The 69,792-nt window shown below is 33.3% G+C and overlaps 3 protein-coding genes and 2 long non-coding RNA genes across 6 annotated transcripts; 2 read left to right on the top strand and 3 right to left on the bottom strand.

Annotated features, from left to right (window-relative positions):
- Positions 1-11,141: 11,141 nt before the first annotated feature.
- Positions 11,142-23,173, bottom strand: LOC128554645 (uncharacterized). 2 transcript variants are annotated; one of them, XM_053535940.1, is made up of 6 exons: positions 23,147-23,173; positions 22,754-22,822; positions 13,005-13,223; positions 12,517-12,553; positions 11,996-12,094; positions 11,142-11,759 (listed from the first exon to the last, which is right to left on the bottom strand). In XM_053535940.1, the coding sequence occupies exons 2-6, from the start codon at positions 22,799-22,801 to the stop codon at positions 11,359-11,361; spliced, it is 804 nt and encodes a 267-aa protein (XP_053391915.1). In that variant the 5' UTR covers positions 22,802-22,822; positions 23,147-23,173; the 3' UTR covers positions 11,142-11,358. The 2 variants fall into 2 exon arrangements, with proteins under 2 accessions (XP_053391915.1, XP_053391916.1); XM_053535941.1 differs by lacking the exons at positions 22,754-22,822; positions 23,147-23,173 and adding an exon at positions 15,762-15,896.
- Positions 23,174-24,760: 1,587 nt separating this feature from the next.
- Positions 24,761-28,385, top strand: LOC128554646 (uncharacterized). Its single transcript, XR_008369654.1, has 3 exons — positions 24,761-25,472; positions 27,807-27,895; positions 28,337-28,385. It is a non-coding gene; the product is annotated as an uncharacterized LOC128554646 (long non-coding RNA).
- Positions 28,386-42,137: 13,752 nt separating this feature from the next.
- Positions 42,138-58,758, bottom strand: LOC128554644 (uncharacterized). Its single transcript, XM_053535939.1, has 6 exons — positions 57,327-58,758; positions 45,264-45,411; positions 44,545-44,808; positions 43,842-43,878; positions 43,494-43,592; positions 42,138-42,905 (listed from the first exon to the last, which is right to left on the bottom strand). The coding sequence occupies exons 2-6, from the start codon at positions 45,282-45,284 to the stop codon at positions 42,496-42,498; spliced, it is 831 nt and encodes a 276-aa protein (XP_053391914.1). The 5' UTR covers positions 45,285-45,411; positions 57,327-58,758; the 3' UTR covers positions 42,138-42,495.
- On the top strand, positions 47,345-49,062 carry LOC128554647 (uncharacterized). Its single transcript, XR_008369655.1, has 3 exons — positions 47,345-47,483; positions 48,045-48,201; positions 48,942-49,062. It is a non-coding gene; the product is annotated as an uncharacterized LOC128554647 (long non-coding RNA).
- Positions 58,759-61,291: 2,533 nt separating the features above from the next.
- Positions 61,292-62,108, bottom strand: LOC128554643 (uncharacterized; the record flags this gene model as incomplete). The annotated part of the gene is made up of 2 exons (XM_053535937.1): positions 61,292-61,698; positions 62,010-62,108. Coding segments are annotated over 2 exons (506 nt in total), but the record flags the coding sequence as incomplete, so codon positions are not given.
- Between the last annotated feature and the right edge of the window lie 7,684 nt (positions 62,109-69,792).

The raw sequence follows: 69,792 nt of genomic DNA, 5'->3' as shown, positions 1-69,792 counted from the left end.
CTCATTACACTGAAATGAAGGTACGCTGCATACAGATATCTATGTGAGATGACTACGGTCAAACTTTGCTTATGAAACAGAAATATTGAAATAATTACAATTGTATGGTTTGCTTGACCTTCACTTTTTTATAGGTGTGACGTCATTGTCCAAAGATTCATGAATAGCGAATATGCTATTTGTTATAGCGGGATCAGTTGGCCTATTTTAGAAATAAATAAAAATAATAAATAAAAAAATCCTTTAATTGATTTTTTCTCATGTATTCTAATCAAACTTGATTTGTAGCATCTTTATAAGGCCCGCAGCCAACTTTGTTCAGCTGGGATATTTGACCCATTTTAGGGGCTGCTAGAGCTAAAACTAGAAATGCCTTTATACAGCGTCTCATGAACAGCTTGGTGGATGTTTGTCATACTTGGTCTGGAGCATCATTATAAGGTCCTCTTCCAAATTTATCTATATAGGAACTCGGGCCCTATTAGGGACCACTATAGCTAAATAAAAGTAGATATGCCTTTCTTCGCATTAACCACTAAAATGTAATGATTTTTTATCAAATTCGATGTGTAACAATATCGTAAGGTATCCTGCTATTTTGTTACAAATGGGAATAGGGACCAATTTAGCTAAAAATATAAACACGTTTAATGACCTCTTCTCATGAACCGCTTCATGAATCTTCATCAAAGTACTGCTGTAATTATTCGTCTAAGGATAAACGAAACAAAATTTTCAACCCTACAAAACCTTTGCGAAAAATTAAAAGAGAACCATTTAAATTGTTAAAGTGCGGTGTTTAGTTTTGCAATTTGAAAAATGTTAGATGAAAGATGAATGCTAGATGAAAAATTCATAAACTTCTTTCCTTATTACAATTCGCCGACCATCATTTTTAAAGATATTTCTTGTTAATTTTGTCTTTTGACAGTTCCTGTGATACGCAGGCTCCATAATCTCAGATCCCCTTTCTAAATTCCCGTTTGTTTAGTTCTGCCCATTGTTTTCTCGTTTGGGTCAAACCCTTTACTTTATCTGGGGACCAAACGCCGCTCTTCATGGAATTACACGCCTCAACACGTGTATCATTGAAGGTTTTATGTTCACCGCCGTTTGAATACATCTGCAGATGTCTCTAAATTGCTTTTTGTACTTTACGTGTGTAAATGTTGAGTTCTGCTCAACCCGGGGCTAGAGGCCGTGGACGGTAGCATGCATTCCCACTACCGTCCATGAAGAGGCTCAATCAAACCGAGCATGCAACATTTTCATTTTTGTCGTGTTGGGCGACCTGTGAAGTTTCCACTTTTCTCTATTTTACTATAACATGCGTCCATCATAAAAATATAATTTCCCATTTTTTTTTATCTACCATCCCGGTACGTCCGAACCAAAAACGTGTTATGATTTTCAATAAATACTATGAAGCAAAATAAATGTGGCTTGTGTTAAAAAGTAATACATGTATTTCTTTCATTCGAAAATGAACAAATCTTACCGAGTCTGCAATTTTCACTTTTTGCCTTGTTATCGGTGCTTCCGAGGGAACTCCTTTCCAGATTTTATTACTTTTGATATTTTTTTTTAGTTAAAACTGCCACTGTTAATTAAAACTGACAGCTTGTAGCTTAAAGAATAGTTATTTTTATCTTTTTACTAATATTTAATCTAAATTCTTTTAATTGAATGGCTTTTACATAATCTAATGGTAATTGGGTCTAAATTTACATATTGCACAAATTTGGTCTCAATTTACATATTGCACAAGTACCTGAAATAAAACTGCTGAAAAGAAATGAGTGTCAAATATTTACTTTTAAAATAAACATATTGTTATAGATAAGTGTCTTTCTGGATTATTTTCCTTCAATCCATATGAGTTTTGCAACAGAATTCGATGTCATTTTTTTATTTTCACTCAAGCCAACTTGTCATATACAACACACCTAGTACACTTAGATAACTTTAAATCTATTTTTGATGTTAGTACGGTGCCCCTAAAGTGACATGTTATACACATTTTTTCCAATTAGGTAATGTGAGCCTTTTTTTATTTCGTTTAAACGAAATCATTTTGTTTAAACGAAATAACTTATTTCGTTTAAACGAAATAAAAAAAAGTCTCACATTACCTAATTGGAAAAAATGTGTGTAACATGTCACTTTAGGGGCACCGTAAATTCCTCGTTAAGTGACATAAAATCTAAATGGAAAATGACATAACAAAGTTAAACATAGTTATTATAGATTATGACATACAGAGTTATGGGGTGGGGGGAATGAGCCGATTTTTTATTTAAACTATTATTATACTTTTATTATTATTATTATTATTATTATTATTATTATTATTATACTAGTACATTTTGTGTTCGTTTTAATAACTATTAATTTTGTGTTCGTTTTAATAAAAGTGGATTATTTATGTTACATATGTTTACAATAAGAGTGCAGCTGTTATTATTTTATGACCTTATTAACATGTAAATTCTTGACGACTGATCAACAGAAATCAATACGTGTTTTATTACCTAACATACGGTGCAATTAGGTAATGTGAGACTTTTTTTTATTTCGTTTTCGTTTAAACGAAATAAAAAAAGTCTCACATTACCTAATTGGAAAAAATGTGTGTAACATGTCACTTTAGGGGCACCGTAGGAATTCGACGCGTCAAAGATTTTTCAAACTTGTTCATCATCTAATTCAAGTTTGAATTATTAGTAACACTTTGCCATTTACATGCTTTGAAACAGATATTAGATTTACTAAATACTTCTCCTAAACACTTTTCAAGAGTTACGATGCTTTTCGGTTCCATCTATGAAGTTCTATGTTCTTTTCGGGTTAAAATCATCCTCGTCATCAGAAAAACTTTGGATAGAAGCTGGGCTGCCTGAACTGCTTGTTTCCTTTCTTTCTGTCTGAACTCGCTCATGTTATTAAAATCTTTATTTCTAAAATTATATCCTTTGTCAGAAGATTGGACGTCATTATCTGAACTTGATACCTGACTGGAGTCAATAGAGCTGCTAGATGAAGGTGTCGAAGGTGCTGTTGGTGAGTGTGAATCTTCGTTGGGGTCTAACTATGACTGTGGTGACATAGGTGTCTGCTCGTGAACAGAGTTACTAGATGAAGGTGTCGAAGATGCTATTGGTGCGTTTAAATCTTGGTTGGAGTCTAACATTGACTCTGGTGTCATAGGTGCCTGCTCGTTATCAGTGCTGCTAGATGAAGGTGCCGAAGATGCTGTTGGTGCGTTCGAATCTTGGTTGGAGTCTAACGTTGACTGTGGTAACATAGGTGGTTGTTCGTCAACAGAGCTGCTAGATGAAGTTGTCGAAGATGCTGTTAATGAGTTTGAATCTTGACTCATGTCTGAGGTCTCCTGACCTATTTTTGCCATAATCTGAATTCAAGCTCTTATGTTAAAAAGAATTGCATATAGATACATCGAACATAAATAATTGACAATGTTTGAGAAAATCATGTTTAATGGGAGGATAATTTTGACAGCAAGACATTACCGGTACGTAACGTTTTTAAGGTATTGGACCCATAACAGTAATGTTTAATAAAATGTTTTTTGCTAGGTATGTTCTTAAAGTTGACTGTGTTTTGCATTGTGTTGCAAATTTTAAACAACTTTTACAGACCGTGCAGATTTTTTTATACATTTTGTATAATTTTTCGTATTTCCTCAAGCTGAAGTAGAGACAAGTTGCAAAGTGATGGCCACTGTGCAAACCGTTTGCAGAGAATTCATTATACCATTAATTTTAATATAAGAAACACCAAACTATAGGTAAACAATAATAAAACACAAAAAAAACAAACTGCCAATTTCATTTTTCTAGGGTGCTTCAAGTAAACGGATTTAATGAGACAGAATTCTAACTCCAACATTGAAAAATTATGATTGTGTCCTGTGGGACTGTTTTAAATTTTGCTCACCTTATTCAAAAAATCTTGGGGCAGAAGTAAAACCTACCTACATGTAATATAAAGAGTAAAGGCAAAATAGAGAACTTTTACCGCATGTAACGCAGTATTTTTAATAATGTCTAACTAACCCCCATTAAAGTTTCAGAGGTAAATCCACTTTGAACAGCAAGAAATTGCTTATCAAATAAAAAATTTCCATTTTTGTACAATTTATCAATAATAAGTCTTGAAAATAGTAAAAACTTACTAGACTAGGAAGAAAAGAAAATAAGGAGGAAAAATTGGTCCCAGTGGGGCTTGAACCTACACCACCTGGACAATTTCAGTCATAGTAGGTTTATTGTAGGAATGGAATACCATTTTATTCTTTACAAAACTGCACAGGTTTGAATATGCAAGCTCTGAACATCACCATCAAGTACTTTAGAACATAGATATTTTACATTGTTGTATTTTCGTTAATTCAAGACTCAGATGACAAGCATAGTCACATTAGACATTGCAAGGATATAACGTTGACTTTCACATGAATAAAACAGACTATTCCCTTTCTGCTTGTATTGTGAGGGAGCCTTTCGCATTCTATTGATGTTCTACATTTGTACATTCGAAATCAACAATAGAAAAATTTCAATTTGATCCATTGCTTTTACTTAATGCTTATAGCTGTATAGCTGAACGCCTAGCAGTGAGTAATTAGAAGAACCCTAAAGGACACATTATTAACAAAAGCAGTTTTACTCATTTTGTGTTTAAAGTAAACATGTTATAAAAGATTAAACTAAAACGGAACACATTTGAATAAAGACAATTATCGGACTTAATTTATCTACGTAGCGTAGAATTTATCTATATTCGTATATGTATATGAATAACATTTATATTTTTAGCTATAGGCTCCAAACTTCGTGTCCGCACCATTCAATTAAATGTTTCGTAAAATACGTCTGTCATATAAGTATTGATAAATACATCTTTGGTTTAACTTTGAGTGTCAAATTACTAGAAGTGGGCCTGCAGACTCCGAACGGAAGTTTTCAAAACTTCTCTGTATAGATACATAGTGGAAACTAGCCACAAACCTACCTGGCTCTGTTTTTGAAGAATCAAAACGACGGGGACGTTTTGGAGATGATTAAAAATCAGTAGTTCTGTGAATTTAATCTAGAATTAAGACAAACTTTTGCAGCATCGTTTGCTTATAATGTTACTCAGGCAATATATTTCGAAATCCATTGCACAAAATAGCCACGTTCAAAGCGATAGAAATAGTCATGTGCCCATGTTGTAAAAGTTTGTTGTAAAAGGACAGATAAATCAGTACTGTATTAAGCTGAATTTATGGTTTTCCATTAATCCAAAATTGTTTAATACACTTAATATTTCAAATCACTTATATTTATTTACATCGATAGGTACGAAAATACATGAAAGCGAATGCAAACTGCCTCCTAATATGTATGTAGGTTTTGGCTTAATGTATACAAACAGGTATAAAAAAACCAAGAATAAATATTCAAATATTTTAGAATTTGAAAGAATGAAAGATAATTCTAATATGATAAGTTTTTTCTTAATCAAAATTCAAAATAATTTTATTCAAGGAAGTACAAATTAGTACTTGTTGGAAATATCCCCACCGTGACTAATTTTAGCATATATTTCGGAAATAATAAAATCATTTCGCACGTTAAAGGAAACGCTGTAAAGTACGAAATAGAACTATTGCAGATCCGTATACATTGTACTACTTGCTAAAATTGTAGGTAGAAATATCAAGATTATGATCAGTCACGCTTGTACCAATGTTTTTGATCATGCAATCTCAGGTGACACATCCTACTCGCGAGATAAGGGTGCTAATATTACGTTGCTTCAATGCCTGTTAATAAATTATGAGTGTACAAAATGTGATAATTTGGTTTCCTAGATTTATATAAAATTACATTGTTACAATAATTTTACTGATCCGTCTTCATCTGTAAGAAGTGTACATTTTCTTAAAATAAAATATAATAATGATATGGTTTAAAATGATTTAGTGAAACAGCAAAGTTTAATATGTTCAAGGACCTTCACATAGAACAATTGATATAGGTAGTATTAATAAACACAGTAGTACAATTTCGGATACATATGCTATAGATATTAAGACGTAACTTCAAATGTTGATACCCATGTTGATCGCAAGTAAAATAGATACATGTTATTCTATTTATTTCTTAATTTCGAGTTCCGTTTGATGTTAGATGTGTGGATCGCATCTTTTGAGGTTATATCTGTCTTTTTAGCTTCTGGAGTAATTTTGGCCATTCAATTATCAAGGATTTGGTGGTGGTTTTAGTCTGGTGGAATTTACACAACATATCCGGAATATATCCTTTTGTGACTTAAAAATTTCTTAATTCTTTTCAAATATCCTTCTTTAATAACCTGAGTTTAAAACATGTGATAATAAATGCTTAAATTAAGTAAGCACATACATTTCTATACAATTAAATTCTAACAACATTTGCAACATAATATCTAAAATACGACCTTGTTATATAAATTTGAAAACTGAATAAAATCAATCTATGTCTTACCGAATCAAGTTTATTTGTATTTCAAATAAATATGTCCTTTTTCTCTGTCTCCACCTATGTGAAAACATTTATAAACAACGATAAAATGGCAACCAATAAAATATCTAGGGTATAAAATTGACCAATGATACGGTGTAAACCTGAACACCGTATTCTCAGCTATCTTTTTAGAAATATGATGTGACTGAGACATTGAAGTAAATAAACAAGTAGAAGTTTTTGTAAAAATCATTTAAAATGTTTTGTAGTAAGTTTGAACCTGTCATAAGAAGACAATCGCTACCATCTCGGTTTCATACATATAATTAAGTCAGTCAATCACTAAAACACATATAAATGGTTCTGAACAATCAGTAAACGATCCATAAAAATAAAGAAATCTGTGTATATCATGCAATCTTGGTTCGTCCCGCTTATATGTCGGTCATTTGCATATGTGGATATTGTTGTTGTCATTTTAGTATAATTTGATTCATGGCCATCAACATTTAATAACAGTAAGAACTGACCGTAAACGTACGTTTTATACATGTCAACCTTTTAACCACTTAAGCTGACACCATTTTAAAAGCGTTTAATATTGCGTACTTTAAACCCCTGTCACACATTGGCGTATCAGGCTTGCGTATGTACGGCGTATCAGGTTGCGCGGCAGTAAGAAAGGAACGTCATAGCAACGCCAGAATACGTAGCTAATACTTTTGTATGTGTAATGCAATCTCATTGTACGCAAGGCTGCAGCGATTTTTTTGAAGCTGCTTTCAAAAATTCGTAGCACACACGTAGCATGTTTGATACGTCATATATACGTAATGTGTACGCAGTAAAAGCGAAAAGGACGCAACAAGTACGCAGCGGAATCGTAGCTTTTATTCCTAAACGTAACTGTGGCGTAGATATAACGTACTAGGCGTTGTCACTGCGTACCCATGGCCTTCTTTTCTTAACGAAAGCGTATCAAGTGCGTATGAATCGCGTTTATGACGGACAATACGCTAATCATTCGTAGCTGTGTGGTTGCCGCTGCGCATGCGCTGCGATATATAATTAAGTGCGGCGTTGCAAGAGTACTTACAACTTACTTTTTTGGACAAGATGCTTTATTTCAATTTTAGCTTCATTAATATATGAAGAAAAAGAACTGTTTCTGTCTGCGGTTGCCATAGCAAAAAAGTACTTAGAATTTTGAAATAAATGTCAGTTTTATGTGTAGAAAAATAGTGAGGCTATCAGTTTACAACATAAATTTTACATTTTCATAAAAATGGTGTCATTTTTATGATTGGTTCAAGTAACTGTTATTCAATAATGTAACCGATGCCCGAGTGCCCCATTTCTCTTGTCGCAGGCCAATTATAAAGGGATTGAAACTGGCAAATAGAAAAAGTACTCATAAAGAATAAGAATCGAAAGTGTAAAATGATATTTTTAAGTCATTTTAGTTCCTGTGGCAGTTTCTTCTGAGGTGACGAGAGAAAATTATGAATGTACATGTACTTACACTAAATGCTGGTCTCCTCATGACTTTATGGAGATGGGGAATCAGAAACTGCATCTTATCCATGAGAAGCTTTTCACGGTCCGAGCAGCCTTTAACATCAAACTGTGGACTGCCAGACTTCTTCTTTAGAAGTCTTACAACTCTGGATCTAACTGACTTGTACCAGATATCTTTCAGTTGCTGAATGGACTTTCCCATCGCTGCAGCTTTGTCAGCCCATAGTTTGTTTCTCGCCTGTACATCTTTGCATCCAGCCATGCGCCCAGAGTACAGAACTGGATTTAATTTAAGCCATTCGAACATGTCATCCTCCTGCTCCTCGGTAAGATTGGAATGTTCTTTGGCCTTCCGTTTCTTTTTCTGGGGAGTCCCTGGGTTTCCTTCTCTCGCTTCCCGTGTCTGAAGACGGGGAGGATGATAATGAAGAGTTTCCTACTATAGATGATAGATGGTGTTGTGGCGACCTCTTCAGTTGTTGCAGGGTCTGGTGCAGACTGGACTTCTAAAGGTAGGGCAGGCATTGTTCTGCCCCTTCCTCTAGCACTTTTTGTTCTCCTTTTTGTCGGCATACTATAATAGAATATGCTTTGATTTCTCTAGAATGAATGACAGCAGCAAAAACGTGCACATTCGCTTTATACCAATGTAAACGCCGCGTGTACGTACTCTGACGTCTCACGTTTGAACATAACGCCATACAAACGAAACGGTTACGCAGCTGCAAAGTGCTATACGCCACACATACGCCGTACTACGCTTAAGATGTACGTCCCACGAACCCAGTGGTACACCGGGTACTCCACAGGTACACCATAGAAACGCCACACATACGTTGTGCTCGCCATAAGCAGATAGTTTGTATAAAATGCGCCTCGTTCTCTCGGCGTTCCACGCGTATAAGGTTTTTTCTTCAATACGCCGCTTACGTAGCAAGATACGCAATAGTGTGACAGTAGCATTAATCCTTCAAGGGAGATAATTTTCGCGGTGATTTTAGGATATAATTCCACGCAGCAGTTGCCTCTCATTGGTGTGAATATCTATTCTGCTTCTTTTCTGCGGGCAATGTAACTATTTTAAAGATATCTGGCGGTGCTTGACATTCGCTTCCAGTTATTTTCATACTTTCACAATTTTACATTAAAAATCGAGCAACATAGATAAATATTTGCGAATACAAACTGCCCAAACAGAGGTAGTAGAGGTTTTGCTAAGTGTATCGGAAGTTTGTGATGAATGGAAGAGCAAATCCATAAAGTCAGTTGGGTTTCTTCCCTTCCACCATGAAAATGATTGCGTTTGGATAATCCACTTACGACACTGCATTCTTGTTAGGTTCCTTTCATTTTATTAGTTATATTGTTTCATATAAATTATGAACTGTTTACTTTAAGCGGGATTTTCTTATATTTAGATAACAACAAATATCTATAATAATTGTATGGAACAAATGGAAAAATAGTTAAACAGTCACTCTTATGGTATACAGAACACATATATACTGTAAACTAAAAGATGATATTCTCGTTTAATTTTACACTAGAAATATTCATTTCTCTATTACTCAAATCAAGGCAGTAAGCTCGGTGACTATATCTGCAGCATAAATCATTGACTATTTACATTAATTACTGTTAACTACATTTAAATGTTGCAGAGGAATATAATTTGTCTCACTATACAATTACACTGGGAACACTGCAGTAAGATGATATTGTAAAACGTAAAGCCATAGTTAGGACATTAAATTTCAATAAGTGCCTGTTAAGCAAATTCGAAAACAGAAGTTCGTCAGTTACAAAAATCGGGCATTGTTTTAGTTGTGTATGGAGTGGTAAATTTTTCTCGGGCATCTATTTTGTTTTTGCCTTAATTTGACGAACATTATTCAGTTTATCAGCTTTTGCGGAATCGATAAAAGGCGAACCGTGTATCAAAATACATACTGGTACAAATAGAAAGTAATCTACACAAAATGTAATGCTTTGAATGCACTGTTTAAAGATATCTCCATGCATTGTGCTGTCAAATGGAGATGTTATTGATCTCAAACAGAAAGCACCTGTGCATGTACAGTCAAACCTTTGCTACGGACCTACTGTGAGTAAAGGCCGCCTGGCTGTAAGACCACTAGTTTTTCTTTCGTTCTTTTACAATTAAATGAATTTCGATCTGTGAATAAACACCAATTGTTGATAAAGACTAGTTTTATTTTCTCCAAGAGACATTTTTCTAAACAGCATTGTTTGTAAAATAGCAAAATTAATAAATAAAATAATATAAAAAGTTTAACAATTGATATATCATCTAATACATTAAAGGTATCAATTTATTTATCACAGATATGCTTGATGAAAAAAAATGTGATGACAAGAAGTCGAGACATCATTTTCTTTCTGATAACTACGACATAGTGACGGTGTGTTTTACCCGCGTTGCTCGTGTGTTTTACCTTTGTAGTTCGTGTGTTTTACCTGTGTAGTTCGTGTGTTTTAACTGTGTAATCTGATACAATTCCAACAGATTTACTTATATCTGTGATAACTTAAATGCATTCCTCCATGATACATTTCTGGTCTAATTAAGACTGTTTTTCAGGCCTATCAAAGAGTTTGCACAGAAAGAAAGCAAAATTATCCACAAATTACAAAGATGAAACTCCTACCGGCATACCGACAAATCCAGACGGCGAAGTCAGTTTGCAGGAAAGGTAATTCATCTGATAACAGCAGAGAGAACAAAACGAAAAGAGGACATATATTAATAATAACAAAGGAAAATAAGAAAAAGTCATTTAAGAGAACGCAGAAACACTTATAAATCTGATTAAAATTTACAAATGACCCTTATTTAACAATTGTGATTGGTGCTTACCTTAACGAGTAAATATTACTCATTTCATTTAAGTCTAGTCGTTTTTTTTTTGATATTAATGTTTGATTACGGGTATACTTTCTAAAGTTTTAAACTGGTTAAAGTGAATAAATAGGTTTTAATAACTTGAAACCAATTTAAATTCATCTGTTTTGATAATAATTATGGTTATATTAAACACTTGTTTCAGACTCCTTACCAAATACTGGTACAAATATAAAAGAGAGACTGTATGACTTATAGATTGTACATTATAAAAATATAAAATAGACTGCAGTTTATGGCATGTAAACACTCAACAGAAATATTAACGGTTGTATAAGTGTATGAATTAATCACGGATATGCTTGAGAGAAAAAATAACAATTTGTAAAACGAAACTCAAAATGTTATTCCAGCATGCGTAATATTGCCCATGAATGTCCGTGCAGCTTAGACACAGCATATATTTTACAGCTTATGAATGCTAAAATGATCTCTTCCTGGGCCAGAGACGATGTGATACGGATGTGACGTTGCAACGTAGATTCGATTCTTCTCTTTAAGTTCAAAGACTGCACCTATGTTGCTTGACTGCTCTGATTGCTGGACAGTCAATTCGCATGCTGATATTGCATTTTCTAGTAGAATGTGTTCCGTACCTTTATCAGCTGAGATTAGATATACAAGATGTTTCACTGTCTGGTCATCATTATGGGTAGTTGTGTTTTCCCTTCTTGTAGTCAGTTGTGTGGATATGTAGTATCGACCAGATTTTTGTATGTAAATAGCCCCTTCTTTTTTAAGATGTCTTAGTTCGCCCGGTGAATTCATAACTTCATTCCAAAATATTTTTGTTGGCTGACCTGGCACTAGTACAAAGTGAAAAATCAAAATCAGATTTGACCTCTGTATACTATTAGGAAGAAATACTTCTAGTCATATAATTCATTGATCTAATTTTACGAAATTAATGAAAAGTAAACAAACTGAGACGTTAATATCATCGAACAACAGATCATTAATTTATATTACTTTCTTAAACAACAATATCCAAAATCTGCAAATATCAAAGCTGCCTTTAGTCAGAAAATTAAAAAAAAATTACCTGGCTTCGCATGAGAACCAATATGTTTAAGCTGCATTGTGGTTTTTTCTCCTTTTGAAATCTTGCTGTTAAAGGTTGCAGGATTGAATGAAGGATATTCTGAAAAAGTAATTTATTTGTCATGACATTTTCAATTGTAAGTTGTATTATTATTATTATTATTATACCAGATTTATATAGCGCCCTTTTCATGATCAATTTCACGTTCAAAGGCGCTTTACATAGTTCAAATGCAGCCACACAGGGCGCATAATTCATCCTCTACTAGTACAGACACAGAGCGATCTGACCAGAGGGACAGAGTGAGACAAAGCCCCCACGACAGAGAGATCAGAAATGTAAATGTGCCAACGATTCCATTAGAAAACGATTTTAATTCATTTCTTTATTGTAGAAGATTGAAAAGCAAGAACTGCATGCTGTTTATTAAAGAAACATTGTACATTTCTTGTTTGGCTTATGACAGTCAAAAAATAGCGACACTTTTAATAAGAAAAATAGATTGTCTATAGAAGATGTACCTGGGTTTGCGTTGTTATTGTATTTTTCAGCTGTCTTCTAAAATATAGTAAAAAAAGAAACATCAGTAAAAAATATTTTTTTTGAAAATAATGTAATAACTGAACAGTATGAAATGCTGTTAATTACGTAAACATCTTGAATTGAAAGCAAATTAGAAGTTACTGTAAAATCATTTAATTTCGTGGGCATGAAATTTCGTGGTTTTGGTCAAAACAGCAATTTCGTGGGGATATGAATTCGTTGATTTCATCTTTTGAACATAAAATGAATGGGAATTTTACTTGTTCGTTGGGACTAAATTTCGTGGATTGACTCAACCACAAAATCCACGAAAATTAGTCCCCCACGAATATTAATGATTTCACAGTATTACAAATGTACGATATCCTTTTATATGCATTTGTCATTTTTGTAATTTCAAATCATTTTTAATTTTCATATACACGTTGAGAGGATAACCGAGAATTTAATGTACTTGCTCATATACCTTTTCAACCATTCTTAGTAATACATCGCTAGCTTTGCAACAATACTGTTTGTTTGAATCAATATTTCTATTGTCAGAGCTGAGACCCTCATCAAAATAACAAAACTTCGGTTCAACTGGGGCTGTTCTAAGTTCACGCCAGTACACAGCCAGGGAGAGAAGAATAGACACCAAGAAAAGCGTAGAGCAGATTAATCCTGTCAATAACTCTTTTCTAGCCTGTAAACGGAGACAGAAAATATTTCACGTTAAAATCTCTTTCCATTACAAAAATGTTAATAAAACATAATTATTATAGTGAGGCCTACCAGTCATAACTGTTGTACATGAGAGAAGTGTCAACAGCAAAGAAAATGTATTGCAGACTTATTCTATTGATATCCTTTTTTTTTCTAGCATGTAAACAGAGAAAAACAAAAAGGATACGAAGTATTTCTAAGACTTTTACTTTTCGACAATATTTTCTTCATATAAAACTATGTTAATTAAACACATGGCGAGGTCTATCATATTTGTTGTACATGTACCTGTGCACTTTTTTTTTTATTTAGTTACCACTTTCTCTTTATTACTAAAATGCAGATTTGATTTTGCTGGATAAATTTTGTTTTATCATATTACACTCAACAAAATTCCTAATCGGTCATTTAATTTTTGTATTACTATTTTGTCAATAATGCAGGTATTTGCACGAAATTTTACATGCCGGCATTTGAATAGGAACTGCAGCTAATTACTAATTTATTTTTGGTGACTATTGGCCAAAGTAACCGCATTAGGGATTTTGCCTAATATTGGATATTTTGCACGTGCAGTGCATGTGCACCAACATGCACGTGTTCGTTTACAATTTTTGCATTACTGACGAAAGTCCAATTAGAAAAACACATATTATGGTGAAATTAACACAAGAGCTATGGGATAGAGCTGTCAAAATGTTGCTAGCTGGGACGCATTTACGGCAAGAGTGTTATTGTTTTTACAATTTCAATAGAATTTTGATGTTATTTGTTTGTAACTGTAACTTTGATGGTTATTTCCATTTGTAACCTTATTTCCGTTTACAAGAACCTTCACTCGTTTATCTACCATCCGCGCTCTTTTTTCGAAATTTAACCAAAGTACAATTCATTGAAATGACCGATTTTAAATTTTGTTGTATAATTCCGACAGCCCGGGCGCGTTGCTCTTGTGTCAATTTAACGATGATATGTGTTTTTCTAGTAGGACTTTCGTCAGTAATGCCAAAAGTGCTCATTAACACGTGCAAAATATGCTAAATTGACCAAAACGCCTAAAGCGGTTACTTTGGCGGTGAGTCGTTAAAATATAAATCAATAATTAGCTCCAGTACCTATTTAAATGTCGGTATGTGAAATTTCATGTAAATACTTACATTATTAACAAAATAGTAATGCAATAAAAACTGACCGATTAGGAATTTTGTTGAGTGTAGGCATGTCAAATCTTCAGGCTTTGTTGAAATCTTTTCCTCATCAACTTTATTGCGAAAATGATGACCTTACAAAAAGCTGTAATGCTGCTTTACAATTTCACAGGAGTGGCTTTCACATATAATATTTTCTGTAATATCCTTTTTAGAGTGAACATTGTTTATGGCAAATAAATTAAGGTATCTTATTTAGATTGCCCTACAATCTTAAGACAGTATTTCTTGTACATAGCTTGTTGCTATGTGTTTAACAGAACACTAAACTAATCACTATGTAGGGGTTACCCGGCTTTTCATCAAAATGATTTAAAGAAGGCCGTCACTGGTTCGAGGTCCTATGAAAGCGAAATGTGTACATTGTTACCACTATCCCTTATCAGAAACCCAGGCGTGGTTGATAGAAATAAAGCTTAAATTTTAATCATTTTATAATGAAATAGTAGTAATAATAATACTGATAATAATTATAATAATAAAGATAATAACTTTATATAACAAGGAATACATATTTGACAGTTGCCAGTTTTATACGCGTTCCTGTACTTCTATCCTTAGCATGTAAGATGAAATGAAATATGCCATAGGATAGACATAGTACTAGAGATCAATCAGTGACACAAAAAACAATCTTTCCCAGCATTTATCTGTACACGTTTATGACACCAGTTAATAAGGAAGAATGAGTTACTGTACGGTAAAAAGCTTGGTGATAAGTCAGTTCATTGTAATATCAAATTTAATGGTAAACATTGAAGAGTTTTTTCTTGTTTTTAATATATATATATGATGTTTGATATGATAACATGATATCTAACCGTTTCAGCTTAAATGGTGGATCTGAATTTAGCCTATTAGACTTAAAATATTTTCCGATGTCATACAATAATCATGTTTTGACAACATCTTTGCATTGAGTAAAGTTCTTCCCGCAATAATCCAAGTATAATAGGGAATTAAATATTTATAAATGACTTGATATGTAGGACAATCTGCAAGAGTGGATACACGGAATTTGAATAAAACTTTAAGAAAGTCTTAAACAACATGCTTCAGAAAGATCAAATTAAGACTTATATATTCCGTCTTAAATTTTATATTTAAACAACCAATTTAAAGGTTAATTTATTAATTGCTTTTCATAATTTAAAATTTTATGTACTCTACATAATAATATAAACAAAACAATACAGAAAGTGGAAGTGGTATCGTTATACTATGCTCTCGTAATATATGAGAATTTACTTAAATTTGTTATTATTTCTTGTCATAAAAAAGGAATAAAACTATAATGAAAAGGCAGATACCATACGATACTGATGTTTAAATAAGATAGTTCCAAATCCCGGTTATTATCACCAATGTACGATTGTTTTAACTTCCTTGACTACATACACATTCTCACGCAATCGTGCGAGATTTATAGCGTGGGAAAATATTTTACTACTGTTTTATAGTAATGTGTACGTCTGAATGAATTTCGGAAAATCCAATAGAAGGTTGTACGTATACTTAAGGAAGAGTATTGAAGCAAAAATAGCATATTACTTTGCTACACATGGGGCGTAACGAAGAACTTAGTATTAAGGCGTCCAATGTTTTTGAATAAAAATAACAACAGAATATAACAAAGTCATGTAATAATTTAGCAAACAATTGCAAAGTTCAATTAGATTTAAATTGTTCTATATTATACTAGCCGTGGCATAAGCTTTCATTGTCAATCTTTTGTCTTACATATGGTCTCCTTCACTTGGCATCTGTCGTATTACTTCTAGATTGATATATTTTGACAAGTTATCTTACTTCTGTGCACGTGCTCAAAGAGTAAAACTCTCTGTATGATAGGCGCCTATATTGACACTCCAAAATCATCTGCTTTCAAATCTCCAGATCCCCTCTCTAAATTCCGGTTTATTAAGTTCTGCCAATTGTTTCCTCGTTTCGGGCAAACCCATAACGATACACTACTTTTCATGGAATTGAACTCTTCTGTGTCCTTATTGAGGTTTCCATGTACACCGACGTATGACTACACCTACGGGTGACTAAATTTTATTTCGGTGTTTGTAACATGTATAAATGTTGATATCTTCTCAACTCGGGGCTTGAGGGCGTGGAAGGTAGCTTGCATGTCCACTGCCGTCCATGAACAAGCTTAATCAAACCGAGCTTGCAAAATTTTCATTTATGTCGTGTTGGGCGAGGCCTATTGTTCTCTACTGTTTCTATGGACAGTTTGCATACTTCGACTTTCTGATGAATAACTTAGAAGTAAAATTTGAAATATTTGAAATTAAAATGACATTCGAAGTTTTGTAAGTGCAATGCGCAGATTGCGAGACACAATATTATTTAAATATGGTTCCAGTTCTAATGATTCTTCAACACTTTTATGCAGAGTCAATAAACGCTTTTCGCTGTTTTACATTCAAAGTCACGCCGTTTGTTACTATTATTTGAACGTGTGTCATTAAAACAACGTGTCTTATAGGCAATTCTTTTAAACAATGGATCCGCCACTTCTCGAATGATATTAGTAAAGTCGTTCGCCATGTTGTTTATTGACGCCGCATCCTCTCTCCTCCTCTCAGAATGTCGTTAAACCGTATTTTCAACCAGTATTGCCCGATATGATGCTTTATCTTCATCACGCCACTTTATATACTCCTTTTAGTAAACCTTATTATCAAAGTCTAAGTTACTGCGATATAATAAATTAAATGTTATTGAAGCGTGATCACTAAAATTGTTAAAAATGGATACATTTTAGCCACTGATAATCTTCAAGGTTTTTTCATTTAAGATTACCTAATCAATCGTTCAAACTTTTAAAGATACTTTTGTGACTCTTTATTTCCACTCATACAGACAAATACTCGGAATCTATCCTACCTCACAAAGAGATCGTAAAATTGTCATTTACTGATCTCAGAATCGAGTCTGATGCCATGTTATAAAACGGGTATTGAATACTTAAGAAATGGTTTATCCGAAACAGTGGGGTTTTCATTAAATAAAATCGTGATTTAAAAATACGCATCTAAGCGACAAAAATGATTTCTTTTAAGAGCAAATCACTGCTTGATATATATCATTTTAATTAAATAGATTGAATTTATTATACGAGCTGAATAAGTTAATAAAACATGAGGCCCTGCCGAGCATTATATCAACTGTATTCAACGAGTTTAATAAATTCAAATTCCTGAATGTGAAAAGTCACAAATGTGATATTCTCTTTATCACACCTTAGCTTTGCCTGCCGAAAATCAAAAGATCTACATCCTTTTACTATAATAACAAGTCAAATTGACCAACGTCTCTTATTCTATAAACAATGTCAGAAAACTGAATTGTTGCACTTTTCAGCCTTCATTGTTTAATAAGAAAACAAATTGTTTTGTGTTTTATGATAGTAAAATAACATATTGTTTTGGTTGTTTTACTTGCATACATTATAATTGAAATTTATGTCTTTGTATGTTCAATACAAAGTTCTATTGAGCGGTTTTTACCTTATTTTTTAAATTAACAGTTTTTATGTAGATCTCATTACAGTTTTATTCATCGTACTATAAGGTCTATTTAAGTCTATGTCATAAATAATGTCTTTGCTATTCATATGCATTGATACAGTAACTTGATTGATATTAATTAAACCGCTTATTCCGAAACACTTTTAAAAATGTTGTACGACGTTATCGCATGTGCTCTTTGTGGGTTCGAATCTTGGCTGGATGCTACTCTAGACTCAGGTGACTTAGGTGGTTGTTTGTCAACGGAGCTGCTTGATGAAGGCGCAAACGATGTTTTTTGTGGGTTTGAAACTTGGCTGGAGTATAACCAAGATTCTGGTGACTTAGGTGACTGTCGTCAACGGAACTGCTTGATAAAGGCGCAAAAGATGCTTTTAGTGAGTTTGCAATTTGCCTGGAGTCTAAGGTAGACTCTGGTAAACTAGGTGGCTGTTCCTCGCCATAGCTGCTTGATAAAGTTGTCAAAGGGGAGCAGAAAGTGAGTTTGAATCTTGACTGGTGTCTAACGTTAAACTTTCTAGTAACGTAGCTAACGATTCGGTATCAAATCTCCAGACATTCTTCTCCTGACCGTCTCCTTTCATATCCTGTATTCAAACTGCAATGTAAATATATCGCCATAATTTAAAAAAAGTTTTAAACAATGTGATGGAAAGAGTGTAATATTATACGAAACATTAATTAACATGCGTCAAAACTTAAGAACTCCCTTTATCCTTTGCATAAGGGCGTACAACTTCTGAAACATTGCTGTGCATTTAACACGCACAGGTACGAAACCGTGTTCTATTTTCGTTGATTTGAGATCTCAGATGGCTAGGATTGTCATCTTATATTATTAGACTGCAATTTTGTTGCTAACATAAATTCACAAAACTATATTCTGCTGCTTATTTAACCTGATTGTGAGACAGCCTTTTCCATGCTGAAATAATTGCTGCTAAATATTCACACGAGATCAAAAATAGAAAATGTTTCAATATTACTTAAATATATGTTACAGTCCTTTCAGTCCTTTCGTCGAAGCTTTAAGCGATTAGAATTTTAGAATTTTAACTTAATTGTTTCGATATAATGTTATTTCTTTTTGATCCCATGAAATAATGTGTTTTGAGAGTACTTATGATCTTTTTTTAGTCCCTTCTAAGTGTCAAGTTTTAAATTAACCTTTTAACTGCACATACATTATTTACAAAGAAATTTTCACTCTTATGTTCAAAGTAAACATGTTATTAAAGATTAAACTGAAAAAACAACAAAGTGTAATAATTCTGAATCAGAACCAAATCTTATCATTAACAGTTATGTATCAATTACTTGAGGAGCCTTCACAAAGATTTGAATAATTGTGTCAGTTTGACATTAAACACAATAAAAATATTTTCTATGGGTAGAATTTATCTTGATATATGTAGATTTTAATATTTATACTCACCAGAATTTGTATACGCATCATTACGAAATACTTTTGGCAGATAAGTTAAAGCTCATACGATCTGTGCAAAGTGTCAACAATGAAATACTGAGTTTCACTTTTCCACAAGTAGAAGGAAAGAAGACTTTCAGTATAATCCGACTTACACTATTGGTTGAAAAGTCTAACTTGTACCATATGGAGATATATAATAAGACAAATAAATATACAAATTGAAAAAAAAATCTATTTTTCAAAAAATGCCAACGTGAGATTTTAATCATTATCATGATTATAATATTATAAAATTATAAACATTTTAGATATTGTTTACTTTTGACGATACATCTGTCATTTTAGTTTCGGGAGTAATATTGGTCATAGTCATACCGATATATCCGGGATGTGGTAGTTATAGTGTGGTGGAACTCGCCAGCCTACAAATGACATACCGGTAACATACCCGGAATATATCCTTTTTGCGACTTACAAGATCGGAAACTTATGCTCCTGTCCCTATTCAAATATCGTTCTTACAACTTTAGTTTAAAACGTGTGATTATAAATATGCATGTTTAATACAAATAAATCTTAACAACATTTGTAGTATAATTTCTAACATACCATAATGTTATCCGAATAAATTGATCAAAATCAATTTTACCTAAGATATGTGATGTTATTTATAAGCAATGAAGAAATGGCAATGCCACGGTGTAAACCTGATATCGGTAGTCTCAGCTATCTTTGAAACTGAGTCAAGGAAGTAGATAACACAGTGAAAAAAAAAGTGTAACGAAATCTAAAGCAGCTATGTTATTAATTAATAAAATAATTTAAAAATATTTTGCAATATTTTCATAAAACAAACAGACAGGTTAACACTCGAACCAGTTAAACATAATTATGTGGTTAGAAGATATTCGCTAACATCTCGTTTTGATGCACACAAATGAGTCAATCAAGCAATAAAACATATATAATTTTTTCTGAACATCCCGTAAACGATCAATACAAAATTAAACAAATCTGTAATACCATGTCATCTTAATTAACCATCCCGCTTGTAAGTCGGTCATCTGCTCATGTGGATATTGTTGTTGCCATTTTAAGTATTTAGAATCATGGTCATCAACGTGTAATAACACTAAGACCTGACTTTAAACGTAAGTTTTATACATGTCAATCTTTTAATCACTAAAGTCAACACCATTTTAAAAGCGTTTCTTATTGCATACTTTAATCCTTCAAGGGATATTATATTCACGGTGTTATATTAGGACACAATTCCATGCAGCTCCCAATAGTTTTGAATAACTATCCATCATTGAAATGTTTTCTACTTGTCAATGTAAAAAAAAAGTGGAAAACCACAGATCACCCATCACGACTGCAGGCTCGGTTTGATTGAACCTGGTAGTGGAAAAAACATGCTACCGTTCGCACCCTCTAGGCCCGATTTGAGCCTTTACACATGCTATTAGTACTAGAATATAAATTAGAGACATCCGCAGATGTATTCATGCGGCGGTGCGCACAGAACTTTAATGATGCACAGAGTTCAATTCCACGAAAAGCAGCGTATGGTCCCTAGATAAAATAATGGCTATGCCCTAAACGAGAAAACAATAGGCAGAACTAAACAAACTGGAATATAGAGAGTGGATCTGTGGTTATGAAGCCTTCATATCACATAAACTGCCAAAAGACAAAATTAAAAGGCAGACGTCATATCCCAGGGTGATTAAACAATACCCAAAGCTTTTAAAACGGGAGCATTAGAACCATCCTAGCCGAAAGGTTCAAGCTGAAAACAATACACTAACACAACATAATGTGTCGTGCTTAACGATCTGAACAGATCGTTAAATCATTTCGAACGAATTGGGCGGTGGTTTTTATTCGAACCAAATTGTTTTTCGCACCTTTAACATTTTGTACTAAAAATAAATATTTGCGTGTTCAAACTGCCCAAGCAGAGGTAGTAGAGATTCTGTTTAGTGTATTGAAAGACTTCTCTTTAAACCTGTCACAAATTGGCTCAATGATGGATTGAAGGATGCTGTGTGTGGGAGGGGGGGAGGGGGGATAAGGTGGTGGTTGTAAGAGTGAGCAGTTTCTTCTGGTAACACTTCAAAACAAAAACTGTATCTTCAAACCACTTTTTCCATCTATGAAAATTTCAGTTCAATTTATCATACATAAACGTTATATTTTATTATGTTAAGACTTAAACTTTACCGATTTGACGTTTTTCATTTTAAAGCTAATTGGTTATTCGCTATTGTTTACCCAAGAAAGAAGCCTTTATTTCTCCACTGACAAAATATTTTTGATGAACTTTTCCATTTCAATCACACTACATCTCTTCAGGAATGTCCGTTCACACGTTTGTAGCTAGTTGAATTGTCTTCGACCTCACAATTTGTTATTTTTTCCTAGCTTTGGTCAGTGTTTGCTTTTTTGTGTTGTATACCATTTATGTAATGAAAGAAGAGTGTGATAAAAGCGTCAAGCTATTTTTAAAATTAATGTGAAAAACAGACCTAGTGTCATATGAGAAGGCGTCGTTTTGACCTCCAGTGGCGCACGAACCCACGACCTTGAGATTGAGCGGTCGACACCTTAACCACTATCAGATTAGAGTAATCGTTATGTGCAATTGTGGTCTTTAATTACATTAAACGGATAGATACTCCTCTATGATGTATATATTTATGGTGAATCTATGATGTATATATTTATGGTGAATTACTTAAACTAATAAATATCTATCCACTTTATTGATTATTCCCTTGCACAAGTTTCAAAGTTGAACAGCGAATGCCAACCTACCAACATGGCATAAATTGACTTTCAAGTGTTTTTATGCTGTCAATATCGTATCATCAAAGTTTTGCAAGCAATTTTTCCGAGTAAAGTCTATAGCAATTTTCATATACACAGTATAATATTCCCATTATCGCATGAAAAATGCTGTTAGCACTAAGACAGTCGTTCAATATTTATTATAGATAATCAGTTAATCAGGGGATAATATGGTGGGTTAGGGGTGTTAGTGACAGGAGGTTAATTACCAAATTTAATAAAAAAATGGTAAAACATGGATTTCTAAACGGGATCATTTTATGTAATAGGCCTCTCTGTTTCTTTATAATTATCTGACAAAATATACGAAAAAATAAACAATAATCAATATTGTTTCGATGTGACTGACCACACTAAAGGCGTAAATTTGACAAGCAGATAATAGTTTTACAGAATATTCAACTGTCAAGAGAGATAACCTCTATGAGCAACAGTTACAAAATAATCATAACGTTTAAAAAGTTACCTTGAAACGTACCTTTAAGTTATATGTTCCAGAGCAGTCTTTCGTTGTAGACATCATCATCTAGCACAGAATTCTGCTGACCTTAAATAGAAATTAAAATGGAAAATATAAATTCTTTGAAACGATGCTTTAATTCGCATTACTTAGTTTAAAGTGATGTATATGGCGTGGTGAAATTTTCAAACTCTTGAATTTTGTATTAATCTATACCTTGATATAAACAGATAAAACAAAACCGGTCATGTTTTCATGCCATTTTACTCCCTCTAGTGACTGTATTTTTGTAGTCATAACTAATATAAACAGTTTTTTATATATTGAAAACAATCATACAGCCAACATCAAATGTCGGAAGTCAGAAAATTTACAAAAAAATAAATGATTATCGCCCGATAGAATAAGCACCTGTACATAATGTTCACCTGTATTAACTATTTTCAGTTGTTTAATGCATTACTCAATAAAACACTGGCTAAAAGACGAAATCATGTACAAAAGCGCGATGTGTTGTCAATGTGTAACTACTAATGGCCGCCAATTTATTTTTGCTAAAATCTTGTTATAGTTGAATGACTTTTGCGTAAACTAATGATAATTGGGTCTCAATTTACACATTGCTAAAATACCTGAAATAAAACATTTGCTATTCATATCCTATATTTTTTTCGATATTAATTTTAACTATGATTGGAACTTTTGTGGTATACTTACAAAAACATATATTTTGCCTCAATCACAGTAATTATAGAATGGATTTAAAACTTAGGTAATTTGGTATTTTTATGAGGAAATCCCTGCCCTAACACACAAAATGTAACGCGTAATTTATTGTATTATGTAAAAATAAGTTCAGACCATATAGAGGCCAGAGTTTGGGTTGGGGATTTCCTGTATAGAATTCCAAAACATTAACAATATCACTTGATTTAGACTATTCCCTAATGATTAAATATTATAGTAGTTTGAAGACATTCACTGTATAGAAGTGCTATGATAATTTTGTGATGAATGGAATAATAATAAGAGTAATAATAGTAATAATAATAATAATACGAAGAAAAAGATAAAGAAGAAGAAGAAGGAGGAGGAGGTGATGATGATGATGATGATGAAACTTGCAAACTTCAGTTGTCTTAAATGATTTATGCGTTTACAACTTTATAATGCGTATTTAAGTTTTCTGTAACCTTTAAGTAAGGTTCTGTTTCAACAATGTCCTTAAAACATACTATTTATAAAAATTAATGCTTTATAAATACAACAAGTACGAAAGACAACCAGTGCCTTTTTAAAAAATCAAGTTCAAATCTATACAAAATAAGTCAAAATAGTGTTGGTAGATTATGGATTGCAATATCCAAAATATACCCAGGATGCAAATAACTTCCAATTATGAGTAATTATGTTTGAAACATTGGTGCCTGTAAGTAAATACTTTCTGTAATTGTGACAGAATATTCGTATATACATGTAATAAAAAAGCACTTTTTATCAGACCAAAGAACTTTATTTTCTTGTGTATATCTAATAATTTAGTAACAGAAAAACATATAGTGCATCTTGGTGTTATCTTTTCTTTGACGCTTAATATTTTAACATCCTAACCTACCCGTATCTTAAAAACAACTTTAATAGGCTAGATGTGTTTGGAAAAGTTAGAACATTTTTGCATTGAATATGACTTTGTATATTGATAAGTCACAAATAAAAAGCCGTTAAATGCTTCAAAGTAAGTATCGATTATAACATATGACATGTAATATAAATGGTTTCGTCGACTTTTCCAAATATGAGTCCTCATGTAATAAGCCATTGGTAAGTTTAATGAGATGGACATTTTTGCCAGGATTTGCTTTTTTGACTCTAAACTCTATATACATCATTCTTATTGCAACTAATTATAGAGTCATAAGGGGAACATTATTTGCACCGACTAAATCGTTAAGTGCAACGTAACAATATTTCAGACATTCAAAATGTTTGCAATAAATTCATGTTTTGATCAAAGTCTCCTAGTGGTACTTGTAATATATAAAATTCCATAACGAAAATTACTTGAGAAGTGATATGACGTAATCATATCGTATATCGTAAGTAAACACTTTACATTAACGTTAAGTTCAGTCTTGTAAAGCTATAAATGTATATTATTCCATATACTCAACAAATAAACTTTGAAATAATTTGACCAGAAGACATTGCTTTATAAGACTAATACATGCAACTTTCACATGAAGAAACAAAGCAATAATGTTGACGTTATGAACTGATATTTGCCCTAAAATGGACCCTATACTAAATTATAACCAAACTGCAGATTATAACAGCTGTCTGTGTCACAAATCAATCTTATCTACGTCGCATGCCCTGAACATGCTCTCAACACTGTCTTTCTTACTTTACTGATATAAACACGAAACGTTTGAAATAGCAAAGAAAATGTCTCATATTTTTGTCTGTCTGTTTCAGATTGCATTTTCTTTCTGTTTCATGTTACCTGTTTATGGAACAGATGAAACTGAACAAAGACTTTCTGAGTTGGAAAAAGTAATAAAAACTCAAAAAAGTCAGTTGGATATTATTCGTTCAGAAAAATCTGCTGAGATAGATCAGCTCAAAGAAAGAATTCTTATCCTTGAAGCCAAAGAAGGAATGCGTAAAAGTGTTAATGGAGAAATGGACAAATGGAATGATGTTAAAGATGACGCTAATGTCAAAAAAAGAAGAAGTTGTAAGTTATTGATTTCAATTCTGATAGCTGGTATTTGATTCTTTTTATAAATATGAGAGTGAATTACTTTGAACTGTTACCACTTTTTGATCCATTTAATCCATAACTTATCTGCTCATACATTTCGGTTCAGATGTCTAAGATACGTCATTGGTTGGCAGTAGGATTATTATTATTTTTTTTGATCTCTTTAATAGCAAGGTCAATTTTATGGCCAGAAAAATGTTCCCAGTTCAAGATTCTGGCCCATGAAAATATTAAAACATTATTTTCCTCGAAATTCTAACAAATGTTTCACAGGTAAACGTTGGTTTTATGTGCAACTAAGATTCTCTGAAAGTTATAGAATGCTTCAGCAATAATTAATGACCAGTCCAAAGATAATTTTCTCTGATGTTATGTAATAAAACACATATCGATTGGCTTGATGGTCAAAAGTTAATTAAAACTCTGTGCTCTCGGCCTTTTGGATCTTGGGCCAATACTTTTGACTATTGTCTGGCCAGTCATTCAATGAGTGTATATCATATGCTAAATGTATGGTCATTAAACAGACTTCTTAGTTCTCTCTACTGCAAAGCTATGAATAATACGACCGAGAGGATTTTTTTCGAGATTTTATACAAAGACAATATGAACTGTACACTATCATATTTGAATGGAGAAAAACATTCAACCACAGACGCTTGGGGTCAAGGTCCCCCTTCCACCGCCCATGTCAACTAATAAATTTCATCATTTCGATAAGAACTGACCATGTGTGGCGGTCATAGAATATGTTTTGTTACAATTTCAATATGTTTTAACAATGCACTCCTATCAATACTCTAAAATACTAGAAGATGGGAAAGAGAGAAACTGACACTGGAAACAACTCACTGCGCTGGATACCCGCTTTGTGTCGCGCATGCCCTGGGTACCAAAAGTAATACACAAGTAAACTATGAAACATTATTGATGCAAAAATGCGTCTTGCTTTGTAATATATAGGTGTTATATGCTGTATTCATTATATTGAAAGTGCCATATTATTACATCAGATGGCGCTCATGTTCCCGATTCGGAAGTTTTCGTCTGCCTATATATATATCTATTTATTCGGTAATCGATGCAGCACCTAGCCTATATTTAACCTTATACTATTTGAATATTGCGTACAGCCGTGAGCAAAAAGATGTACCACTTATTTGCAAACATACAGTAAAACATTTAATTTCTTTTTATTCCAGCATCATTAGACTCCCGCATGGCAAAATCATATCTGTTTATGTAGCTGGGTAGAGTATATGGATTCACTTATGCTTTTTTAGTTAAATAGCTTGTCGCTATATTTACCGTAAACTACGAAATGCATATATAAACCATGTCTGAATATTTGATCGAGGCAGAAGTTTTAAATAGCTTCTTCCATAGAAACGTGTAAGATGATGATCCGTCATCGTGAGCTGTCGTTTACACTGCAATACGAAATCGTGCTTGTTTTTGTAGTTGGGTAGAGTATAATACTTATTTTGTAAATAGCTAGTCCTGAGATACACTTAGAGAATTAGTTTTGCGTCGGTTCGGTTATCGGATGTATAGAAACGTGGTATAGGTCCGGTTTCAGCATCCGTAACCACGACTTTACTGAGGTAGTTCGTGTATTTTCTTGCTTCTGAAAAAGTGTTATTTATTCTGACAATTTAAAACTTTTTACGTCATGTATACAGTTGTATGAATTACAATTGTCACAATGCACAATTACTGTTTAACACATCGCTAAATCCACAGGGGAAGGTACGATGCATGTTTATCATTAACAAATACAGTGGATGTTTAGGTCATATTATGACCGAAAACATCATTAGCATAGACTAATAAAGAAGGTACCATGTTAACAAATGAATGTCGTATAGTGGCAAGTCTTCAGTTGTCGGATAGTGATGTGGATAGGCCCGATGCAGCGGTGCAAAGCTGTATTTTTTGCCCCAATACTGTTTCATAGTGAACGGTTCAAGTGCAGTTTATTATCCGGTTCAATATTCTTTTTAGTTCTCGTCTTCGCCGGACTATGGTATATACATAGCGGGTATCTATTCGCACAAAGTTGTTCCATAGAAGGAAAATTGATCAGTTTATGTCAATTGTCAGAATGGTTGCAGATCTATGCGTCGATTGGAATATAACAGTATATGCATAAATCAGCCTTGCAATACTATGTACTAAGTATCATTTTAAACTTTCGCAGAAAATCCAGGCAATTAAATGAGCAGCTGGTCTAAGTATCAGTCTTATCATTATTCATTTATTTTCGAAATAAAATGTAACAACGTTTTATCCCTTCTTCTATTGTAGTCCTATCAGCAACAAATATTGCATTCCATGTACATCTAAGTGGCGACCGATGTTATAGTACTCATTAAACATTTGTATTCGATGTTGAGGTAACGTTACTTCCATTAAATCTATCAGTCAGTCCTTTTTGATATTGCATATACGCGTTTGTTTTTAATTCTGCAGAGTTTGGGAAAGATAAATAAGCGCTCTTTTTCAAATATTGCTTAAATTAGCATTTTTCTTAATGTTTTATGTTGAGATTTTTATAAAATGTTGTTTATACCTGTAGAACGTCAGATACACGATAGTAATACTGTGTATTACATGATTTATTTCGAGTACATGTTCATAATAATATATAAAAGAAAATAAGTACAAATGTATAGTGTAACTTCTGAGCATAAAGACGTCGAACTTTGTTGAAAAATCCAGTATGACTTTGTAGTTTGGCGAGTCCAACCATATATCCTTATTGTATAGAACAATGTTAAATTACCTAACACTATTTACCATTGTTATCACAGGAAGCTTTCTGTTGTTTTTTACAGGAAACGGACAACGGAAATAACTACGACGTGAGCGATGGCAATTTTGACGTGCCTGTAACAGGGACATACGTGTTTACATTAACTGTTGGGTCCGTACGCCGTACTTTCGTAACTGCTGAAATGATTGTCAATGGACAAGTCAAAGGAACCGCATTTGCAAATTCTGATGAAATAAACGACGACCATTCTGCTACTGGGACAATAGTTGTTAAAGTAAATGCAGGTGATCATGTTTTTGTCAGGAGAGGTTATGCAACTCATGACTGTTCCGTCAGAAGTGGTAATGGCATTATATTTACATCCTTTTCAGGCTGGCTATTGTTTTAAAAATGTTGTGACTTATATTGGTTCTCTATTTGTTTAGGGCATTGTAAAATAGATTGGATATGATACAAACCGCGTAATAGTTATTTTTATCATTCCATGTTAGTTACAATTGAAACATTAAGAGGTAATACATTTAATATGATTTATAGTCTGAGGCCAAATTACTGCTGAGGATCCCAAATTTAGCAGAACGACAAATAGGTATGACATAAATCAGCTACCATGAGTAAATAACGCAAGAGCAAAACAAACAATATCGTGTAATATTGCTTTGAGACGGTCCCGCGTAATTGATTGAAAAATAAACAATATCGTGTAATATTACTTTGAGAGGGTCCCTCGAAACTAAGTGAAAAAAATGGGGATTTCCCTACTTTTTCTGATCGTGATAACACTTGTACTAGTAACCTGCAGATTAACAATAGTTAAATCTTTATAGGACAAATATACTCATATACTCCGCGCAGAATATAATAAGAAATAAATACTTTCGTTTCGTCATCTTATAATCAAAATTTTAATAAGCACGCATTAAGGCACTGTAATTCATTCTTGTCCGACTTCGCTTATGAGCGTGCATAATGGATAAATAGGCAGTCGTTAATGGATGATTGCCAAGGTTTACTAAGCATTAATTCTATTTTGAAGACAGCTTAAAAGTTCGACCTACAAGACTGTAAGCCAATATTCACAGACTGCACAGTTCAAGTGTAAAAGTGGTTTAATTCGTAACGTTTTCAATGAAACAACAAAAAAACAAAGAGCTTGTATTGTATTCAGGTATTTTTCTGTCGAAGACGGATGCTTGATGCAACATGACTGATATTCAAACTTGGCCTAAATTTCAATGAGATTATCCTTCTTAGCAAGTTTCTAGATGAGTAAAGGTGAGAAAACAAAGATAAAGCCACCGACGCAACTGATGATGAACATCACATGTAAACATAAGATATGAACTCGTGCCGGCTCATACAAAGTGCAGTATTTGTTGTATGTGCAGGAGTTAACATGGAAATTAGTCCTTAATTATAAGCACGTGACGCAGCAATTAAAGTCAGGCCCAATCCATATTCCTACTTCAACAAGATTTACATAACTATACTGGTATCAGATATAAATAACATCTGACGAAACTAGTAGTGTGATGAAATTATTGGTATAAATATACTATTTACATATTAGACCTGAATGTGCTGCCGAGTAGAAATAATAATGTAATATTGTCTTTTTGAGAAATCAAGGGCACATACCTCTTAATCTACTGGTTTGTTCTGCCCATAAAATAAAGTCAAACGAACCAATATTCTCATTACGTATGAAGAAGATTTGAGTACATATTATGAAATACAATATGTATTACTTTTTCCAGAAGTACCATTATAACTCTCGGCCTACTTGTTCGGTTAAGACCGTAAGTTAACCCGATCAAGATATTATGATCTAAAATGTTGTTAGAGTGTAACATGACTGAATAACTGTGTGAAACCACATGATAAAGATAATCTCAAAACTAAAATAAATTTATGAATAATATGGGATAATATTGAAACATATTTTGCTGTAAATCTAAGATATACACATGTAGCCTAACATATGGAAACATAGATGTATCCTAAAAACAAGGAAGAATATCCAACAGTGAAAGCCCCGCTCTAAAAACGCAGCCTCCCTAAGCGCGCACACTGTCTAAAATTATATATAGATTTCAATCACTAACCTTCTGATTGTCTGGAACACTCCAAGAAACTAAGACTTCTTGTTTTCCTTAGTGTTTGTAATTACATGATACCTAGTGTATAATTAGTGTCAACTACATATATAATAATTTAACTACATATTTAACAATTTTTATTAGTCATATGTTTAAATTTCATATCTTATAATGGTTGGACATGTTTTCATGTTCTTCAAAATACAACTTTGGTTCGGAGATTTATTTGATCATGTGATTCCCCACAGTGTGAATTTGGTCAATTTCCTTCGAGCTGCTTGTATTATTTGATATTTTGACCAAGATTTTACTGCCATATATTTTGTATCTAACTTTGATAAATAATGCCGTAGTGATAGGGAGAGGGAGAGTGTAAACAATGGACAAACATATATAGGAAACAAAGACAAACTAACAAAATGTTGATAGATTTCCATTTGTGATAATAATTACTGATGCCATTCACCTATATAGAAGCATTATACATCGATAAATGAAAACAAGAGACAATTAGTTCATCGTAATCTTGATTTTTATTTTCACGCATGTAGATATATTTCTATATTACAGACTAATAGCTAAATATAATTATTTACAGCAGTTCAAACGAGAAAACCTTCTATCACATGTAGAGACCGTACCATAGCTCTTCGCATACTTTGATTTTTCAAACTAAAGTGATTTTTACAAGTGCACCGGTTACGATAAAAATGTAAACAACGGACTCTGTCTATGAAACTTTTAAATGAATGAATGACAGTCGATCTCAGTCATAATACTGATTGACAGTGAATGCTAATGACTCCATGTGTTGCAGAAAGGTATTTAGTTTGTAACTGTAATTTCCCATCAATTGAAATCCTCTAAAAACTGGTAAAATAATTACTTATATTTGGACAAATCTCATCGTCTTTGCCGTTCGGCAGCTGCAAAAAGGGCAAATATAAAAGATTCAGTGTAAGTAATATTTCACTGGTACTGCCAGTTAGTAAGTTCATACTCTGAACAACACGTCAGAGAAATTTGGGCAGATTAGACCAATTATGACGTTGGCAGCATTAGATTATACTTTTTCTTTACACAAAAATTGCCGTTAGGTAACAAAGCGAATACGCCGATAATCCGGAGTTCACCGATTATTGTTCCAGTTCACGCAATGTAATCCAGCAATTAAACTGCATAGCTATTAGCTACTGCTGTTATAGGGAAGTGGTAGAGTGTCTGCCTTAGGGGTGAGAGGTCCTGGGTTCGAGTCCCAGTTAGAGCTTAACTATTTAGATTCTGCTAAAGCATAGTTTTGCTGTTAATAGACTGTTCCAGATGTTTTAAATTTTTAGCACACAGTATCATGGATCAGTATTTAGCAATCCAGATCAAAGTTGAACGTTAAATCAAATGCACCCAATTAGAAAATATTGACTATATTATGTCCCTTTGATGTTTATGCTCTCCATGTTCAAGAAGAGTTACATTTCCTTGATCACAAAATTTTCGTTATCATGAAAATATTAAATGCTCATAACTCCGCACTTCTGGTTAAAATATTGTCTATATTTCTGTTTTTGAGAAATATATGGACATTTCTCTTCATTTCAAAGCTTTTTAACTCTAAACCTATGATTTGAAAAACTTAGGTACTATCTCTATCACATGTTTGACATATTTGGAGTGAAATAAAGCAATAATATAAATTTGATGATACACTAGAGTTATAAAGCTTTGACGTTTGCGTCGTGTATTTGTAGGAGACGTTGGTCGAATTTACTTTGCCTATAATAAGAAAAGGAAGAAGAAATGTTGATGTTTCAACATGTGATGAAAAGAATATTACATTTGTGTCTTTCCGCATTGACTTCATTAAACGACTTAAATAAAATTTAAAAAAAAATGTTGCTCGGTAAGTTTCGTTTTAGATCCTCTATATACACTGGAGATGTTTTACAGTGAAATATATCCTCCTGTGAGTCTTATCAACCTTAGGAGGTATATCGTTCGTTCCTTATTTACAGAGGTATATCGTTCTTTCCTTATTTACATCACCATGTGGTAATCCAACATAACTCCCTTCGGGTCGGGGAACTTCCCATACGTGTATTACAAACTAAAACGCATGTCTAAAATATATGTTACAATACAAGTATGCATATATATGCAAATTTAAGTGGAATAAACTTGCGTCCGTATAAGCCCGTGCTAGAGGGTGTGAGGAGGGTTGCAGTTTCCATCACCTTTCAAGAAAAGTATCAATCAAACCGAGTCTGCGATTTTATTAACTATCACAATAGCAGACTTTTTGCCCCTGTACTTGGACTCGGTGTTGTTAAATTATCTGTTTCTTTGGGATCATTCATTTTTACCATAACAGAATTCCGTGTAAGCCGGTGCTAGTGGATTGAGAGTTGTTGCATATTTCGTTAGCTCTCATGAACAGACTCAATCAAACCGAGTCTGCTGTTATGTTGCTTGGTTGCGCTATTTGCTTCAACAAATTCTATTCTATAAACAATCAATAGTAAAAACAATGTTTCTTTTCTTATTTTAAAACAATAACAAAATAATACATACCGTTTTTGATACAAAAATTAGTTTATGCTTCAACAAATTCTATTCTATAAACAATCAATAGTTAAAACAATGTTTCTTTTCTTATTTCAAAACAATAACAAATTAATACATACGGTTTTTGATAAAAAAATTAATTTATAAACAAGACTCCCGATTCAAATTCTTTACCTTGTTTGAATAAAAACAATACTGCGTAGAAAAACGGAACACAATTATATATAGATTCATAGGCTGTAATTATCACTAAAAGTCTCTAACTTGATGGAAAATAAAATTCAACGAAAAATGGCACTGTCCTAGGGCATGAACGCCATGTACAAAAATATATTGACGTGTTTTTATCATTGTAACATCAATCGAGATTCAAAATTGTTTACAATTTAAAGGAAATGGGGTTAATTCTATCTGGCTCTACGTCTTTGAATGGATGGCGAGTTTTACTACTAAATTAAATAAAAAAAATTTAGATTCAATAAACCTTTTGACACTAAAAATGATTATAAAACTGTTTCCAGTTTGTGCTCGTAAAGCGACTAACCCACACAATGTAAATTGTAATTTTTCAAATAATTTATCACCGAAAGGAAAAATACCGCCACTGTTTCATATATTTACATGAAACATAATGATTGACCAGTTTATAGTTTCCAGAATTACGGGAACATTCGAATTGTTTGCAGTTTTTCTCATGACTTTTTGTAAACCGTTACAACGATTTATTTTGTAAACATTGATAAATCTAGAACGGGACGCGACAGTACTTTTAGACGCTATCATCACGTGTGGGCAGCAAAATGAAAGCGTGCATGTAGTTTGATTTGTCAATTTATATACTCGTCTACCGATTGGGGAAGTCCGCATGATTTACTTTGCCTTATTTAGGTAAAAACCACTATCGTACCGAATAACACTACCTAAAGCACAGTATTATGGCGTTTAGAAGCGAAAAATAACATAAAATTAAGACAATGCAATAAGTTTACGATTTAGACAGTGATTCCTCGTTTGCCGAGCGGTTACGGAATTTGTATTATACCTTTTCGTTGGGAGTCCCTATTTTTTTCAGCTTGCATTACATACATTGTGTAAGTTTGTTTTTCTCTGGTTTCTAATTATTGTTTTGTTTCTTTATTCGTATAAAAGTGGTAGTCTCTATAAATCAATCAAACCTAAAATTATGGCCGGGCAATGCTTTACTAAAGTGAATAGTAAGATTGTTATAAAACTTATAAAACTAACCCGTACAGGTTTAAAATATCACAGAAAAGCTTAATATAAAAGATGGAGTGTATTTAGACACAGTAACGTGTCAATTGTGACATTTAATGTAAGTGAACATGTTAAAACTAGATTTACTAACTTGTTTTGTCCTCATTGAATTATAGTGAAGAAAAAATTAAAGACAAAATTTAACGGGTCTGGGAATCGAACTCCCGACGAAACACCATAACCGCACTAGGCCAACGAGAAATCACTGACTGCATCGTAAACGTACTAAGTGTACTGATGTTTAATGTCTTTGTATTATTTTGTTTGTTTTTATTTCAAAACGTCACAATCGTGTGCGATACTTATTCGTGTGCACTCTATTGATAATCACGTGACATTTGCTTACGGGAATTCCGTTTTTCATAAACCGGGAAACCCTTATCAGAAATTGTAGACGATTTTTTTTATCTTAAATTTATTAGGAAAACAACGATTTTCAACAGAATTTGACGAAAAATATATTGTAAGAACATCGAATATGCAGCATATAAGTGAATATAGCCAAAATTTGATTTTTATAATCTGACACCACGATGTGTGGGTTAGTCGCTTTAAAGAAAAAAGTGCGTTTTTCCTTGATTTATCTTAAATTTTACCAGTTTTCAAAATATTGTGATTAGTTTTGCATACTTTTTTATCCTAAAACTATTTCTATGATTTATTTCCATTATAAATTTCAGACATGTCTGAAACCAAAATATCTTTAAAATTCTTTCTTTTCTTTATTTGTACATCGATTGTTATAAAACTTCCAAACTGAGTATATCTGAATTCATTTTTATCACAAAAACAACATTTCCCTGCAATAGTATGCTAGCCTTTTTAAAAAATCATATTTCAAATTTGCGGTTTTACCAGAATTTTACTATAAAAAACAACAACAACAAAAATAACAACATTATAAAACAATTATTAAAATTCAAAAGCGCTGAAGCAAGCCAGAATTATCTAGATCTTGTAAGTTAAAGCCGCAATAAACGAAAACCCTAAAGCGGATTTGGTGGATCAAACGAGCACACATTATAAGGGGGAAGGTAAAGATTCGTGTCACTATTTCTTTAAATGCTAGGTATCCTTTTGTTTTCTAACTAGTTGTTTATCATAGTGATATAACTTTTTTACACCAGGAAACAACTAAATAGTACAAGACTATACATTTGTAACATCATCACTAAACATATTTAGCACTTTTTAATCTTACAAATTTAACAAAACAAGGAAAAAGGTAACATCGATGTTGCTTCTCAAAATTCCTGGTGCATAAGGGGCTTTTTAGTAATAAAGGTTTTGTTAAGGTTTAGCAGTAAATTACAAAACAACAAAAAGTTTTAGTAAACAAACAGCATCTTGACAAACAACTTATCTGTCCATTACATGTTTTACTGTTCTGTCCCATATAGTCAAATATTCTAAAGGAGGTGCCCCCCTTTTAAAAAAGAATGCCATTTGTAAAGAAATAAATGTAAACAATTGTCAAAAACGATGTTTTACCTAGTTATGTTAAGTTTAAATCTCGTACGTTGTTGTAAATGCATCAAAACGAAGACATGTAACAGCTTTTTAAAACTGGTGAGCTTTTAAAGACGCTGAACTGTCCAGAAGTGTGGCCCCTTCATGCAGTCCCTTTCCGGAATTCAATATATATATGAGTCAACTGACAATGGTTTTGTAAAATTATATAGATGTTTTATATGCTGTTAAAGTTTCATGTAAAACAATGTTTTCTTTCTACGATTTGATGATGTTCGAACTTTTTTCTCCGAAACATGGACTTAACTCGTAACAAAACATGAGGTCAATAATAGCTGTGGTTCTTTATTACTGCACTCCCTCGCATTGATCTCTATGAGTATGTAAAGTATCAAGGCAATACCTTACAAAGTATTCGAGTTATGTTCAAGACAAAATGTTCAAAATGGGAGATAATTGAAAAAAAAAACGGGATCACCTAAAGTTATGATTCCTTGTCTCACTGCACTTTCTAAATGAGCCCTATGATTATATAGAGTTACAACTTTTACCTTCAATACTTTTTTGAGTTATTATCCGGGCAAGAAGTGTGATGGACGAACAGTAGAACGGACGGATAGACAGACGAGGTGGCACCCCCCCCCCCTATGAGGATCATAAACCAAGCACATTTACACTAACCTTACTCAAACAATACTGTTAGAACTTTTACAACATTTTCTCAGTACACTAATAGTAATTCAAAAACATTTAATCTGCGTAATGATAATCAAATTTATAGTAAAACATAAAAAATGGAACCATGATAAAAGGTAATACAAATGTAATATTAAGAAATCAAATTATGCAATTTGAAGACCACTAGTTTACAGTAAACATAAAACACCATCTGTATTATGCAGCAATATTTGGTTGTCTTTACTAATTGGAGATTGTCAGTATCATTTTACCACAAGCCATATAAGAACCATTAAAGATGCCTAACTGTAAATTTTGTATAAAACACGCTTAAAACCTTTTTTATGTTTTTATTATAAATTTGATTATCGTTACCTTTTGTAGTCTTGCGCCAGGTGTAGGCTGCAATTTTTTCTGCTCTGCAAAACTGGATTATTTTTGCAAAAACCAGTGATTCTAGAGATTGGATTTTTGGCTCAGTTTTTAATAAACTGGTGACCAACATACTGCAGAATTTATTTTGTGGAATTATCATTGGATTTACGAATAACTTTGATGTAAACAATTGTAATTTGGCAAATATTGGAGTAACATTTCAATAATTTCAGTCAGTTTGGTGAACAGCATCTCACTCGAAATTATTGCTAATCCGTGTACAGGTAGACAATACAGTAGAGACCAATTACTGGATTATAGAGATTTGCCTAGGAGGTATACAATACCAAATAAAGAAACATTAACTATGTTGAAAAAGTATAATCTTTTGAAATACAGAGGTAAACGAGCTGGTCGCCCGAGGATAAAATCTAAAGCTGATATTCACTTGACAAATTCGACCCAAATTAAACTAGATCATACATTTATATCAAATGCACACAGAAAGAAACAACAGGAACGTTCAAATTTGATCCAAATTAAACTAGATCATTCATTTTTATTGAATGTCCAAAGAAAGAAACAACTGAAACTTTCAACTGTGAACATAAGATCTGTGCGAGGAAAGTCTTCTGACCTTCTCCAGCACATATTAGAGGAGGGTATAGACCTCTGTGTGATCACTGAAACTTGGCTACAGCCGGATGGTGATGACGTTGTCAGGGGGGAATTGTCTCAGGATGGTTACTGCTTTGATGATGTCCCGAGACCCGACCGTAAAGGTGGAGGACTTGCCCTATTATACAGAAACAATCTCAAAGTGTCAAGATGCCCAGCAGAAACCTTTCAGTCCTTTGAATGTGCTGAATGGAAAATACGTAGTCAATCATTCATCCTCTACATCTTTGGTATATATAGACCGCCATATTCGGAGAGACACCCAGTAACTCAGGCTATGTTTATGACAGAATTCACTGAGTTTCTTGAAGAAATAACGACAAGATCCGAGTCTCTGGTGCTGTTAGGTGACTTTAACATCCACATGGATAATAAGTCAGACTGCTACACAAAACAATTTCAGCAGTGTTTGAGATCTTTTGGACTGGTTCAACATGTCAATGCTCCTACTCATTCTGGTGGTCATATTCTTGACCTGATCATCACAAAGCTAGAAGACAAACGTGTGGATGTCTCATAACCTTTGCCAGACTATTACATCTCTGACCACTGCTTTGTTAGTTGTAACATTGAACAGTGTCGCCCTCTCTTGATCAGGAAAGAAATCAAATCTCGCAATTGGAAATCTGTATCCAGTGACATATTATAATCAGAATTCGGTCAATTAAATAACATTGTAGTGAACTCGTCCAATGTCAATGATCTTGTGTCTGAGTTCACTAGAATCACGTCCGACATTGTTCAGAAACATGCCCCTCTAAAGGAAAGAACTATTCTCTGTAGACCGACAGTTCGTTGGTACTCTGGATACCTAAAACAGCTGAAACAATACAAACGATCAATAGAAAAAATCTTTATGAATGACAAATCTGACCTTTCAAAGAAAGTGTATGGCGTTGTAGGAAGTGTATATAGTGCTGAACTTTCTAGGGCCAAGGATGAGTACTACCAGAACAAGATTGGAGAAGCAGAAGAAAACATCAAAAAGCTATATGCTGTAACATCCGATTTACTGGGAAGGTCGAAGGACAATCCGCTCCCATTACACACAAGTGCAGTATCTTTGGCAAAGGACTTTCTACGATACTTTGCTGATAAAATAATCAAGTTGAGAAATGATCTTGATAACATATCAACTGAAACACCCAATGGTAATTCTTCCTACTCAAATCCACCTGTGATTAAGAATACATTTACTGCGTTCAAACCACTTTCCGAAAACGATATTTTGAAACTTGTATATGCATCAAAATCTACAACTTGTGAACTTGATGTGATACCAACTAAGAAATTAAAGGAGCATTTTTCACAACTTGCTCCCGTTGTGACAGAAATTGTAAATCGACCACTGCTATCTGGTGTGTTCCCTGAGGAATGGAAAAGTGCTGTGATAAAACCTTTGTTGAAGAAGGAAGGTCTCCCACTTCAACTGCAAAACTATCACCCAGTCTCAAATTTAACATTCCTCTCCAAAATTCTTGAAAAAGCTGCACTAAATCAAATCAACAAGCATATAGAGGCTAACAATCTCCTACAGAAAATATCATGGGGTTGAAACAGCAATGATCAGAATGTATAATGATCTTTTGGAAACCATAGATGAAAATCAAATAACAATCGTGGTCATGATCGACTTGAGTGCAACGTTCGATACCATCGATATCATGATACTGATTCAAATCCTTCAAGATGACTTTGGAATACATAGCACTCCCTTGAAATGGATAGAATCTTATGTCACAAACAGAACAATGAAAGTTCTGGTCGAACAGTCAGCATCTGACACGGAGCCACTGAGGTTTGGTGTCCCGCAGGGTTCTTGTGCCGGACCAGTGATCTTTACCCTGTATATATCGGCTCTTTACCGAGTGGTGCAGAAATATCCAGCTGATCTCTATGGATACGCGGACGACCACAAGACCGCGTTAAAAGTTCAAGATGGAAATTCTCAAAATGAGACAACTGTTCTTCAACAACTCGACAGTTGTCTCAATGAATTCATAAAATGGATGACAACCTTCAAACTGAAAATGAATCAGTCTAAAACTGAAATTATTATGTATGGAACAAGACAAAAGTTAGCGAAATTGAACATCACAAGTGTAAACGTTGGAGGGTGTGACGTAAAATGCGTCGATCATGTCAGAGACCTAGGTGTAACTATGACCAATACACTCAACTTTGACTGTCACATTCAGAAAAAGTGTCAGATAGCTCATGTGCAGTTACGAAATCTTAGGGCTACACGGAATCATCTCACACAAAAGTCAACTGGATCATTAGTGCATGGATTGGTTCATTCTCACATTGACTTCTGCAACAGTTTATTTACAGAAACTCCAGCCTACCAAATCAATAAACTACAGCGAGTCCAAAATCATGCCGCTAGAGTAGTCAAGAATGCTTCCTATGAAAAACCAAGTACCGAACTTCTGAAAGAATTACACTGGCTTCCAGTTAAGGCTAAAGTCATGTTCAAAGTTTTAGTAATAGTCTTCCGTGTCATCAATGGTACAGCTCCAGTATATCTGAGGGAAATGTTTGTACCTACTCGACAACGATACAGACTTCGCTCACAAAGTGACACTAACTTTAACATCCCTAGACGGCGAACAAAATTAGCAGACAGATCTATGGCAGTCGTTGGTCCCAAATGGTGGAACGATCTACCTAGCTATCTGAAAAACATTCAGTCTGAAGCCAGCTTTACATCAAAACTGAAAACACATTTATTTAGGCAGTTTCTTGAACAATGAGTGTAGTCTTGTTAAAATACAAAATATCAGAAGTGGTGTAAAATAGTATGTATACATGTCCAAATCTTTAAATCTAAGTTCTAGAATCCTGTTAATATTTTGTATGTATATATGTTAAATGTGTGTTATGTAATTGTAAAGTGCAATAGAATATTTTATAATTTTTGCGCTATATAAATGCCATATGTATTTGTATTTAAAATATGTAGAATATATATTAGAAAGTCTCTAAGGCGTTAGGAATGACATGAGAATAGTTAGAACAGAGCTATACGTTTAACAATATTGAGAAAAGAAAAAATATATGTGCATTATAACATTTTATAGTCACATTGACAAATCATTTAGCATTTGGTGCCATACAGACACCGAGAACATGTTCTACCAAATTCGATCTACCATTTCGTAGAATCGAAATAGAATGTAAACACTCGATTCTCAAGAATACCTGAATTATTCCGCGTGACATGCTACCTCCCGTTTTTGATATTACACTGATTGCGCGTCGATTTACTTTATTTGGCAACATGCGCCGTAAAATAGTTCTTCCCTGTTTCATTCGCTACATATATAAGAAAAGAAATAATATACGGCAGAACCAAGTTTTGATAATTTCAAAGACTCCGAATCGTAAAAAAAAATGAAATCAGGCGACGCCCGTATGAAATTATTCCGCAGACGTATATTAAGCACTTCATCGTGTCTAATTATATCAAAGTATGGTTCTGATATATAAACATATATTAGACTGTTCAAGACTTCTCAGTCTTATTCATATGATAATGTTATGTGAATCTATATGTAACATCATTTTCTGCATCAACAAATGTATTCTTGAATTATATATGCCAAATGTTAAAACTCATACCAGATCAACAAAATCTAATGAAACAAAAACAAAAAATGTTGTTAACTCATTGTCAATTATTGTAAAATAAAACCACTTCCTGCGATTCTGTTAAAAACATAGCACTAAAGTAGCAACCCCCCCCCCCCCTCAACCCCCCGCCCCCCCCCAAAAAAAAACCCCAACATTTCATTCATAAAAGATTTTTCCCCCATTAGCTGTAAATAAAACAGTCAGTTATCTTATGTGTAGAATGTACGAGATGTATGTACGAAAACATGCCTGCTCTAATGCATCTGTTTATACCAAGTCTGATAAAATATATAAAATATTCTTCGAGAAACATACAGTATTAAACTCATATTTACTTTAAAATTTTATCTTGGTCCTTGGATGATATAATATTTATTTTGCAAGAAAAAATGCCTATAGATGAAATACAATAATTTGATTTTATCTGATTTTATTATATACCTATATAAATTCTGTAAAACATCGGCTTGTAAATCACAGTCAAATATGAACAGGCAGTAAAAAATCCCTATAGTACCTTTTAAATTCCGTATTGTACCCTTCCGTACGGTATGCTGCCGGACTACTTTCGTTAATATGCATGACCTGACACAGTTCTATAAATAGCGTACATAAAAACTTCACTTAGTTTCATTTTAACATCGATAAACATAGAAGATTTCGATTAATAACAAAGCAACAAACTAAAAGGTAGTGGTATATAATTAGGGTCATTATAACAGTAGCTAGATCTGGGATTTAATATTCGGCTCTCGTGGATTTTGCAAGATCGGATCACACTCGGGTCTTTCGCGTCTCGTGAGATCCGATCTGGCAAACATTCACTCGAGCCGAATACAGCATCCCAGACCGAGCAACTGTTATAATATCCTTTTTATATTTTACTCTTATAACAGTGGTTGATCTTTTAAAATTTTCCATTTTTGTTAGTAGTTTGTATAAGGGTAAATTTCATTTGTAGGACTTATTGTGTTATTATGATATTGACGTTAATTGATTGTCAGGAAAAAAAAGTTATCAAGTTTTTACTATACTAGAGCATTTAAACGTAATATAAATATCTAACAATATCATTATTTAAAAACAAAGAAATCTGCATATGTGTTTTATCTGCTAATGATTATATTGTTTTTCTGCTGACAGAACATCAAAGGCTTATAAGAGAGCAAAACAAAATATACAAAACTATTTGCATTCGGCTGATTTTAAATATCACAATACTTTGTATAATTTCTAGATTTAAATATATTTTCAGATCTGTACAACTTCTTGACAATAATAAAGATAAGAATTCTCTAAAATTATGATATTATAAACAAGACAAATTGAAACGAAATTCTTTAATTTCATTTTAGTATTTGTGTGTTCGTGCGTGTGTTATTATCCAGAAGACAGTCAAATTTACTGTTTTATTTAAAAAGTATTTTAAAAATCTTTGTGACAAAATCAGTTACAATCTGTACATGCTGAAAACAATACAATTATTTCCCTGTACTAGACGTATGGGGTGTGATGTTGCAACGTACAATCTGTCTTCCTGTTCAAGCCAGAAGACACCACCAACAGCGCTCGTGAGTTCGGACTCTTTTGATGCCATTTCACATTGGGATTTTGTATCTTCTAGAATAGTAGAGCTCGTGTTGTTATTTGTGTGGGTCAGATGTACGTTGTGAGTGAAGATACCATCGACTTCGTCATCATTATCGGTTGTGCTGATAACTTTAACTTTTATTTGCGAGTGGACGAAGTAGTATCCTGCCTTTCCTACACAAATTGTACCTTCTTCGGATATATATGTCAGACCGGATGTAGCATACGTTTGAATATTCGGATTCCAGAATATTTTTGAAGAGTTGTTCACTTTGACAGTTAAAGAAAGAAATTCTATTATTTTGTTTTTAATTTTAACTATTGATTAGAGAATAAACAGGTAACAGTGCTACCAATACATTTCAGCTTTGTTACATTTACTTTCATTTTACATACGATGAGTTATTATTTCTTTTGTGATAGGGTGAAAATACAGAATCTGTTTTTATAAATGAACAAAACTTTATATCATTTTTTTTTAAAATGCGTCTTTCGGAGAACCATCTAAACAATTAGAACATGAAATGGGAAGAAACTTTTAGTTGACAATAATGATATAGAAATATGAAAACAGATGCTAATGTATTTCTATTGAACAGACTTCCGACCTAATAATGTCAGACGAAGACCCTAGGTCCCTCTTCATTATTTCGGGTATTACCAGGAACTACATAGGATCATACTAGGTCTTCTGAAAACCTGCTGAATGACCTCCTTCAATGAAGACACGAGCATGCCTCGAACCCACAGAGCTATAGCCAATAAACACTGTCAGTGACTTTAGCCACAGAGCCCATTAAGTATCATTTTATAGCGTCCAATGTAAAAATAGAAATTGAATGTATCACAGATTATTACCCAGATTTTTGTCACGTGCGAGTCCAAGAAGTTTCATCATTGGCTGCTTCTTGCTGGTCACTTTGCACTGGTCCAATTTAAGATCTAGCGTAGAGAACTCTATCAGGAGAAGGGGAAATGGAAATGGAAATAGCATACATTGATATAATTAAAAAAGACAATATGCATTTATCATTTGAATACATACGTATTTATTTGAATGACCTTAAAGACACTCAGTATAATAATATTAGTAAGAGATTATAATCATCATGAAAATAACTAAATGTTGTGCATAAGTACAATAATTTGAGTAAAGTAATATAAAAAAGCCATTTATTTCATGCTGACTATAGTTATTATGCTTACCAGGATTAGCATCGCTATTATACTTTTCCGACAGAGCCTTGAATTAAATGAATTTCACAGGTATTACATTATTTTAGTAACATATAAAATGTAACAGGGTATCTAAACCACACAAATGATATATAGTTCAACATTATTCATTTACGAACACTTTCTTCAAAACTAACGACTACAAGTAAGAATTCGCAAAATGTGTGACTGCGTTAAATGTACGTGTATCAATAAGTTCATCTCGTATTTTTCTTATCTTATATGTGTAACATTTCCATTCATTAAATGTCAAGAATATATTGCACAGAATAATGATAGAAAAGAAAACTATAAGACCTGCTGTATGACCTTTTTCTGATATACTTACTCAAATAGTACTTTCTGTCATTATTTTCAGCGACTAAGAAGTGGGTATCATTAGAAAACGTAGGTAAAATGGTTAATATATTCAATTACAGTAAAACCTGTCTATAAAGACCACCCTTGGGAGAGCCAAAATGTGGTCTTTATTGGGAGGTGGTCTTTATTCACAAGTTAAAATACACTATAAATGATAAAATAGGAAGCAAAAGATGTGGTCTTTCTAGCCAGATGGTCTCTGTTCAGAGTTGATCTTTAACACAGGTTTGACTGTAGATGTTTTTGTTTGATTTACCTTAACTTTCTTAGGAAGATCAATAATCGGAGTATGTTAAAAGAAGAAAATGAATACCTTTGTGACTAAGTTATCAAGGATTACATCAAAGTTTCCGCAACAAGTTTTTGTATCATTTTTTATATTCATCTCTAAGCTTCCTGGACAGATATTTGTATCATCAGAATAGGTTAGAAATCGATCCAAACTGTAACAAAGTTGCTGCTGCTGTTGTTTATCTTCCGGAAGTTGTTCCCTTGACAGACGCCAGAATATGACCATAGAAAACAGGGATATCATCTCTATACACGTTGCAATAATCAGTATCAGTAACGTCAGTTTCTTGAAAAAATTAAGTAAATATTAAATATTTAGTGTATGCCATGGAATTTCCTCTTTTGGCATTGTATGAAAAATAGATTAATTCAGTTGTATATACAAGGACACTGCCTCCAATGTTAACCTACATCTGTATATATATTGGAGTCGTTTCATTATACCATAATACAATATACAGTATACATATTGTGAATCACTGATCATTTACGAAAATAGATATGAATGTGCAAAAACTGATATAAACATACTTATAACAAACTGATATTAATTGCTTTAGAAGGATGTACTGTAGTGCCCCGTTTGTCAGTTGTACGAGCTTCATAGCCGTGTTGTTCTGTTACTTTTACAATTTTGTTATGTTCTTAAAGATAACTTGATTTCGATCTTCAATTTCTTTAATGTTTACAAAATGTCTGTTAAGTATCAGAACTCGTTTAAAAAGGAATGTTTAAATTTACCTTTAAAGAGGCATCCACCATGTTTTAGTTGTGTACCAGAATGAACAAGACAATATAGAACCTCTTGAGTCGTAAGCTTTAATTCTTTTAATTAAAATATGTAACATCACCTGCCTTGTACAAACAGTTGTTTTTTTTCGTCCGTCACCTATTATGATAAGAATATATAATTAGGTGCTCTGACATTTCGTGACGTTATAAAGTGTTTCACTAAAGCTATAGTGTGATAAATAAAGAGAAGGTTGACATTTGCTATCTATATTATACCAATATTCCAATGTATTAAGGTGACTGGTATTTCACATGCGATCAAAAGTTATCACATGACTGGAATCTTTAGTTTTTCCCATTAGCCAAAATAAAAAGACAATATTGTTGTTTTACGCGAAAATTACTTGCGATATGTTTGTTTATGAAAGTGTGGAACTCCTAATTTAGTGTTATCACTATTATACCAGTTTTTAAATTATTTAATACAAAGGCAACCACCAAGGGCGAAAATTCATCATCTACCAGTACAGCCGCAGAGCGATCTGACCAGAGGGACAGAGAGAAATTCTCCAGAAGATCTAGAGATAGTGAGACTTAATTTAGACACAGACTTAGCATAATGTTTTGCAAATAGACAGTCTGGTTCTTTAATGTGTTCAGTGAATAAGCCATCCTCACTGGGGGTAACCAGTTCTGGCCTCAGGTTAGGTAGGGGACACGAAAGAGAATCTCAGAAACTTCTAGTGCGGGATTCGAACCCTGAACCTCTAGATTGAAACTCTATACAATTACATATTTAATGGCGTTGTATATATAATATAACAAACCTTAAAATATTATTGATGAAATGTAAAAACTCATATCAAAAAATTTAAAACAACGCCATGAAGTCTCTAAAATACAGTGCCTTAAGATTTTTTGAATGTATCAGGTGATTTACTTTTGCGTAATGCTAACGGCAGTTCATTCCGCAGTTTTGGACCAATAGTACAGAAACTTCATTAAATGTTTTGCTCTTGTTGTATGTGGTGTATGGAACAACATAACAACATTCAGAATTTTCTGACGGTCCCAAACCTTGCCTAGTCGGTACGTACTCTGTAAGCAGTTCTGTTAAATACATAGGCGCTCTGCCAATGTGACAGCTATACATGAACAAGTATCTTGAACTCAATCCTTCATTCACCGGCAACCAATGTAAGGCATACAATGCTTGTTTGGAACTGTCAAATTTCCTCCTATTAAGGACAAGTTTTACACACGTTTTGAATCCGTTGCATCGTACGCACCTGACCGTTAGCTACACCATACGGTATGACATTCCAGTAACCCAGATGTGAAATAACTAGACAAAAAACTTCAAGATACTTGTTCATGTATAGCTGTCACATTGGCAGAGCGCCTATGTATTTAACAGAACTACATAATTTCCGTGGCTGATTTGGTTAAATATTTTCATTTTATGTTATGTTCTAAGTTCGTAGGTAATTCAAAATGGCTGTACGACATCTTCGATTAACATGGTCTTTAAAGTTCGTTCAAAGTTTGATCAGGAAATGCACCAAGATATCTAGTTGTGCTTATCACCAGCAATGCTAATCGAATATGTTAAACATTTGTTTAATTGAGATCTGCTATCAAACAAAATAAATTCAGTTTTTGAAATGTTCATATTTAGTTTGTTTCTAAGCAAAACTTGTAGAACAGGCAACACGAACCATGTTTTCGGTTATTCAGAAATCCCGTAAACTCAATTTTACTATCTCTATGCAGTTAAATTTATTTGATCCCGTGATAGCACCAATTTTGTTGTATGGAGGTGAGGTCTGGAGTGTTGAAAATCTTAAGGTTTTAGAACAGTTTCAGTTAAAATTTTGTAAATTCATCTTGAACTTGAAACCATTCACACCAAATTGTATGGTGTACGATGAGGTCGTTTATTAAATGCTAAAGATGATAAAATTTGTAAAATCTATTCTGTATTTGCATAATAGCAATATATACAGATTTATTGAAAAATAAATATATTTATGCAAGTACGGGAGGTACGGGTTTTAATATTATTCAATTGCGGAGAACGAAAGGCAAATTATCAAGAACTTCAAAATTGTCAATAGAAGAGGTTCTAGCACGTACAGTTCTGATGTTTTACTACAATTTGATGTCCAACGCAATGTAATGTTATGCTGCAGACATCGCCGTAGTGTACAACACGGGACAATCGTATTTGTATGGTTTTAATTTTCTTTATTCGTACTCGGTCATTTTCGACCCAGTAATATAGTTTACTTGGTGCTAGAGATGTCTTTGCTGTTCATGGGAGATTCTCATAGAGCTCAATTTGAGGCGTGTATTTATAAACTGCAAAGGTATGATCTATTTAATATTGATTCGGCAATTGACGTGAAGTTCTGTGGAATTAGTGGCGGTTGTTTAACAAACTCGAACCATGTCCTGTTCTTTCAAGATTGATTAGTGAAGCACCATCCTGACTGTGGTGTCATGTTCAGTGGTGGTAACGACATTGATTAACCAGGCTCTACTGCATTAAATGCAGAGACCATAGCATTACGAATTGTTTCAGTTGCTAAACTTTTCTTACGTCGCTACAATCCGAAACATATCTTTATTTGCCAATTTATTCTGAGGCAACACACCCGCCACTTCCCAGTGTACATATACAATGATTTTATTATTACTGAGAGAAGCAAACAGGGTGTTTAAGCAAGAACATGGAATTTTTATCGTACTGGAATTTAAAAGGAACATTCTAATGCTAACATTTTACAGATAGATGGTGTTCATTTCAACAACCTGGGATTTGAAATTTTTCCGCAATGTGAGAGGAATAATTTTGAAGTGCATTGCAGATATGTAATTCACACATGTACTGGAAGATACTGTATTCTAATTGGTGGCACATTTGTATCTATATTATCATATAACAGTAAGTATAGACATAGTAAGTATATTAGCCGTCATATATGATAGAACCAAACCCATATGGGGTCCATTTCAGTTAGATAAACAAGACTTTCTGCAGGCTTATGAACATGGCAGATCTTGTATATCACATATTTTCTGTCCGTTTGTGGTAAAAGACTAAATGTAGTTAAATGGACTAATAAAATTATAAAGTCTAAACAAATTGTCTGTATTTGTTTATATAGTTTAAATGTAGTTAAATGGACTACTACAATTATAAAATCTAGACATATTGTCTGTATTTGTTTATATTCTGTTCCACTATATAAATAATGGTTACAGACAAGTAATCTGCAGTCAAATACACCGCAAGTTGACAAATGGACAACAAAAAATGATTGTACTTGAAAGCTGTCTACATTTATGTAGTCAAAAGGGCTGCATCGAGTCAAATGGGCTACGAAGTCTATGTTACTCAGATATTTTGTCCGTATTGGTGTAGTCAAATGGACTACAGTGTAGTTAGATGGACTACTTTGTAGAGTCAGATGGACTTCTTTGTATAGTCAAATGGACTATATGTAGTCATATGGACTACTTTATTTAGTCGATGGATTATTTATACTGTATGGTTAAACACAGGATGACTGTCATACACTTGAAAAATGTTACAAGAAGAGATTGTTGTAAATACAGTATTTCTCGTGGAAGTTGATCTTTACATGCTCTCGTACATGGTTTTTTATTTCATATGCCACCAAGACAGCGAAGGCTGCTGCAGCTGAGGAAGCTGCTAAAACCAAACGAAGAACAAACCAAATTGAGCAGGTTTCAGAAGCTAACACATCCAATTTATCAGAAAAAGACCTGAACACAATTATATCAATTGTTGTAGGTTTTAAAAGATTTGAAGGTACTACCGCCTGACAATACCAAATACCAAAACTTCGGAAAAGAACAGATACCTTTGGAATCCACACAAAGCACTTCAACATCTGCTCCAACACCAACTTTGGCAGCTTCAGATATGAATAAAAATTCTGCCACATTTTTGCGTCCACTTTTTCTTGGTATTGATGAAAAAACCGAAGCTAAAATTGTATCAGATCAGTTTGTGGAGTTAGATTCTTGCATAAAATTACTTCTTCTAGGGTATCTTTTGTTAAGTCTAATCTTGATGGGCTTGGATTGTCTGAATATTTTATTAATCAAAATGTTACCAACTTGAAACATTTCAAATCACTGGTTAAGACTTGATTGCAAGATCACTCTGTACAAAATTAGAATAGCTCTGTTGACACCTCTCCTAAATGTCTTGTTTATTGTATGTACAAAAAAGTACGTTGTTTTGAAAAGTATTTGGATATTTTGTCATATAATTTAGCTAAAACTGTTTGCAAATTTAGAACTATGAATTATTCTTTACCTATTTAGAAATGGAGACATTATAACACTGAACGATATGAAAGATAATGTGCACTTTGACAAAACTTTAATAGAGGATGAATTTCCCTATCTACTTGAATGTGACTTTTTTAGTGTCGGTAGAAAAAAGTTTATACCAAAATATTATTTTAACCATCCTAGTTCATTCAAACCAGATGATCTTATGAACTGCAATATTAAGGAAAAACATATTAAACTTAGCCTAGCATTATTTGGTAAGATCATTTTGTCTCAGTTTAAATAATTTCATTCTCCTTAAAATACACTGATGTCATAGGTGGATGCACATGTGCAACTTCTAGAAACAGTAACATGATATATAGTTCTATTTTTAGGTATACAATATGCTGGATTGTTGATTTGTACACATAACATTGTCTTTATACTGGTTCAATATGTGCATCATTGTTTTCATCACACGCATATTATATGCCCTGATGTGAAAAATAAACTTAAAACTTGAAACTATTCATTCAGTCATTTATTGTAACTGCGCACCGTTCGAGGTCTCCGACCGCTTGCGATTTCACGGAAGCAGATGTGGGACGAAAGCTTTTATTTGATATATGATCGTCAGGGAAGCAGATGTGGGACGAAAGCTTTTATTTGATATATGATCGTCAGCAAAACCGTAGACTGATATGGATTTGGGAATGACACAAAAAGAGTTCTAGCATACCAGTAGGTGAGATACATGTACATCCACGGACCAAGGCAACTGCCATGGAGCACACTGCATTCAAGCTGGCGGTCTGATGAATATGCATTGTTGATATTAATCTTACAAGTACGAGGCCATTAGTAGAACACTACCAATGGGTGCAGGGACCGGGTTCTGTTGCCAGTACGAATTTATTTTACATAGACGCATTGAATGTATATTATAACGGCATTTCGTTATATGTGGGACAAGGGAAGATTATGCAAAATACTCATAAATTTTATAGAACATGTAATGGAACCGATGAGAAATATCGTAGGTAGGAATATTTCTAAGGCACAAATTTCTATGTACAAAGATCGTGAATAAGTGTAAATTTTCTACCTCGTATAACATGTGGGAAATGGTTAAATCATTGCAGATGAATCATCCGAGATAATATCTGCTTACTTTACAGGTAATTTACAAATACTCATAATACAGCGTCTGTTTAGAGACAATAACTAACTGCAGCAAAATATTCTGTCAATCTCTGTAAGACCATCATGTAAATAGTAGCACGTGTTTGTCAGATGTATTATAATGCACAAACTTCATTATATGCCAGTATATATAAAGATTAATTCAAGCGATGACAATATCTTTTTCTACAATCACTGAGGTCAGTGTGTAAATAAAACCCGAAACATATTAGTAGTACATGACGCATTTCTGTTTTATTTAATGTTACGGTCAAACAGTTCACAGGGTTATTATAGATTCTACTGATTGAATTACACGTCAAAATCAATAAAGACACAGATACAACTTTAGAGGAGCTTAACTTTAAAAATGGATGAAGTGATCTATTTTTGTATACGGATGAAATTTGGTCAGTGCTATATAAGTATAATATATTTTCACTATCATTCCAAGGCATAAGAAAAATTTTAGCAATTTAATTTTCCATTATCTTACAAGACTTTTGATCATATTATCATACAGTAAGTATTATATTTATGTCTACACACAAAACGATCAGTGCGGTTAATATATAATTAAGATTGTTCAAAAGAAAAATGTTTACAAAAGTCAAAACTACGGTGTTCCGTTTGGACCGTCGATATTTTTCATTTCTGAACCCCATATCTCGAAAGTCGAAATCACGAAACAACGAGGATGAAAGCCGAAAACATGATTGTGAAAGTAGAAACCTCGATGGTGAAAACTCGAAACTAGGATGGTGAAAGTCGAAATCACGCGCTTCAACTTTCGACATTCGACAGCGTAGTTTCGACATCGCAGTTTCGACTTTCGTCATCGTATTTTCGACTTTCACCATCGAAAGTCGAAAACGCGATGATGAAAATTCGAAACCATGATGGAGAAAGTGGAAACTACGATGATGAAAGTGGAAAGTTCGATTTTGAAAGTCGAACCATGATCATCAAAATACGAAAAATAGCAGTGAAAATGCGAAATGACATCGCGTTTTCATCATCGTGGTTTCATGTTTTCGATTTTCACCATCGTAGTTTCGTGTTTTCACCACCGTCATTTCGAAGTTTCGATTTTAATCCGTGTCGTTTCGTGATTTCGACTTTCGAGATATGGAATACAGGAATTAAAATCCCGATGGTCCAAACGAAACATCGCACAATTCAACTGACTACTCATCTAAACTTTTTCAGACAATCTAAAAAGATAACACTGTAATATTCAAAAACGTTTTAATTTGTTTTCAAATATAGCTGATTACACGGTATCGAAATGAAAATCACTTTACGTGGACCAGCATGTGACCAGTTATCGACCAACGAGATAAGCAGGGGCGGGGGTGGGGGGGGGGGGGGGTACAAATCATAGAAACTACCTATTTGAAAATCTCTTTGCAGCGTTAAAATGTAGCCAAAATATCTGAGATTGTTTATATTGGATAAAAACATAACTATTACCTTTTTAATAGAAAATATCTCCAGATTGTAATATTTATTAACGCCCTCGTCACACTGATACAAAAATCAAACAGGAAGTAATGACTATTTTTACATTTCAAGGAAATAAAATCGACGAATTTTCGGAAACTTATATTTCATTTTATGATATCAATGTTAAAAATACCTTATATACATGTAACATTAAATTGCCTGAGAATAATTTTAAGAATTGTCAATAAACAGACTGTAACTTTCAATGCATATACAGGTAACGGGGTAATCAGTCATGCATCTACTACACGCCTTTATACATATATTATCTTCTTCGGTGCATAAATCAGAATGCTCTACTTTTGTTTGGAGGGGTGGGTTGGGTGAGGGGAAGGGTGATGGTATCAGTACAAGTACTGGCTACTCAGAGAACAAAGATAATTACTGATAAGGTAATACGGTAAGGGGAAATAAAAAACGGAAAATGCTCATGCCTATTAAATTAGAAACAAATATAAATATTTCATATGTTAAGGTCGTTGAAAGAGCATATAGAAAGCACATAATGCGTGTTTATTTCAGTTATTACTACATAGCTTATTTCTTTTTTTTTTGTTACATGTCTTTAAACATACTATAATTTTGAGACAGCCGCTCAGAAAGGGAGCTTACTTTGTGAGCGCGATTTAACAAATAATACCAAAAACGAAAGTAGGAATGACATTCTAGGTTGAACGCCACTAAATCATACTATTCTTTATTTCATATACTTGGTAACGTTATTTCGACATATTGTAACGATCGTATTCTTAGAGACATTCCTGTCAAGAATTTTATATATACAATTGGAAAAGAAAGTGTAGAAGGGCTGTTTTCATGTAACAAAATCTACGCTTCATTACGCTCCATTTTCTCAGTACACAGTTTCCGATATAGTGTTTAATCAAGACTAAAACCCAGTGCATGATGCTCTTGAGAAAGGACAACAGAAAACGGAGAATAGGCTTTTTAATTTGTTAGCTATTAGTTTTACAGAATTTTTCTGCTTGAATCTTATTTACACTTTAGATCCTTTCGCAACACACTTGTTTGTCCTTCTTACATATTTGCTTAGTTTCAGTAAAGAAATGCTGGGAAAATCTGGAAAATGAAACTATTGTATAGGTACGAAAGAGCATTAATTTAGTACCAGGTGAATAAGAAGTTGAAATTTCTAGTAAATATCTCGAAATTTCGAGTTACTTATCTCACAATTTCGAATTACTAAGTCGAAACTGCAAGTTGCTAAGTCAAAATGTCGAGTTACGTTCATCGAAACTTCGAGTTACTCAGTCGAAATTTTGAGTTACAAAGTCGAAAGTTTGAGTTACGTATCTCGAAATCTTGAGTTATTAACTACCATAGTTTACGTTTATATATAGGTCCTGGCCAAGATTAGGTACCTGGTGTATCCACCGGGTAGTAGGGTCATATAATTAAGATGACCGGACAGCATTTGCTCATAAAAATATCACTATTTAAACCATGTTTAAGTCTGGACGGTTTTCAACTAGTTTGAGCCCATATCGCAAGGAAATATAGTCATACCCTATATGAATGTGTAGTAATGAGTCTGGCCAAGGTTGGATACATGGATAGATTTAGATTTTGAGGAGAGGTCATAGAAGGTGACCGGGAAGTATTCAAACTTAGAATTTTTCAATTGTTTTAAAAAAGAGAAGGTAAATAAAATTCAGCTTTACCCATTAAAGTCACCGTTGCAGTAACTAAACAACCTACCAGTGCAGCGACTATGTCAAAATTTGTATTCCAAGAAACAGACGAGTTGTACAAAAACAATAACGAGTTTCATATCTCGAAATCTCGTGTTATTAACTACAATAATTTGCGTTGATGTATAGGTCCTGGCCAATATTAGGTAGATGGTGTATCCATCAGATAGTAGGGTCATATAATTAAGATGACCGGGTTGCGTTTGCACATACAAATATCACTAATTAAACCATGTTTAAGTCTGGAAGGTTTTCAACTAGTTTGAGCCCATATCGCAAGGAAATATAGGCATACCCTACATGAATGTGTAGTAATGAGTCTGACAAAGATTTGGTATAGGATAGATCTAGATTTTGAGAAGAGGTCATACAAGGTGGCTCACTATTTTGACCAAATCTGGAAGGTTTTCGACATAGTTCGAGTCCCTACCACCTGAACATACTATACATGTAAATGATGGTGTATATCCTGGATACAGTTTGAAATCAAGAGTAGCTCTAGAGGCTTAGTAACTCGAAATTTCGACTTAGTAACTCGAAATTCCGAGAAACGTAACTCGAAATTTCGACTCAGTTACTTGAAATTTCGACATTGTAACTCGAAATTTCGGGATACGTAACTAGTAATTTCGAGATTTTAACTTAGATTTCGACTTAGTAACTTCATCGTAAGATTGTCCATTTTTTTTTCGATCCTTCACATTATCGTCAATTTTAGTACATTCGTGAATAAGGCAGTTTACGGAATAATCGAGCATTACGATAGGCTAAAAATGATACACGAAAGTTTGTTCTCCTTTATAAAATTGTGCAGTAAAAGTAAAATGATTTTGCATGTTCATATATCAATCAACAGATAACATTTATATATTTATCAGAAATTTTGACTGGTTCTCTGCACTTTTACGGTGGACGACTTCGTTTGGAAATCACGGTACGAAAGTAATAGTGGTACAGAATTTGTTGCACTTGATGACGACCTCAACAAGCATTGTGATTTACTGTACATATCTTTTTGTTATAACAAACACTTCTGGACTTGATCCTGTAACATTTTTAAGAATAGGATAAAAGCTATGTCACAAAAATACCCGAGAATTTATTAAAAAAGAGTTAAATAGCTGATTCACATAATGTAGACAGTATAAATTTAACAATGTAAAACTCAACTACCCTTAGTCAAAAAATTATGACACTTCAAGATACTGTTAACATTGTCACTATTGCCATATTTCATTTAATATATTGAATCTATACATGTGATTATAAAAGTGTGAATAAAATAAGGTGTATATTTGTTCATATTATTTTTAATTCAGTGTGCTATTATCTATTCTGTAAAAGAACAGTCTTTTACAAAATAAATAAGGAACAATTATATATCCAGTCGTATAATATACATGTCACTGATTTTTCAAGTATTTCCAACTTATTGCATATGTTTATAAATATGACCTGTATTCAAGAATGTTTTGTTGACGTATTAGTCCGGAGCGGCTACTAAAATTGCGGTGTGTGCACTGTGTACTGATTGTATTAGTCGATCCACCTAGAAATTGGGTACCAGCAAATTCTTTGGTGGAAAGGTATGCTTGGTTTCTATAAAACTTACAGCAGCTCCATGGCGCTTTTAAACACCAAACAAAAATCATGTGTTATCGCATGCTTAAAAGCATTACTTTTAACGACTGTCCTCAAATGCTCTATAGAACTTACGTTAATTGTTTTAAAAAAGAGAAAGTAAATAAAATTAACCTTTACCCATTCTAGCATAAAACTGCTGTTATTGTCACTTTTCGGTGGTGTTTTAACAGGAGAGAAAGCATGTGTTAACAGAGAGATTCTCGCGCTCACGTACTGTTATAACACCTTTTTATATATGCGCGTTCCGTGGCAAAGCGTAAATGTATTACGGCCCAAAAACGGATAATTCAAAAGAAAATGACGTCACCGTGGCAGTAACTTAACAACAACGAAACATAATATAACAGGAATCAATTTTGCATGACGAAAATCTTAAAAATAAATAACCAAATATAATAAGGACATTTACGATAAGAATACTTAACGAACGACATGTACATTGCATGCATATCAAACATATAATAACAATAATGAAAATTAAGATAACAGTAAATGTTTCCTAAACATACAATAAGAAAACGTTTTATAACAATAATAACAAATAAGCAATGTTTGATGTGCCGTAGTGGCAGAATGGATGACAGTATTGCTTTTGAACACAATGCTGAAGAACTCAAAGGCGGTAATAAGGTAGCATAGCGTTTGGGTTATACAAAATGTATTGATTAGTTTCGAATTGATCAACAAAAATCCATTTACGCATGATACAACTGATGATGTTGTTCCCATGCTCTGGATTTAACATTTTGATGATGAAATTCCATACTCAGAGCAAACATTTACCTAGTGTAATTTTAGGCAGTGTCTCACTGCCTTCTTCAGCACTGACTGACCGGTTATGGTAGTTCACGTGACGGACCTCTTTACGGACCTATCCTCCGATCACGTGACCTTCCTACGTCACGTGACCTACCATAACCGGTCAGTCAGTGCTGAAGAAGGCAGTGAGACACTGCCGAAAATTACACTAGGTAAATGTTTGCTCTGAGTATGGAATTTCTTCATCAAAAAATTTACTGATTCTCACTGCTTTATTACTTCTTATAAAACTAATATAATTATCATAGTTATCATTAGCGCTACAGACTTTGATGGATTTTTTGTTTCTAAGTTTTCAAGGGCCAAATTTTTACACAAGCAATTTTCTTTAAAAAAAATCATTGTTGGCAACAAACGTGAATTTTTAAAAGAAATATTCAGAGTTTAGAATGTTCCTTATACCTATTTGGTCGTTGATACATTGATAAGAATGTTACAAAACTAGATATTGTCCGTTGGACTAAAGTATCCCCACTACGTAATGTCAACATCAGAAGGCGAATTTTATTAAAAAAGAAGTTTGTTTAACATTGTTCTTGAAAAAAATATGAAAGACAAAATATAACTTTTGTATCAGACAGTTACATTAAACAGGTGTCACAAAATAAAAAGATATGAGAAATTAGCATTTTGCGTATGTTCAAGAAACACTTTTTAAAACAGATATTTAAATCAATTCAAAATTTCAATATGAACTGCATAATAAAATTGTAAAGCATTTCACATTTTTTAACAAATTATGAACATGTTACTAACAGTTGTGACGGACTTACCTTCGAATAGCCAGTAATTTAATGGCAAACAAATATAATTATTTTTGTACACGAAAACACACAACTAACATTTGTTAAAACTTTTTACGTTTAAAAGAGAAAAAGATTTTCACAAATACCTTTACCTAAGACACTGAAGTAATATAAACCATGATTTCCATCTCAATTAGTCATACAAACAGATTGTTTTTCAATGCAGTTGTAAATATCCGATTGGCTGTATATAAATGACGTGGTTACATTTGCGAGTTAACATTAAAAATCTTCGAAAATACAAGTATGTCACATATGGGTGGTTTCCAAAGTAAAGAGATTTTTCTCTTCTCCTAGCTAACATTAATTCAGCATTGGAAAGGATCATGGGGCACTTTATATCCAAATTTACATAGTCAATAAAACTTTGAACTTTCAGCCAAATGACCTAAACAGTTTTTAAAATATTGTAAATTATATAGCTGAATTTGTCCCCTTTTGCACCCAAGCAAAAGTGTGACATTTAAAACAAAGTCTTGTTTACAACTATGCTTTATTTTGTCAAACCAAGATGTATTGTTATAACTGATATTTTTGATGTGCTTTAAACTTTAAACTCTGCACGTTTAAAGCACAGTGTATTTGTTTTTATAAAAGATAAAAGGTAAGGATATATTTCCTGGAAGCACAGAGCACCCAAAACACAGCCATAGAGCCATGCAGGGCAAAGTAGGTCCACAACAAAAAGAAGCTGTAACGAAAAAATACTGGAGACGGGTTGCTTCAAAAATCCAACAAGAAGTACATTATAAATATATGCATAATACAGAACAAGAGGGCCAAGATGGTCCCAGAACGCTCACCTGAGAAACACACTATAGCAGTGTAAACATGTTTGACCTAGTGATCTCATGGAAACAAATATTTTGGCCAATTTTCATTAAGAATGGATCAAAAATGAGGTCTCTTGAGTTTAAATAAGTATTTTCTTACATATGTGACCTAGATTTTGAGCCCAGATGACCCATATTCAAACTTGACCAAGATTTTATCAAGGCAATCATTCTGACCAAATTTCATGAAGTTCAATTGAAAAAAAAGTCCCTATCGCATACACAAGGTTTCTCTTTGATTTGACCTTGTGACCTACTTTTTGACCCAGATGACCCATATTCAAACCTAGATTTCATCAAGGCAATCATTCTGACAAAATTTCTTGAAGACCAGTTGAAAAATACAGTCTCTATCGCATACACATGATTTTTCTTTGCATTGACCTAGTGACCTAGTTTTTAACCTCAGATAACCCATATTCAAACTTGATCTAGATTTTATCAAGGCAATCATTCTGACGTAATGTTGTGAAGATCAATTGAAAAATACAGCCTCTATCGCATACACAATTTTTTTTGTGACCTAGTTTTTTGCTCCAGATGGCCCATATTAGAACTTAACCTAGATTTTGTCAAGAGAATAATTCCGACTAAATTTCATGAAGATCAATTGAAACCTACAGCTTCTATCGCATGCACAAGGCTTTTCTTTGATTTGACACATACACACACACACATACACACACACACACACACAAGTAGGAAAAGCAACAGTCGGCACCGCCTAAGGATGGCTAGCGGACAAAATTATAGTGGGCGCGATAACCTTCTCATAGTAAAAGGAGAGAGGAAGCAAATGCTAGTTTAACATTCATGCGATCTTATCATTGATATACTTAGTATGAAAGAATGCATGCAAAACTTGTGTAATAATGCTATGATAGTTAATACTCTTATTTTTCATTTTAAGTATTACATGCTGTTGAATTTTTAGTTTTTTTGAAAAATGTAAATTTTGTAGATATTTTGCGAAATACCAAAATTACAAATAACATTGTTATGAACAGACAATTAATAATGAATGAATATAACACTGATTTCCAATATGTTACCCTGTGAACCTGTAAAAAATCTCATTTTTGAATGAAGAGTTTGATGATTAAAATTACAAGTATTTTTGAAATTTGGCAGGTGGTTTATAGTCATAAAAAATGTGAGAAAAATTAGGGTTTATAAAAGCTTGCTATTTTTCATAATATTTTATTTTTATGTCAATATTTGTGCAGAAAAATTGATTTAAAAAAACCCCAATGTCCACCAACATTTGATACGATATAACTTTAAACCGTACACCTACTAATAACAATATAATGCAGAGAAAAAGTATTAGTATACATTATTGTCTTGTCATTAAACACCGTAGCATGTATCACCAATCTTACTGGAGATTCATTGAACTTTCAAATTTGATAGATTAGCAGTAGATAAATTAAAAACCAACGTAAACACATTCATTTATATATAATTTATTCCAACTGTTCGTACCCGTATCTGTTTTAGAGGGCAGGGGATAGTTAAGTCGATAATTCTGTAAAAGTGCGTAGATACTAGTGCGAGAAAGATAATGAGAAATGTCAGAGGAGAGGAGAGCGAATGTATCGCATTTTCAGCCTGGCATTTTAAATTTTGTACAATAAAAACAACTTCGATCTGAGGACACGAAATTGTTATGGCCATAACGTTCTGAGACCTGTCCCGTATCATCTGCAAACGGTTGATGAAATGCGTATGTATACTTGTACAGTAGAAGGGCTAGACGTAAACAATGGTAGTGAAAAGCGTCCGATAACCGTTTACTTTTCACAAATTTGAGCTGAATCTAGATGGATTGGTCATGACAATTCTAGTTTTGACAGACTTTCGACATCAATTTGTATTAGTTTTTAGACCTGATAATCACCAAAGAGCTGGAAAATTTGATTCAGGAAACGTACTTGCAACCACAATACGAAACTGTCCTTTTCAAATGTTTCATGGGGAGGGGATAAGTTATTGTATATTTTAATACAGGTTCAGGCGGGATCCAATCTGACTAAAGTACTTGATCTTCTAAACGAAGATCTGAGAACGACCGATTCACATTCGTCTTCTGTATATTTTGGATTTCCAATATTGCAATTTTTATTTTCGCAAATCTATTTTTATTTGAACCAATCAGACAACTTGTTCGAATGTCAAAGAGTAAGAAAAATTTGCAGTCAATCCAGGGCTAGAACCCGGGACCTCTCGCTTACAGAGCAAGTGCCCTACCGACTGAGCTAACCGGTTATCTGACATCTTTCGACATAAAAATTGTAGATATCAAAAACCAAGGCTTTTTAAAGCTTGCAGAATGTTGTAAGTTAGCTTTTGATTGGCTAGCGGAAGGGTCGTCAGAACGAGGCTATCAATAGCTCGTTGTCAGATCCTAAGCGTAGCGTAATAGGAGATGTACTTTAGTCAGACTGAGGCGGGATCACTTTGTGATTTACAAATCCATTATTTTTTGTATTAAGTTGTGTTATAAATTTATCTCTTAATACATAGTGAATTAATAAGCTATTTTGTTGTATTTTCATCATTGAAATATCATCTAAAACGGTTTTTTTTCTACAGCTGGTAAAAAAAGAAACAGTTCCCCCCATAACTTCCGTTTAGCCCATGCCAATATGACACGCTCACATATGCTAGGATAATGTAAAATATGGATTTACTTTAAGACTGTGATAGTTAAGCATATTTAGGGAATATAAACACATTTTTTAAAGGGACTAACCAACACTTTTAGGCGAAAAATAAATTATCTCAAAATTAGTAAAAGCGAGTACTCTGAAATTGACTGGTGGTACAAACCTTTTGACATAAGAGTTTTGCAAGATACTCGTTAAATAAACCAAAACTTTTGTGCAGAAGGTAGTTAACCATTGCAACACTTTTGAAATAATGCAGAAAATTAACATTATTTTTGCATTTTTACTAATATCTTACTTTTATTTTCGCCCACTTCATTTCATTTTTTTTTCAGTTTCGTACTCATATATACTTTCTATGCAAAACTTGGTGGAAATGCAAATGTTGAAAAATTTCACCCAAACTGTAGGCAAGTGCTTTTCATTTAATTGTTCATGTCATAATAAAGAAAATATGTTTTACTCATTTAGTAGACGATCGGGGTCTCATCCTTCTTATATGGTATAATACAGCTCATGATTTTCTTTTAACTGAGGAGAAGAATGTATATTATTCTATATTTCGTGAATACTAAAGAAATTACTTCCCGAACCAGACACAATGTTGTAGGGATGAGATGTTGTCACATAAATTCTGTCATGGTCATCAAGGTGATAGACTGCTCCTATATTACTTGTCCAGTCTGCATACTCGCCAGTCATTTCACACATAGATTTGACGTGTTCAAGCAGAACTCGCTCGGTACCCTTTTTGAATGGAATCAAGTGCACAACATGCCTAACTTTCTGGTCCTCCTGGTTAAAAGCCATGGTGCTATTTTCAACTCTTGTTGTCAGCTGAGATGATATGTAGTACTTGCCTGATTTCTGTATATAAATTGAACCTTCTTCTTGTATATATTTTAATTTATTCCCTGAGTTTGAGGTTAACTCCCAGAATACTTTCGTTGTCTTTCCTCGAACTGAAAAGTAAAGGGTATTTAATGTAGTTTGTATATCAATACATTTTTCTTACTTTCTCCATATGTGATCAGACATATCAAAGAGGTGGTAAACATAGTCACATTTACAGACTAAGTCTGTTTTAAATGCCCAAGGAAGTTGTTTGGTCTAGGCAAGGTTCGAACAGAGCCAAGAGCAACTCATTCATTAATTAATTGTTTAACAATCAAGAAATATACTCGTTTTATAGAAAGTAAAATTGTATTCAGCTACAATGCATTATTCGCCAGAATTAATACAGCTTCTTTATTATGCATAATATATAAATTACCAGGCTTTGCATCCAATTCAACTTGCTTCAGATTTATCTTTACTTCTTCTCTTAGAGTTTGTATACAGTTAAACTGTTCAAGATTGGGAGGAAAGTATTCTGAAATGTAAAAGTTTATATTTGACTGTAAATTTTTTGGCTGATATATCGGTTAAAATTGACAAAGAATCTGCCATGTATATTTATAATTTGATCGTACGTTGTAATTTAAGATTTTATACAGCTTTTAAAAGAAAGATAATTATTATAGCGGTTTCAAACAAGTAGCGTTATTATAATTACTCAAGATTGTAATATTTTTGGGCTAGCATACTTTAGCTGAAATACTACCTAGTTTGTAAATGCGCCACAATACATTTTGAACTACTTAAGAACAAAAATATAAAATAGCTTTTCATTAGAATACAAAGTAAATTATCTGACGATTAAATATAAATACCTGGGCATGAATTGCTATTGTATTTAATGGCAGTTTTCTGAAATTGATTAAAACGAGTGATGTGAAATGCAAATTATAATCCATACATAAATAAAAATGGGATCCAAACTTTGAGCTTAATTTAACAAGTTTCATTGTAAAACAGTTTCCTTTAAAGAAAATAGGGAGATTGAGAGTTCATATTTTTCTATTTCTTGTAATTGCACATTTCACAATTATATACAAATTGTAAATATACGGGTAGTGAATCCCTCAATTTAATTGGCTTTGCAATTTTAAGCAGAAGTTTATTATAATGCGTAAGAATTTTAATGCTTATTAAAATGTGTCCGCTAAAATCTTCAAAGTTTGTGTTTTTATACAATATTTAGAAAGTTTTTAACCACATATACTTTTGGAAAAGCTTTTTTAGTCTATGAACAGATAAAGTAAATCTGGTTATAGCTCTTATGACTACATTGATATATAAGGTCACAAAGGGAATAAACTGGGTCACGAAAGAAACTCTTACCAACGTTCCATGTTTGAAAAATGGTTATAGTTAGTAGTAGCCCACTATACCCAAACAAAACTTTCAATGCTATTAATACAATATTTCCAGCTTGTGGGGACCGTTTCAAGTTACACAAAAATTCTTTCCTACTTATTTTTATTTGTTTCAGAAAACAAAAAAAGTATACCTGTTTCACAATTGTATTAAGTATGTCACTAAGTTTGCTGCAGTGTTTGTTTCGATCTGTGTTCTTGTCATTCAATACAATTAGCTGCTTCAGCAAATCAGGATTGCCGTTGGCATAGCCAAGATCATCTCCGTAATAGCAGAAGCTCGGCTCAACTTTGGTATTCCAAAGTAAACGCCAGTACACGACCAGTGCCGGTAGAATTATTATATTGATTATTGTAAAACAAATCAATATACGGAGTACGTTAACACGTGGCTGCAAAATTATGTTAATAGATGTTTAATGCATCATTATAGTAGTCGCAACTTGACCGCGATGGTTGATTTCATATCGATTATTTCATTGTAGAAATAAGGGACCTTAGGGTAGCCGTGTATATTGATATAAAATAAGTTTGTACACAGTGCAGTATCAAAGTATGTATACTTACATTTGATTAGTTAAAACTTTCCAATATACTAATTTATATTCACACAAATTTATATTTCCATTTTCGCGTGTAGCTCGTGTTTTACGTACACTCCTTTTCAGTAATAAATTGTGTCTGATGATGTATTATAATACAAAGGTCAACCATCGGGGTCAAGTTGCGTCTACTATATATAATAAGGGCCCTACATTGTATTAAAAGTTATGTTTCATTTGGTTTATATCTTGATTTCAAATGACCACCAGTAAGAACATCAAACTGTCTTCAACTTTAAAAAGAAAGGAACATGTATTAAAGATCGCAACTCATAAATCAATATTATGAAGTGTATAATAAGTACAAATTCGATATCACATTACATGTCTATTGAGCGATTTACATGCGTTGAGTATACGCGTGTATGGTTCTTAAGGTTTGAACTTACGAATTTTTAAGAACATTTTTGTGTTTTAATTGTCACGCCTTCTGTTGCCATTGCCTGTGTTAGGAATTCAACTGGCGGGTATAGCTCTTTTTACACGATTCTTTCCCTAGTGAGGGGTACGAGTGAGGTTAGGCGCACAATGAACCTCATATAACACTTTCAGTCAAATGGTTTAAATTACATTAAAATTGTAAGAAAGATGTAATCTGGAATAATACTACTTAATCGCACATTTAGTTTAATAGTTGCAAACCCTTGACATCGAAGGTAATAACGACTGAGTTTAAATATAGTGGTAATAGCCAGACTACAGCTTAACGTTTGATTCTGTCAGCACCAGTGGCCGTCACATGGTAGTGCAAACATGGCAAGACAATTATCAAAATTAAACATAGGGCATACCTAAAGTTACATCCTAATAGCAGCTGATGTTTGATCAGAATTATTGCGGCTTTTTGAAATAATTAATATACATAATACAACGGCACATCAATATTTGGGTGTTTTTATATAATGTTATTAAATAGTACATTTTGATTACACAATTAAATAATCGTCCAACCTCTAAATTTTAAAGATTACTAATGATAGTCATTTATCATTATGTTAAATTTAATAAATTCCATTTAAATGTGCACTTTAATCGTCCTTTAAAACAAAATAGATTAAACATTTCACTTAACAAATACACCTGATAAAACACATTCGTTTGGATTATACAATTATCTTCAGATAATCAGTTTAGACTATTTGATAGTTCAATGAATATTCACAATATGTGTTACAACATTCTAATATACTATTAAAAATAATAAATCAAAGTCTTACCGTCATACTGAGTTTCCATGAAGAGTTATCCCGGTAGGTCCTTACCACCTTTTTTAAAGTTTAATATAGTGTTCGCACAGTCTGTTTTAATTGGGTTACTAAGGTGGTATGTAATTGCCATAATAATTAGTAATGAATAATACAAAGATATAATAATGACATGCAAATTCTTTTAGAATTTATTGTAATACTGACTTGACAGTTTGCTATTTATTTTTGTTATTACGCTCCTTGGAGACGGTAGGTTATACTTCCGGGCTACAGTTATATATACAAAATGTACATATATATTCTATATTTAAACAGAGCTAAATACTAACTATTTGAAAATCGGCGGAAAAAATCTTGCGTCCGTCTAACGGGTTTTTTTTATTTTGTATTACAGAAATAATGAAACTTCGAAGGTTTCACATCAATAACATTAGTTTGATACTTGATTCCTTAGCAATCCAAACAATGATCTTTCTCTCTCTCTCTCTAAAATGTTTTGGTGTTCGTGCACATCTATCATGTACTTTTGTTATATAAAAGCATAACTCTAGAGCGTACGCATAGGTCCGGTGTCTGAATATGAAACCATTGTGACTGTCGTAAGATAAATCATATACATACTTTATAACGTGATAACGCGACGCCACAAGACAACAGAACACCAGATCGGACAACGTGACACTTTAACGAGATTGTTGTCGTTTTGAAGTAAGTATTTTCAATTTTGTCTATACACATTGTGAATTAATGAAAACCAGATTCCTACCAAGTTTCAAGGATAGAAAGAGGCATCTAAAGAAATGTTTTCTGAATTATGACCACCAAATAATTGCACAGATGGCTAATCCACGGCTAGAATTTTATTGTTTTGGATATTGAACCGAGGAATGTTTTCTCATTTCTGAAGCAAAAAGCTTGACATTACCCTCAATAGAAAACCCAACATTTTATTTTTTATTTGTGTGCCGAATATCCCGGCGGAATCTCCATTACTTTCGAAAATACGAGGTGTTGAAATAGGATGGGTAGACCAAAAATGTTCTGTCTGACACCACATGATTTTCAGGGAAGGTTCTTACTGACACCAAGTTTTGATGATAAGATGTTCTGTCTGACACCAACATTTGATCATACGTTTTCTTGCCTTTATTTCGCTCGGTTTGCAGAATTTTATCGAATTTACGCATGTTTTCGGGTATAACGGGTCGTTAAATTCATTTTTCTAATAAGAGTTAAGGTTATTTTGTAGCAATTCACCGTATTTTGGTCGAAAATGTGCCTTCAAGGCCTGGTGTAGTTTGAAGAAGTACCCATGAAAAACTTATTTTTTTATATTTTTAGCACTATTTTGCTTACTTCATTCGCAGAAAATATTTTCAATAAAATAGACAGGTTTCATGTTCAATTTCACGTGCATATGGCAAATGATGAAAGAAAACGAAAGTAGGGTCGACTGAGGTGTTCCGATTGAGTAAGATCACGAGACACAGGAAACACATAATTGACGGTTATACAGGTATATACACTTAACAAAAGTTATAAGTATACGCTCTAGTTTTCAGTCGTTTTCATTCCCGTTTTCAGGTCTAAACACTTACACAATAATGACTACAGATTCTCAATCTAAATTTGATCGAAACCATGTGAAACACAAAAAAAATATGTTATGAAAAGAAACCATCACTTCCAAATAAAATAAATAATTCTAATTGAAATTTAACTGGCATAGGAGTGATATTAAAAAAATCATCTGAGTTTAAAAAACTGTACTTACACTAACTTTTGTTCACATCATGTTAAAGACCCATGCAAGGTTCCGTCAAATATATCAAATACTTTTAGAGTTAGGTGCATCAAAACGTGAAGCTGTACATTTTTTACTGGTTCAGTCCATTTTTAAAATATCAAATTCATACGTATAAGAGATTTTACATGTACGGGACACATCACGGGGTTATAGGGTTATCGTTCTATGGTGTGATACATATGTGCGGATGTTGATGACTGGCCCTTTTCTCCGGAGAATGGTTTTATGATTTACCCTATATTTATCAGACGAAAACTCTATTTATTTATTTATGAAAGGCTTTCATAAATTCTGACAAGAAATGAATGAAGGTTTGGTCGACTGATCTGCACTATTTTATTATATATACGTTACCTGTTATTATATAACTGTAACACAGTATTCTAGAAATACATGTTCTTCTGTATATCATATACATGTAAATACTAAACCACTGACGGAATTTGAAAAGGTCAACAGTGTATGAATAGGTCTTTCAGAGCTCATTGGGTGCTGAATATTGACGCTGACAACTCTATCAAAATATGACTCCTGAGACACCCCCCGAGATGCACATCCCTTACATTATTTTTTTCTCAACACAGTTAGTGTCGTGACAGCTAAAATCGTGCTGAATTTCCTCTTGACATTTTATGGTTTTATACCAGTAAAAAGTTATCACTGACCCTTTCTCGGATCGCGTTGTTGGTGGCGTCGCGCAGTAAATGACCCTATCTTTGATTTTTTTCATCATTTGCCATACAGGCGAAATTGAAGATGAACCGTGTCTTATTTTACTGAAAAATATATTCTGCGAAAGAAATAAGCCCAAATTTTACACGCAAAAGTACCAAAAATAAAAACATTAAGGGTTTTTTATGGGTACTTCTTTCAACTACATCACGAAGGCATATTTTCGACCGAATTACGGTGAATTGCTACATGATAACCTAAACCCTTATTAGAAAAATGAATTTAATGACCCGTTATACCCCAATACACGCGTAAATTCGATAAAATACTGCAAACCGAGCGAAATAAAGGCAAGAAAACGTATGATCAAATGTTGGTGTCAGACAGAACATCTTATCATCAAAACTTGGGGTCAGTAAGAACCTTCCCTGAAAATCATGTTGTGTCAGACAGAACATTTTTGGTCTATCCAACCGACTTTAACACCTCGTATTTTCGAAATAAATGGAGATTTCGTCGGATATTTGGCAGACAAAGAGATAAAATGCTGGGCTATTTATTGAGGGTAATGTCAAGCTTGTTGCTTCAGAAATGAGAAAACATTCCTCGGTTCAATATCCAAAACAATGAAAATCTGGAAGAGGATAAGCAATCTGTGTGATTATTTGGTGGTATTTTTTTTCCAGAAAACATTCCTTTAGATGCCTCGTTCTATCCTCGAAACCTGGCAGGAATCTTGTTTTCATTAATTCACATTGTGTATTGACAAAATTGAAAATACTGACTGCACAACGAGAACAATCTCGAAAAAGTGTCACGTTGTCCGATCTGGTGTCATGTTGTCTTGTGGTGTCGCGTTATCACGTTATAGAGTGTGATATACCGTAATTTGTTATAGTAGATTTACATCTTGCACATGAAAACTAGGGGATCTTCTGCAGTTGGAGTGTCCTCTGTCTCCGTCCTTATCACACAGCTGAAAGTAATAACAGTCTTCTAAAGACGTTATCAATATGGGTTGCCGTTGGCAACTTTAAATAAGCTTTGACACATAGGCATATACACGCACGCCCGTAATATGAAGTTAATCCATGTAAATACCATAATTTGACAGACAAATTTGTTTCTGTCCCATTCTCGGACTGTTGATGTAAACACCGTTTTTTTTTTTCAAATGTATAATGGATCTGAATGAGTTTAAGTACTAAATATGACATGATTGAGAAAAGAGGCATTAGTATTGTCTTTATGAGGTAAAAAAGTAGTATGTGTAAACAGAGAATTTTGAAAAGACTATACTTTGCACGCAAAAACAAGCCGCGTTGACTCAGTTTTCCTTGTACCCGCGAAATGAAAAACTGAAAGTAAGAAAACCCCGGAATTAAGTAAGCACACACAAATAAATCGATCGACTCGTCATAACTGAAAAAGAAAGTACATACTGAGAAGTATACTACGTATGAAAACTGTTTATCGTAATATCATAGTATTTAAAGTACAGCTCTTTTAAATGGGTCAGCCGTGTTGATGTACTTATAAAATAGACTTGTCCGGTTTATAGGTTGGTCAGGGCTAAGGATATGTATTGTATTTTGTCATCGGAATATTTCTATGAAATGCTTCTCTCCCTTCCGTTTGGATCCGTCCATGTTTACAAACACGTTTGTTTATTTTATGGACTGTAGTAAATAAGTAAGGATTTTATTATTATGACAGGTGCATATTGTATACAATACAGTGAAATTGTACATTAAGAAATAAGTCACATAGTTATCACCGTTTTCATTCACTGTATCATATACAATTGAATTCAAATAAATAGAGCAGAAATAAAATGAAAAAAAAAAAAGATTAACAAAGACACACATATATACATGTATATGTTTTCAAATTGAATAACAAAACACTTAAAGGTGGTAAGTCTCATTTAAGCAACATTATATATTGTCGGTGTCAGACAGAACATAATGAATATAGTATTCATTTTTGCATATACGGTAAGAGATTTAATAACTTTGATGTTTACATTTTCCTATTTTTTTTTGCGATGAAATATTTAATGAAACACATTCAACTATACATGTATGTAAAATGTGTGATAATTTCATTCACTCTAGCTTAAATCAATTGACGTAAAAGTAATGCATTGAAGCTAACACTCAACTTATGTTCTTCATATGGGACTTAACTCTGCTGGTTATAGTTTACAGTTCTTGGATATTCGTGAACAAAGTTGTCTTTCTTTACCTGATTAATTTAAAAAGTCTTGGACGAAACTAGAATTTTCAACTCTTGATAAACTGAGGCATTAGATAACCAACCGTCCTAGTACCTAATATGTTGTGTGATGGTGCTTTACATCGGACACGTTACTTAAACAGCCGTCTATCCAAAAAGAGCCCCGCCCTGAAATTCGAACTGGAAATCCAAGTACAAGTGCCATATGAAGTGTGGTCGTTACCACAAACACAATTACAATGCACCTTGTAGCATTTAATATCGCAAGATC

The sequence above is a fragment of the Mercenaria mercenaria genome, unplaced genomic scaffold (genome assembly GCF_021730395.1).
Source record: "Mercenaria mercenaria strain notata unplaced genomic scaffold, MADL_Memer_1 contig_589, whole genome shotgun sequence".
Lineage (NCBI taxonomy): Eukaryota > Metazoa > Mollusca > Bivalvia > Venerida > Veneridae > Mercenaria > Mercenaria mercenaria.
Note: the sequence above shows the minus strand (reverse complement) of the source record. Positions and strands in the feature narration are given on the sequence as shown.

Excerpts from the sequence above, each read along its gene's own strand:
- LOC128554645 (XM_053535940.1), bottom strand. The coding sequence starts at position 22,801 with ATGATGATGTCTACAACGAAAGACTGCTCTGGAACATATAACTTAAAG. Across the intron at positions 12,095-12,516 it reads CAATAACAACGCAAACCCAG|AATATCCTTCATTCAATCCT; the intron begins GTACATCTTCTA and ends TTACTTTTTCAG. Across the intron at positions 11,760-11,995 it reads TGGTTCTCATGCGAAGCCAG|TGCCAGGTCAGCCAACAAAA; the intron begins GTAATTTTTTTT and ends ACTTTGTACTAG.
- LOC128554644 (XM_053535939.1), bottom strand. The coding sequence starts at position 45,284 with ATGGTGGATGCCTCTTTAAAG. Across the intron at positions 44,809-45,263 it reads TGGTGGATGCCTCTTTAAAG|AAACTGACGTTACTGATACT; the intron begins GTAAATTTAAAC and ends AATTTTTTCAAG. Across the intron at positions 43,879-44,544 it reads TTGATAACTTAGTCACAAAG|GCTCTGTCGGAAAAGTATAA; the intron begins GTATTCATTTTC and ends ATTTAATTCAAG.